The 72,089-nt window shown below is 35.4% G+C and overlaps 2 protein-coding genes and 3 long non-coding RNA genes across 13 annotated transcripts; 1 reads left to right on the top strand and 4 right to left on the bottom strand.

The window, feature by feature from the left end:
* Positions 1–10,286: 10,286 nt before the first annotated feature.
* LOC112719606 (uncharacterized) lies at positions 10,287–13,239 on the bottom strand. The gene is made up of 4 exons (XR_003161860.2): positions 13,087–13,239; positions 12,946–13,002; positions 12,802–12,861; positions 10,287–10,898 (listed from the first exon to the last, which is right to left on the bottom strand). It is a non-coding gene; the product is annotated as an uncharacterized lncRNA (long non-coding RNA).
* A 4,313-nt stretch (positions 13,240–17,552) lies between these two features.
* On the bottom strand, positions 17,553–20,436 carry LOC112719615 (uncharacterized). The gene is made up of 4 exons (XR_003161863.2): positions 20,284–20,436; positions 20,143–20,199; positions 19,999–20,058; positions 17,553–18,095 (listed from the first exon to the last, which is right to left on the bottom strand). It is a non-coding gene; the product is annotated as an uncharacterized lncRNA (long non-coding RNA).
* Positions 20,437–26,614: 6,178 nt separating this feature from the next.
* LOC112719620 (uncharacterized) lies at positions 26,615–27,632 on the bottom strand. The gene is made up of 3 exons (XR_003161864.2): positions 27,480–27,632; positions 27,339–27,395; positions 26,615–27,254 (listed from the first exon to the last, which is right to left on the bottom strand). It is a non-coding gene; the product is annotated as an uncharacterized lncRNA (long non-coding RNA).
* Positions 27,633–43,789: 16,157 nt separating this feature from the next.
* Positions 43,790–48,349, top strand: LOC112747390 (meiotic recombination protein SPO11-2). 3 transcript variants are annotated; one of them, XM_072218571.1, is made up of 13 exons: positions 43,790–44,243; positions 45,346–45,393; positions 45,757–45,850; positions 45,943–46,026; positions 46,257–46,386; positions 46,476–46,613; positions 46,697–46,785; positions 46,892–47,020; positions 47,166–47,260; positions 47,331–47,393; positions 47,548–47,624; positions 47,728–47,855; positions 48,077–48,349. In XM_072218571.1, the coding sequence occupies exons 3-13, from the start codon at positions 45,770–45,772 to the stop codon at positions 48,209–48,211; spliced, it is 1,149 nt and encodes a 382-aa protein (XP_072074672.1). In that variant the 5' UTR covers positions 43,790–44,243; positions 45,346–45,393; positions 45,757–45,769; the 3' UTR covers positions 48,212–48,349. The 3 variants fall into 3 exon arrangements, with proteins under 3 accessions (XP_072074672.1, XP_025651164.1, XP_072074673.1); XM_025795379.3 differs by lacking the exon at positions 45,346–45,393; XM_072218572.1 differs by lacking the exons at positions 45,346–45,393; positions 47,548–47,624; positions 47,728–47,855; positions 48,077–48,349 and having other exon boundaries at positions 47,331–47,397.
* A 585-nt stretch (positions 48,350–48,934) lies between these two features.
* On the bottom strand, positions 48,935–52,797 carry LOC112747405 (uncharacterized). Of its 7 annotated transcripts, none has more exons than XR_011873149.1 (4): positions 52,069–52,794; positions 51,810–51,975; positions 49,921–49,970; positions 48,935–49,319 (listed from the first exon to the last, which is right to left on the bottom strand). XR_011873149.1 is itself a non-coding variant. In XM_025795406.3 (4 exons), exons 1-4 carry the CDS (start codon positions 52,506–52,508, stop codon positions 49,292–49,294), a joined length of 624 nt encoding a protein of 207 aa, XP_025651191.1. In that variant the 5' UTR covers positions 52,509–52,780; the 3' UTR covers positions 48,935–49,291. The 7 variants fall into 7 exon arrangements, 3 of the variants coding, with proteins under 3 accessions (XP_025651191.1, XP_025651199.1, XP_025651183.1); XM_025795406.3 differs by having other exon boundaries at positions 52,129–52,780; XR_011873151.1 differs by lacking the exon at positions 49,921–49,970.
* Between the last annotated feature and the right edge of the window lie 19,292 nt (positions 52,798–72,089).

Consider the following 72,089-nt stretch of genomic DNA (forward strand, 5'->3'; position numbering starts at 1 on the left):
TTCCTCTCTTGTTCCATTTAGAAATTTCCTATAGATCCCTTTGTTCCTCATTTTCCTTTCGAATTTAAGAATCCAGTTGAGTTTCACTCCAATGCAAGCATTCAATGTTCGTCGAGCTCAAGTGCTCCAGTGCATCAGGCTTCACCGATTTCTGTTATGAACTGGAATTGTTGGGTATTCTTGATCTAATTAACTTTGATTCTTTATCTGTTAATAAACTATGTTTACACTAATATGTATATGCATACATGTATATCGCTTAACTTTTGTCTCTTTATTTGTTTAATATTTCTTTTGTTAGTTTCCAAATTTTTACATACCTGATTTCTTTATCATCTCAATTTGTTTTTTTTGGCTTCTGCGTTCCTTATTCTTATATTTTGCTGTGTTCTCTGTAGACTGTTAACCATGATTTTCATGCAAGAATCTCGTCCTCACAAGGTTCCAATTTAGTTGGGAATAATCAGCCTCTCACTATTAAGGAGGAGCTTCGGAGGGCCTTTGGACAATGTGAAAATACTGACAACACTGTTGAAAGGATGGATGAATGTAGTGGCTAATCATTTGTTACATTACAATATAATATATATATATATATATATATATATATATATATATATATTTGTTTTGTTACAAGTTATTAAAATGTATGCAATAATTTAAATAATGAACCCAGAATCATTTAAAAAATGTATTTTTTTTCAATCGTGTTATACTTTTATATTTAGATATTTCATATAAAAAGATATTTTTAAGTAAAATTGGTTAAAGGTATTTTTTATTTATTTATCATGTGAAAATATATATTTCAAAAAAAATTAAAAATATAAATTTGAACTTCTCAAAAAAAAATTATAATGAATTTTTTAGTAATTTTACTTTTATTATTAGAAATTTATCAACTCCACTAAAAAGTAAGTAAAAATATATTTTTCATCTATTTTTTTTCGATTTAGTCATGCCTAATCAAATACTTAGTTGCTTTTATTAATTTATTGATATATCTAACATAGTTATCTATCTTAATACTTTAATAGTGTAGAGTTAGATATTTTTCGTAAAAAAAATGTTAAAAATTTCTAGGATACTGGATGCATTAGATCAATAGATGTGGACCGCAGGATGAAGTTAGAATGAATCTGATTGGGGAACAGGGGTGTTCCATCGGAAAGACATTATGTCTTCCTCACTACTTTCTTTTTCGTCAAGCCGATTCTGATTCGGAGCCTTCTCAGTCACATATCTCTTCTCACTCTCTCTGGAATTTTGGCGAAGATAGACTCCGATCGGAAGAGCAAGAAGTCTCTGGTGGTGCCGGCGGAGCAGAAGGAGAAGCATAAGCCGGATTTGAACAAGACGAAGAATATGTCGTACTGTGGCAATAGCCACAGTGGTGATGGAGCTGAGGTTAGGGTTTCGCACATACTGGTGAAGCACCAAGATTCCTCACTACTTTTCTTTTTGTGAAGCTGATTCTGATTCGGAGCCCTCTAAGTGACACATCTCTTCTCACTCTCTATGGAATTCCGGCAAAGATAGAGTCGGATCGGAAGAGGACGAAATCTCCGGTGGTGCTGGTGGAGTAGAAGGAGAAGCATAAGTAACATTTGAACAAGATGAACAAGATGTCGTACTGTCGCAGCAGTGATGGTTGTGATGGAGGTGAGGTTAGGTATGACAAAAATATCTATTTACTGAGTAGAGGAAGTGAAAAAGTGTTGTTAAGGTTTCCTATTATGTTTAGATCTTGCTTGTGCAATTAGATATGATTATGAATTGTCGTTGTTCACTGAGCAATTTCTTATTTGTTAGAAACTTGTCACGATAAATAGGTCACTCCCAATTTGTTTTGCAGAATACTTCAAATACTGCTAGAAGATGGGAACCATCTTGATAAATTTGATTCTTAAAGGGGTGTTTTCATTTGCATTGGTATGTGATCAATTGAAATTTGTGTTGGAACTATTCCAAAATTCCAAAAGGCATTGTGTTTCAATTTGGATGGCTTCATTTGTTAGTTTGTTACCTTTTGGATTGATGTTTTTTTTTTACTTCTAGTTGTGAGTTAATTGTGTGTATTGAGAATTAGTTTTATGCTTATTAATTATTGAGATGAAATACTGGTTTATGAATTCAGGGAGTCAAGTAGAGGATATGGGAACTTAAGCTGCTAGATATAACAGAGTAGTAGAAGAGAATAGAAAATTATTTATCATGGTTCAAGATCTAAAAGGTTGAATTTTTAATTGTTTATTTAATTAATGGCCACTTTCTCTTTATATATTATTGAGCAAAGTGGTGGTACTTTTTAGTGGTGTTGGCTATTGTTAAAAATCAGTATTGTTGTTTTCAATCTTTTTTGTTTCTTTCTTTTTTTTAAAAAAGTCATTTGTTGCTGATATTGTTTTCTGCTTTTATATTTTTTGTTTTAATTTTATTTGTGTTAATGAAACTATATACAAATTAACGTGATACGATGGGAGAGGGGGGATCTTATGAAAGCAAGTTAATTATTTATGTCTACTTTTGTACTGAACTTATATTTTTATCAAAGTATATCATCTTCGTGTTTAGTGCATCAACTTGGTCATCTACTATACTCCTTTAATTGCTTTAGAGTCACATGGTAAATTTAGTAAGCTAAAGTAGTTTTCATCTGTGAAGTGTGTAATTTGTATTCAATTGTGTTTAACTTTTTTATTGTAAAATTTTTTTCTCTTTTTCTCTTTTTGTTTTTTATTTTTTATTTTTTATTTATTTTTTTATTCTTTTTTATGAACTGGAATGGAAGTAATCATTGCATGAAGATCCATGTTTTTCAATACACTTGAGTATAATTAGTTGTGACAGTAAAAAATGTTCAATGGAGTTATAGAATGTTCTGAACTTCTCCAACAACCCAAGAAGGGTAATCAATTTTTAAATAGATCAATTTAGTTTATATTTGAAATTTGGTGAAAATGGTTTATCCAAGTGTTGTCCATTTTAGATTTGAGCATTCCCTTGACGTGTAGTGGCTTGCTGGTTAATCCATTGAAATGCTTAAAACATTTCAAGAATCAATTTAATTTTTCATTGATTTACTCTTATAAGGGAACAATAATTAACCACCTTATTATGTATTATGGAGTGGTTGGGTGCTTACTGCTTATGATTCCTTATTCAATATTTATTTTTAAATGATCTTGTTATTTTTTATAGGACTTCTGTACGATGTTGGCCATGGGACTTTCAGTCACTTATTCGAAAGTGAATTTCTTCCCCAAGTTACCAATGGTTCTCACTGGAACTCTTATTTTTCTCATGTTTGTATGTTCTAGAATACAATAGACTAATTTAGAGATCTCTATTTTTATGTTTTTGAAATCCTTAAAAAACTTATTTGTATTTCATCTGGTTTTCTTTATTTTATTTCACAATCGTTAATTCATTATTCACTCAATATGTTATATATTTTGTACTTCCAGGTGATAGGAACAAATGTCAGTCAATATGGTAGATTATGTTGTCAATGAACATCACATTAATGTTGATTCTGAGATGATAAAAGGAGTCCAGGTATGCCGAATGCCAATATTTATAATGACCATTTCTTGTTTTATTAAGTGTCTTTGAATTCATACTATTTTCAAAGTATCATTACCTAAATAGTATATAAAGTTGTTTATATAAAATTTAGTGCTACTTGAAGTAGACTTAGAAGCTTTGTTTTGTACATCTTCTAGAATCAAGACATCTTTAGAAGGTGTTTTCGACGCCATTCTCCCATGTCTACTACTCCCTTTGTTTTGTGTATATGACCATCATGTTTCTTTAGTTTCATGAAGAGGTTATCTTGTGACAACTTTTTGAGACATACATAATGCTTTTATTATGCAGGAAAAAAAAGGAATGATGCTGACACTTCATTTGTCATGTAAAATGAATTTTATTTTGTTTTATTTTTTTTACATTTACTTCTACTCTTTTTTTCTCTTCATAAATACATAGTAAAGTGAAATAATAGAGTTTCATGAATAGATTTTAGGAGAAAATAAAGAAATCTTGATCTTGAGTTACAAAAAGGAAACAATTATCTTTGAGGGATTAGGACCTTTGAATGTCCTGCATCTTAAAGTAAAAATTTTCAGATGCTTATTTATATTAGTGAACTATTTTGGACTGAATTAGGAATTTAAGAACTTCTTCTCCCCTCTCCTAATTTCTGAAGTATCTGGCCTGTATTAAATATGTCATAACAGCTAAGTTGAATGGTTGCAAAATTAGCTCATGCTTACCCTATGACTGTCCTATGAACAATTGTTCATCAAAGTGCTGATTTAGTTGAACTTTACTGTTGAAACTTGAGCATTGCATGATATCGTCAATGATATACATTCTATCACATTGATTTTTCTGTGTGTGAATGCAGATTGAGGCGTACAGAGACATGATTACTCCTGTAGTAGATCCATTTAAGTATTTGATTCAAGTCTAAACAAATTCTTTATTTCTTTCACTTTATTTCCATGTTCATTGGATCCATCTATCAGTGATGGAGTTTGATGGAGTTTGTTGTATTCAGGTCTGTACATGCTTTGATGGAGTTTGTTTTTTTTTTAATTCCTAATTCCTATACCATTATTATAACTATATATTTTCTTTAGACTAAATTATAATTTTACTTCTCACAAGATTCAATTTATTTATAAAATTATTTTTTCGAAAAATGGATATTTTAAGTTTTCAAATGTCATCTTAATTTGATAGAAGTTTTTAGATTTCATTTTGTACTTGAAGATAATTGTTGTATTTAATGTAAAATCCGGTTAATTAACGGCTAATTAATCCATAAATGAGAATTTATTCTAGAAAGCCTAAAATGTGATTTTTATGGCTAAATGTGATAGAGGAGATTGAGATGAGAATTTCGGTACCAATTTTATAGAATTCGGACCAAGATTGGACCGAACGGGCCAAATCGGGCCAACCGGACCCAAAGTGGGCCTTTGACCCAACTAAACTAAACCAAAACCCTAGTTTTCAGCATTCTCTCTCCTCACTAAACACACTCACATGCTGAAAATGGAGGCCATGGAGGGAAGAACACTCTCTCAAGTTCTTTCTCTCACTTGATCTTCAAACCACCATAACTTTTGATCTAGAGCTCCGATTGTCGCTCCGTTTGTGACCACGCGTTCACCGCGAAGAGCTCTACAAAACTCATACAATTAATCTTGAGGTAAGCCACATTTTTCTCTTCGAAATTCCAGCCTTGTTTTCGAGTTTTATGAACAAAAATGTTGAGATTTTGGGCTCTTTGATGTTATAGGACCCAACTCTCTTGAAGAAGAAGGTTAATCTTGTCTCCTTGGACCTTGGGTGTGGTAAGATTCTCAATGCTAGTGTAATTTGTTGTTCTATGATATTTGGATATTGAGATGTTATGTATGGGTATGATGATTGTGGCTTAGGTTGTGTATATGTGAATATTGGAGCTTGATTGGTGATTTTGAAAAGCTTGAAAAAGGGATTTGGTGGTGAAAAATCTGTTCTTGGAGGTGTTGAGGCCTTGAGAGCTTGTGGATAAGTGATTTGGAAGTGCTCCGATTGAGCTTGGAAAATCGGCTAAGGTATGGTTTCGGTTTTCCATATCTAATATGTAATGTGGTAGGAAATACTTAGGCTAGAGGCCCTAAGATAGGCATTGAATGGTTGATGTTGTTGAATGATTGAGATATATGATGTGGTCATATATGTGATGATGATTTTTGGTGCCTTGGTGGTACGATGTATGAGAAATATGCATGTTGTGATATATGCTTGATGATTGGTTATGGTTGAATTGTGGGTTGAGCCATGTTGATGGTAAGTATGATATTGATTGTGTACAATGATGATTTATTGGGATTGGTGTTGTTGAGAATTGGCATGAGTAAGAGTACATGATATGTCAATATATTTGAGTTTGAGCCACTTGGGTGAAGTGGGTTAGAATGATGAGATAGTGATTTTGTATATTGTGGTAAAATCTCAATGTGTGAGTTGAGGAGGCTTGATGTTGAAATTGATATATTTTGATTGATTTCAAAGAAAAGGGATGAAGATGACATGTTTTGATTGATTTTGAAAAGAGTTGGAAATGGCTTGTTTTGAAAATGGCACCTTGTGGTTTCTATGAAAAATATGGTTTTTGGGCATACTTTGATGGGACATAACTTAGACTACGGATCTCTATTTTGTGCCAAATCTATTTAGAAATAAAATTGGATCCGGGATGTCCATGCCGTTCGAAGAACGGGTAAAAAACGATTTAAAATGAGGAAGTTATGTCCATCAGAAGATTGGGGTTTAAATCTGTGAATTCTGCAGCTTTTAACTTAGAAAATTTTTAGCAGAATGACCCCTTGCGCATGGGCGCACTTGGCGCGTACGCGCCAATCTTCCAGAAAGCGCCATCCACGCGTGCGCGTGGTGTGCGCGGGCGCGCCGATGGTGCTGCACCCAATGCCCAGCCATTTTTCAGAGAGTTGTGCCAGAACTGTGCCAGCTTTGTGCCTGGGCACGAGAGTACCCACGCGTACGCGTGGATGACGCGTGCGCGTCGTTTGACTGATTTTCAATCCACGCGTTAGCGTGCATGACGCTTACGCGTCGATGAGTTTTTGAGGCCATCCACGCGTGCGCGTGGAGTGCGCGTACGCGTGGCCCTGTTTTCATCCCAAAGTTGATTTTTGAGTTTTAAAAGCCAAATCTCATACTTCTAAGCCTCCGATCTCACCATTTATGTCTTAAATCATTATGACATGCCTAGCTATTAAAAAGGGGCTAGTGAATGAGGTAACATGCGAGTGAAGCAAGGAAAAAATGAATGATCAATAAGGATCAAAGATGATTATGTGAGATGCGGAGGATGGTGGTGGAAGTGCTTGTTATGCCATTGGCCGAAAGGCTGTAATTGTTAATGAAATGGCTGGTTATGGATTTAACTGTGAGCCGAAATGGCTGTGTATGATATGAATATTGGCTAGTTCTGGACTGAACCGTGAGCCGGATGGCTGATATGGATGTTGATCCATAGATGAGAATTCATGCATGTTTATGCTGAATTATTGATAATTGTGATTTGGACTTCCACTATCTGAGATACGAGTTTCCCTGGGTAATAGCAGTGGCTAGCCACCACGTGCTCCAGGTTGAGACTTGATACTCTGTTGACCCTATGTCGTAAGTGTGGCCGGGCACTGTGAAAGACCCGGATGAGCTCGCCCCTGTAAATATTCACCAGCGAGGGTGATGGATATAGATCATGATTATGATCAAGTTTATAACGAGTATAACTCGAGTTGGGGATGCGTGAAAGATGGACAGTCCAATGGTTAGCGACCAGGACTTGTCGGGTTGTCTCTATAACCGACAAGATGATATCATCAGCCACTAGGGACAGGCATTCATCATATGCATACTACATGAATTGTTTGAGATTGCCTATTTGACTGCATATTACTTGCTAATTGTCTAACTGCCTTAATTGCTCCTATTTGTATATTTCTTGTTTGATATAATTGTGTTTGCTACATTATACTCCTGCTGGTGGTTGGGAGGTTTGAAGGAATTGGAAAGGGAAGTATTAGTTAGACTGAAGAATCTTTAGTCAGATACCCTTATATGGTTTAGCTTGTTTATAAGCTTTGAATTATCTGGAGGAAGTTCTAGGATTGCCTTCGGCTTTCCTCTATTGTTATGTATTATATATGTGGAAGCTGTTACCATGCTGGGGACCTCTGGTTCTCACCCATGCGGATTTTGTGGTTTTCATATGCAGGACGTGAGGTTTCCTGCTGAGGCATGCTGGAGACTTCTAGATTTGCAAAGATCCTTTGTTCTCGGGGCTAAGTTTTGGTTTATATGTTTTGCTTAGATACTTTTATCTCCATTAAATAATACAAACTGTGATGACTCCTCTTATGGGAGATTTTGGAGAATAGGTTTTATGTATTGTGTCCCTTTGGGTTTCCTTTGGGGTTTTCCTTATTTTATCATATGTATATATTGCTATGCTCGGACCGGTTATCTTCGCAGCCGGATTTTGAGACTTGATATTCCTGTTTTTGACACTCCTTTGTATATATATAATCACGTGTTGGTTATCCTTGTTCGTTACGTTATCAATCGGAGTGTTGCGCTTTCGAGTTGCGATTTTTGTTTACCCCCTTTTTCTACAAAGGCTCCTAGTTATAATCAATTATTCATACTACTATACGTACTAAATTTTTATTTTAGAGGTCGTAATACCTTGCCATCTCTGAATTATGACTTAAGCATAAGACTCTGTATGGTAGGGTGTTACATTTAATATTTAATTTTCTTCTTTTTTCTTGGTTTGCGGGTTAATTAGAAACTTTATTCTACAGTACATATAAACAATTAATATCTATACAAAGTTTGCTTTTTTATGTTATAAAAGTTATTCATTCAGTCGATATAAGAAAAAAGGAAATATTAGTTAAAAAATTGTTAGGAAGATTTTATTACTAAAAAAGAATTTTTTCTGATAAAATTATTAACAATAATTAACTTTTCTTTTAACAAGTTTCATATTTAACAGGAAGAACCATTTTTTTTATAAAAAAATAAATACATTCTTAATTATTTTTTTAGTTATATTTTATTAATTTGTATGTTAATTTGTATTATATTTCGTATAATTTTTGTTCAGTAATTTTTTTCAATTTTTTTCTGTGATTTTTCATCATTTTTTTCTCTAATTATCAATAGAAATAAAAATGAAAAAAATTGTGAAAATTAATTAAACTTTGAGACAGATAAAATTTCTTGATATCAAAAATTCTCAAATGAATAAAAAAACTATATTACAATATATTTTTCTCAGTATTTAGTTAATTTAGCTATCATAAATATTAAAAAAATTTCTGATTAATAATTGTGAAATTAATTGTATTGTCTAATGATTCATCTCTCATAACCGTTCTTTTAGTGTCATTTATTTTTAAGGAATTATCTACATTATTTTAATTATAATCTTATATCTTCTATTAGTATTTTTAGCTCTCTAACATTACCAAGAAACATTAAAAAATCAAAGGTCACTCTTTCTTCTCTCACCCCCCTCCCTACCCACACACACACGGAATAAAAAAAACAAAGCTCACAAACATTACACACACACGCAATAAAAAAAAGGAGGTCAGAAAGAAGACCTAACGCCGTCGCCGTCCATCCTCTCTCTCTGCGGTCTCAGCTCACTCAACCCAAAAAGACACCGCCCAACTTTTTGCATGGTTAAGCCCCAAATAATCATACAAGATACAAACTTGTCCTCATCTCCAGTGGTTCCGGCGTCTCCATTTCTTTCAACAGGTAAATTTTCTGACAATCGAATAACAAGTTAAGGTTTTGCCCTAACTGTTGCAGTCCCAACATGATCTTCTCTTCACTTTTTTTTTCTTTTGCTTTTCTTTTCATTTTTCTTAGCTTTCCTTTCGATGATTTCATCAACTAAAGTTTTATCTTCTAAAAATATCTAATTAATACCTTTATGTGAATAGTCTCAGTTCAAGTATCCTTTCTGATTATTTTTTTGTATAATACTCAAATTTTTGTTGCTCTTCCATTTTACTGAGTCTTAATTTGAACTAATATAAGAGATTGTCATATATTTTGGCATGCATATATCATTCAAGGAGAGGTTCTTCCCTAATTTAAAAAGAAAAAAAGAAATTTTTGATTTCCAAAATAACGGATCTCTGACACTTGGATATCTCCAACATCTGATTGTTATTAAGTTCTTTTTTTTATGCTTTTTGTTAGCAGGTTGTCACACGTGGATAGGTGCTACTTTTGTTAATCATCTTGATTAGGAAGTTACATTTAAGGTAACATACTAAAATGTAAGTTATTAACGTGAGAGAACTTCAAAGGATAATAATAGGAAGCTTTTTTTGTTAATTTCTTTTTAGCAAGTTAGTTAATTCAGTTTCAGTGAGATTGTATTGGCCGTGAGAAATTCGGTAATTTTGGTATTACTATATTGTATCGAATAAGAAAAAATATTAAGCAAATAATTTAAAACATTTTTAAGAGTAAAAAAAATAAAATCGTAATTATAATTTTTTGATATTCATTATTGTAACGACCCAATTTCTTGTACGTCATGATCATACTAGAAACTGAGCGCTACCAACTTGTCTTCCTAATTATTATCTATTATTTATCATATGAGCCTGATTCGTTGTTAAAAACGTAGTTATTTTACGAGGTACTTTTTTTTTTTGAAAACATTTAAATTAACAAACAGTATCATTCATAATCAATTCACAACTAATAATATATAAAATAGTTACAAACAACCACACATAAACACATCACAAGTAGTTGACAGCATTCGGTGATTCAGCCTTTTTTAGAATATAGACTGTTAGTTAGAACACCCCTAGATATAGCTAGATAATAACTATATACATATATATACATACAACATCCCAGGTCCTGACCTGTTCAAGAGGTCCCTAAGCTGGCACCCAGGCTAGCCTAGACTCTATACTCACCTAGTCCCTCTAAACTACTAAAGCGAGGGAAAGTACGTTCTAAGTCTTCAAAACTCAAGTCAGGTGGAACGTCATCAAAAGGTAGAACATCATTTGTTACTCCTCTGCACGATCAGACATTGCCATATGACGTCTCTCTGGTACCTCATCAAGTAGCCACACAACAGGAGTCTCATACACAGGATTTAGGTTAAAGTTCACGTACAAACGGGGTGCGGACATTGGCTGGTCTCACAGTATATACATATAAACAGAGGATGGGATTCACCCTAGACTCAGAAGACTACCTAGAGCGGAATCCTTTTTGCAAACGGTCGTCAGCGAACTACGGAAAGAAACTCTTGCTTCCATCTGAAGGGGGAAAGGAGAGAGAAGGGGTAAGAACTGGGGAGTTCTTAGTAGGGTCGGGGTTATTAGTTACGTTCATTTATTTGGGGTTGATTAGCAGACGAATAACATAATATAGCAAAGCAGTAAACAGAAGATAAAGATAGAAATAAAAAGTAGAGACAACAGAACACAAACAGAAGAACACAAGGAAATAAAGCACACACATAGCACTCAAGCAGACAAACATAAAGAAATAGTTCACACACAAGAAGAAAAGCAACAGAGAATGATGCGCAGACAAGAATGATGCATGTCTAGCCCTAGCACAGGCCATGAGCTCATGTGTCGGTTGGCTGCCCGCAATCCCGACATTTATCCGGTCACAAGTAATCCCGATTTCCCGGATACGATTTTCCGTTCCTAAATAAATGCGCATATAATATTAGCCGCTCATTTGAGACAGCCTCTGCTTATTGCAGGAAAATATATATATACTCTGCTCTGCTCTGGGGAAGCGGAAAACAGCTGTAGGTAACTTAGTTTCCCTACAGAAGCTCTGGGTTGCATTAAGCAACTAATATATATTAAATATAGCTCTGGGTTGCATCAAGCAACTAATATATATTAAATATAGCTCTGGGTTGCATCAAGCAACTAATATATATTAAATATAGCTCTGGGTTGCATCAAGCAACTAATATATATACATATCTCTTTACTCTGTTCTGGTTGCCCTTTTCTCTGTATCTCTTTACTCTGTTTTAATTACTCTGTTCTCTGTATCTCTTTTCTCTTCTCTGATTACTCTTTTCATATATATCTATATTACTCCTTTTCTCTTTATCTCTTTACTTTACTCTGGTTACTCTGTTTTCTGTGTTTCTCTACTCTGTTCTGATTACTATGTTCTCTGTGTTTCTCTGCTTAACATATGTATTTAAAGCTTATGTAAATCTCGGTATGAATAGTTTGCCTGTCCCAAGTATAGGTTCATTAAGTCTATACTGAAACAGTTTAACTTTTCATATTATACCTAACACTAGTCGCAACTCAAGTACTAACTAAGTTGCCCTAGTTCGTTCACTAGTCTCTGTCTGTTTTTCTGTCGTTAAAACTTTATAGACTTTTTCTTTGGTTTTTATCTTTCCTTTAACTTTTATCTTTTCTTTATCTTTTCCTCTCTAACATGTTATTACCACTCCCTAAGTGTTTTATGAAGGTAATTATGAGATTCTGCACTTAAAGTTGTCTTTCTAAAGCTTTTACAGAAAACTGCCTTTTCTGCATTATTTTATTATTTTTATTAAAATATTATTTTTAATTAAATATTATTATTTAATATTTTATTATTATTTATTATTTTATTATTAAATTTTCGAAAATTAACTCACTTTTACCTTTTAACCTTTAAAATTCACTTTTTACCACCCGTAACTTTTAATATTTCTACTTTTACCATCCTAACTTTCAGAAATTACCAAACAACCCCTAAAACACCAAAAATTTTACTTCCTTGCCCTTTTTAAGATCTAAGGCCTGTTCTTCATTGTTCTTCATCACACTCAAAGTGTTCTTCATGTTCTTCATAAATTCTTCAAATTCTTTCTCTGTTTTTACCCGTTTTTCAGTCTTTTCAGCAACCGATTTTTACTACAATTCATAATAAATTAGCAGCCACTAAAACCCCATCTTTTCTACATGATTTCATCACAAATTGAACCTCAATTTAAGCCTAGGGTTTCGTTTTTCCAGCTGCTCCAAGAACATGAACATAAAGCTTGAATTTCATCAAATTTCATCAAAATTTCACCAAATTTTCACCAAGAATCAATCATATATGCAACCAATTTTTAGCATAGCCAAATAACACAACATTCACACATCTCAAACACAAATAATCAAGATTAATTTCGTGACACCCTACCTGGTTTTGCTGCTCCTAATTCGATCAAACTTTCAGGTGGTCCTTAAGCACTTTTTCCTCCTAAATCACATCAAGAACAACTTTAAATCCAAAAACTCTCAACTGACCAAATCTCACTCAGCATGTTAGGAAGAGATATATCACCTTAGAGTTGCTGGAAATTCGCGTTTCTTGGCCCTCAAGTCAAGTTAAGCATGATTCCTAAGGAAAAACATCAAGAAAACACATGTTTACATGGTTTTCCTTGAAAACCGAATTGAAAAGGGAGGGAGACAGCCATCTCACCTTATTTCCAGCCTTGATATGTTATATGGTTATGTAGAGGAAGAAGAGAGGATCATTTTGGTGAAATCGGAATTTTGATTTGAGTTTTAGTTCAGAAGAAATCAAGCTTTGAAGATTTATGAACCAAGAACTTTCTCTCCTTTTTCTCTTGGTGATTTTCGGCCATAATGAGCAAATGAGGCAGCCTTGGGGGTTTTGGGGGTGTAGGGTGAGCTGTGATTGGTTGGCTTGGAGGTGGATTAAAATAATATTAAAATATCTCTGGTGTACAACTACTAAAACTAGGTGTATCGGAACACTCGTAAAAACATCTCTAAAAATTATTTTCTGAGCTACTAGCATAAATGACACTGGTAACATATTTATTATGATAATAGAACATGTATAATGAGGCCTTAGCATTGCTAAAGTCATTAGAGAGTGCTGGTGCTAAGCTGCACCAGTAAACTGTGAACCCGGTTAAACCGATTTTCTGTTTTTAACTAAAACAGACCAGGTAACCTTATAATATCATTCAATCATCTTCTAATACTAATATAATGATAATATTATACTATTATCTCTCTCCTCTCATGAATCGAGTCCGGTTCGTCAAATAGAGACTATTTATGAAAATCAGAATCAAAACTGCCAACCGATACGGTTCAAAAACTAGGTTCTTCGCAATTGCATCATCAAGCTTGCCTCAAAGGAGGTTCTAGCTTAAGGATGACATAATGATAATGAGGATTGAGATGCTTGATGATATAACAGAGGTGTTCCCTTTACTGATCTTCCGAAGAATTCCGTGCCTTTAGAAAAAATCTCGCGTACTCGAAAATTAGGGTTGTTACATTCTACCCTCCTAAAAGAAAATTTTGCCCTCAAAATTTCAGTTACCTGAGACTAGATGCGGGTAATCAACTTTCATCTTATCTTCGAGTTCCCAGGTGTGCTCTTCTTCTCCTCTTTGTCCCCAAGCTATTTTGACCAAGCGAAGAGTTTTGCCTCTTAGCTACTTATCGCTTCTTTCTACAATCCAAACTGGTGATGCTTTATATGTCAAATCGTTTCGTAACTGTACTGTCTCTGGTTCTAAAATGTGACTCTCGTCGGGAATATATTTCTTAAGTTGTGAGACATGGAAAACATCATGAAGGTTTGACAGATATGGAGGGAGGACTACTTGATAAGCTACTAGACCGACTCTTTTAAGTACTTGGAAAGGTCCTATGTATCGAGGGTTAAGCTTTTTAGTCTTAAGGGCTCTACCTATTCCAGTAGTCGGGGTTACTTTAAGAAAGACATGGTCTCCCTCACTAAACTCTAAGGGTCTACGTCTATTATCGGCATAGCTCTTTTGACAACTCTGTGCTGTCTGAATCTTCTGGCGAATCCCCTTTATCTTCTCAGTAGTTTCTTGCACTAAGTCTGGACCCAAGACACTAGCTTCTCCATCATCATTCCAACACAATGGTGTCTGACATCTCCTTCCATAGAGAGCTTCATATGGTGCCATCCCGATACTTTGTTGGTAATTATTGTTGTAGACGAACTCGACCAACGGCAAATATTTATCCCAACTACCTTGGTTATCCATCACACAAGATCTTAGCATGTCTCCCAATGTCTGGATTGTCCGCTCTGATTGTCCGTCTATCTGAGGATGGTATGCTGTACTCATATGCAATTCTGTTCCTAAAGCTTTCTGGAAAGCTCCCCAAAATCTGGAAGTAAACCTCGGATCTCGGTCTGAAACAATTGATGAAGGTATTCTGTGCAATCGTACGATTTCTTGAATATATATCCGTGCCAGCCTTTCTAAAGTATAGTCAATTCGAATCGAAAAGAAGCACGCCGACTTTGGCAGCCTGTCCACAATCACCCAAATGGCACTACGTCCTGTTGAGGTTCTTGGAAATCTCGTGATTAAAATCCATAGTAATCTGCTCCCATTTCCATTGTGGTATTTCTAAGGGTTGTAGGGTTCCTGACGACTCCTGATGTTCCACCTTCACCTTCTGGCAGGTTAAACATCTTGAGACATAATCAGCTGCTTCTTTCTTTAAGTCCGGCGACCAGAATATTTGTTTCAAAGCTCAATACATCTTCGTCACTCCAAGATGCATAGAAAGTCTGCTTTGATGAGCTTTTGTAAGAATCTTTTGTTGCAATTCTCCAGAGTTAGGCACACAAATTCTGTTCTTGTACCTCCTTAGGCCACTACGATCCTATCTCATAGCTTCTTCAGCTCCGCAAGCAATGGTGACATCCGGTACGGTGCTATGAAAATCGGTCCAGTTCCAGGTACTAGATCAATGCTGAATTTTATCTCTTGCTGAGGAAGAAACTCAGGTATGTCGTCCAAGAAAACATCAGGAAATTCTTTCACCTATTTGGATTCGTTCCAAGCTTAATTCACTATCATTCGAGCTAGCCGCTAACAGAACGTACCCCTCACAATCACTCCCGCCTAAGGTAACTCTTACAGAATTCAGATATAGGGTGTGGAACAAAAATGGTTTAGTACATAGACTATTAGATGGAATAACAGCAGTTCTTTTAAAATAATCAAAGAAAACATGATACTTAGATAACCAATCTAATCCTAAAATAACTTCTAAACCAGATGGAGATAAACAGATTAGATCATGTATAAAAGTCCTGTTCCTAATAGCGAATGGTACTTGCAGGCACACTAAACTGGTCAAAGCATTTTGGGATGCAAGTGTATGGAAAATCAAGAAAAAATTCAATTTAAAGAAATATAATCCTAACTCGTGAGCAATAATTAGAGAAATAAGATATACGATGCACCCGAATCATACAGTACAGTTAGAAATCGATTCTTGATATAGCTTGACCTTGAATGAGGGTGTTCGATTGCACAACATTGTCAATAGTGATAGCAAACACTCGTCCTTGTTGTTGAGTGCTAACTGGATTTCGAGTAAATCCCTTTGAACAATCCTTGGCAATATGTCCAAGTTCTCTACAAGCATAGCAGTTAGGTGATCCAAACTGGCAAGACCTGTTATCATGCTCTTTTCTGCATTCCTTATATGCAGTGTTTATGTAAGCCTGATGGGCTCGTTTACCATTACCTTGCCTTACTTTACCTCCATTCTTACCCATACGGCGATCAGTAATGTTACCAACTTGTAGGTTCTTACACTGTCGTATGCCACGTGCTTTAAAATGCACTCTTCTCCCAGCTGTCTGATGATTGCTAAGACGCCTTGGTGGAAATCCTTGGCGACTCACTTTAGCCACAGTCACTTTCTTAATACATTCTCCACTAACTTGCTCTTGTTGACTAATTCGGCAAAATTACGTATCTCCAGCGAAACTATTGAACTCATCAGATCAACACAAAGGCCCCCTTCGAACTTCAAACACTTCCATTCTTCAAAGTCAGTAGGATTCCCTTGGCAGATCTTGGAGAAACGGCATAAATTACCAAATTTACGGGCATATTCTGTAATAGTTGTATTACCCTGTTTCAGCTGCATAAGTTCCATCGCTTTAGCATCACGAGATGCCCTCGGAAAATACTTCTTATAAAATTCGTCCTTAAAAGTATTCCAAGGAATATCGCCTTCATCTTGTTGCAGCAGTTGTTGTATCCCCTGCCACCAATGCTCAGCTTCTCCTTCTAGCATATAAGTAGCAAACTCCACATGCTGGCCTTCTGGAACATGCTGCGCTCACAGTGATCGTTCAATAGCTCGAAACCAATTGTCAACATCAGTCGCAACAAGTGTACCTTTAAGCTTAGGCGGTTTAACTTTCAGAAAAGTCGCAAGAATCATAGGTCTTTCGAGATGCCCTAAGTTATTCTCATCATTTCCATTATCTTCTCCGTATCCATTCTCGTCCCCATTTCTCACTCCAAGACGTTCAACAGCCCTAGCCGCTCCTACAGCAGCTTCACGCACTACTTCAGCCACGTCGTTCATGGTAGCCATAAACGTTTCCTGTTCCCTCTCGTAGTTAACATTAGGAATTCCTTCCCGTACGCCTTGTCTCCGTGAACCCATTATAGTCTTGTTCACACCAAACAATCATTGTTAAGGTGATCAGTCTTAACACTTCGAGTCAAGTGTGAACATTCCCAAAATGAAAACACAGAAACAATCATGCAACATATATCACTGGGATATCCTATACGCATGAGACACACAACAGAGTATGCAATGAAGCATAGTCAGTCCACTCCCCAGGCTCTATTGGGAATGAACTGCTCTGATACCAAATTGTAACGACCCAATTTCTTGTACGTCATGATCATACTAGAAACTGAGCGCTACCAACTTGTCTTCCTAATTATTATCTATTATTTATCATATGAGCCTGATTCGTTGTTAAAAACGTAGTTATTTTACGAGGTACTTTTTTTTTTTTTGAAAACATTTGAATTAACAAACAGTATCATTCATAATCAATTCACAACTAATAATATATAAAACAGTTACAAACAACCACACATAAACACATCACAAGTAGTTGACAGCATTCGGTGATTCAGCCTTTTTTAGAATATAGACTGTTAGTTAGAACACCCCTAGATATAGCTAGATAATAACTATATACATATATATACATACAACATCCCAGGTCCTGACCTGTTCAAGAGGTCCCTAAGCTGGCACCCAGGCTAGCCTAGACTCTATACTCACCTAGTCCCTCTAAACTACTAAAGCGAGGGAAAGTACGTTCTAAGTCTTCAAAACTCAAGTCAGGTGGAACGTCATCAAAAGGTAGAACATCATTTGTTACTCCTCTGCACGATCAGACATTGCCATATGACGTCTCTCTGGTACCTCATCAAGTAGCCACACAACAGGAGTCTCGTACACAGGATTTAGGTTAAAGTTCACGTACAAACGGGGTGCGGACATTGGCTGGTCTCACAGTATATACATATAAACAGAGGATGGGATTCACCCTAGACTCAGAAGACTACCTAGAGCGGAATCCTTTTTGCAAACGGTCGTCAGCGAACTACGGAAAGAAACTCTTGCTTCCATCTGAAGGGGGAAAGGAGAGAGAAGGGGTAAGAACTGGGGAGTTCTTAGTAGGGTCGGGGTTATTAGTTACGTTCATTTATTTGGGGTTGATTAGCAGACGAATAACATAATATAGCAAAGCAGTAAACAGAAGATAAAGATAGAAATAAAAAGTAGAGACAACAGAACACAAACAGAAGAACACAAGGAAATAAAGCACACACATAGCACTCAAGCAGACAAACATAAAGAAATAGTTCACACACAAGAAGAAAAGCAACAGAGAATGATGCGCAGACAAGAATGATGCATGTCTAGCCCTAGCACAGGCCATGAGCTCATGTGTCGGTTGGCTGCCCGCAATCCCGACATTTATCCGGTCACAAGTAATCCCGATTTCCCGGATACGATTTTCCGTTCCTAAATAAATGCGCATATAATATTAGCCGCTCATTTGAGACAGCCTCTGCTTATTGCAGGAAAATATATATATACTCTGCTCTGCTCTGGGGAAGCGGAAAATAGCTGTAGGTAACTTAGTTTCCCTACAGAAGCTCTGGGTTGCATTAAGCAACTAATATATATTAAATATAGCTCTGGGTTGCATCAAGCAACTAATATATATTAAATATAGCTCTGGGTTGCATCAAGCAACTAATATATATTAAATATAGCTCTGGGTTGCATCAAGCAACTAATATATATACATATCTCTTTACTCTGTTCTGGTTGCCCTTTTCTCTGTATCTCTTTACTCTGTTTTAATTACTCTGTTCTCTGTATCTCTTTTCTCTTCTCTGATTACTCTTTTCATATATATCTATATTACTCCTTTTCTCTTTATCTCTTTACTTTACTCTGGTTACTCTGTTTTCTGTGTTTCTCTACTCTGTTCTGATTACTATGTTCTCTGTGTTTCTCTGCTTAACATATGTATTTAAAGCTTATGTAAATCTCGGTATGAATAGTTTGCCTGTCCCAAGTATAGGTTCATTAAGTCTATACTGAAACAGTTTAACTTTTCATATTATACCTAACACTAGTCGCAACTCAAGTACTAACTAAGTTGCCCTAGTTCGTTCACTAGTCTCTGTCTGTTTTTCTGTCGTTAAAACTTTATAGACTTTTTCTTTGGTTTTTATCTTTCCTTTAACTTTTATCTTTTCTTTATCTTTTCCTCTCTAACATGTTATTACCACTCCCTAAGTGTTTTATGAAGGTAATTATGAGATTCTGCACTTAAAGTTGTCTTTCTAAAGCTTTTACAGAAAACTGCCTTTTCTGCATTATTTTATTATTTTTATTAAAATATTATTTTTAATTAAATATTATTATTTAATATTTTATTATTATTTATTATTTTATTATTAAATTTTCGAAAATTAACTCACTTTTACCTTTTAACCTTTAAAATTCACTTTTTACCACCCGTAACTTTTAATATTTCTACTTTTACCATCCTAACTTTCAGAAATTACCAAACAACCCCTAAAACACCAAAAATTTTACTTCCTTGCCCTTTTTAAGATCTAAGGCCTGTTCTTCATTGTTCTTCATCACACTCAAAGTGTTCTTCATGTTCTTCATAAATTCTTCAAATTCTTTCTCTGTTTTTACCCGTTTTTCAGTCTTTTCAGCAACCGATTTTTACTACAATTCATAATAAATTAGCAGCCACTAAAACCCCATCTTTTCTACATGATTTCATCACAAATTGAACCTCAATTTAAGCCTAGGGTTTCGTTTTTCCAGCTGCTCCAAGAACATGAACATAAAGCTTGAATTTCATCAAATTTCATCAAAATTTCACCAAATTTTCACCAAGAATCAATCATATATGCAACCAATTTTTAGCATAGCCAAATAACACAACATTCACACATCTCAAACACAAATAATCAAGATTAATTTCGTGACACCCTACCTGGTTTTGCTGCTCCTAATTCGATCAAACTTTCAGGTGGTCCTTAAGCACTTTTTCCTCCTAAATCACATCAAGAACAACTTTAAATCCAAAAACTCTCAACTGACCAAATCTCACTCAGCATGTTAGGAAGAGATATATCACCTTAGAGTTGCTGGAAATTCGCGTTTCTTGGCCCTCAAGTCAAGTTAAGCATGATTCCTAAGGAAAAACATCAAGAAAACACATGTTTACATGGTTTTCCTTGAAAACCGAATTGAAAAGGGAGGGAGACAGCCATCTCACCTTATTTCCAGCCTTGATATGTTATATGGTTATGTAGAGGAAGAAGAGAGGATCATTTTGGTGAAATCGGAATTTTGATTTGAGTTTTAGTTCAGAAGAAATCAAGCTTTGAAGATTTATGAACCAAGAACTTTCTCTCCTTTTTCTCTTGGTGATTTTCGGCCATAATGAGCAAATGAGGCAGCCTTGGGGGTTTTGGGGGTGTAGGGTGAGCTGTGATTGGTTGGCTTGGAGGTGGATTAAAATAATATTAAAATATCTCTGGTGTACAACTACTAAAACTAGGTGTATCGGAACACTCGTAAAAACATCTCTAAAAATTATTTTCTGAGCTACTAGCATAAATGACACTGGTAACATATTTATTATGATAATAGAACATGTATAATGAGGCCTTAGCATTGCTAAAGTCATTAGAGAGTGCTGGTGCTAAGCTGCACCAGTAAACTGTGAACCCGGTTAAACCGATTTTCTGTTTTTAACTAAAACAGACCAGGTAACCTTATAATATCATTCAATCATCTTCTAATACTAATATAATGATAATATTATACTATTATCTCTCTCCTCTCATGAATCGAGTCCGGTTCGTCAAATAGAGACTATTTATGAAAATCAGAATCAAAACTGCCAACCGATACGGTTCAAAAACTAGGTTCTTCGCAATTGCATCATCAAGCTTGCCTCAAAGGAGGTTCTAGCTTAAGGATGACATAATGATAATGAGGATTGAGATGCTTGATGATATAACAGAGGTGTTCCCTTTACTGATCTTCCGAAGAATTCCGTGCCTTTAGAAAAAATCTCGCGTACTCGAAAATTAGGGTTGTTACATTCTACCCTCCTAAAAGAAAATTTTGCCCTCAAAATTTCAGTTACCTGAGACTAGATGCGGGTAATCAACTTTCATCTTATCTTCGAGTTCCCAGGTGTGCTCTTCTTCTCCTCTTTGTCCCCAAGCTATTTTGACCAAGCGAAGAGTTTTGCCTCTTAGCTACTTATCGCTTCTTTCTACAATCCAAACTGGTGATGCTTTATATGTCAAATCGTTTCGTAACTGTACTGTCTCTGGTTCTAAAATGTGACTCTCGTCGGGAATATATTTCTTAAGTTGTGAGACATGGAAAACATCATGAAGGTTTGACAGATATGGAGGGAGGACTACTTGATAAGCTACTAGACCGACTCTTTTAAGTACTTGGAAAGGTCCTATGTATCGAGGGTTAAGCTTTTTAGTCTTAAGGGCTCTACCTATTCCAGTAGTCGGGGTTACTTTAAGAAAGACATGGTCTCCCTCACTAAACTCTAAGGGTCTACGTCTATTATCGGCATAGCTCTTTTGACAACTCTGTGCTGTCTGAATCTTCTGGCGAATCCCCTTTATCTTCTCAGTAGTTTCTTGCACTAAGTCTGGACCCAAGACACTAGCTTCTCCATCATCATTCCAACACAATGGTGTCTGACATCTCCTTCCATAGAGAGCTTCATATGGTGCCATCCCGATACTTTGTTGGTAATTATTGTTGTAGACGAACTCGACCAACGGCAAATATTTATCCCAACTACCTTGGTTATCCATCACACAAGATCTTAGCATGTCTCCCAATGTCTGGATTGTCCGCTCTGATTGTCCGTCTATCTGAGGATGGTATGCTGTACTCATATGCAATTCTGTTCCTAAAGCTTTCTGGAAAGCTCCCCAAAATCTGGAAGTAAACCTCGGATCTCGGTCTGAAACAATTGATGAAGGTATTCTGTGCAATCGTACGATTTCTTGAATATATATCCGTGCCAGCCTTTCTAAAGTATAGTCAATTCGAATCGAAAAGAAGCACGCCGACTTTGGCAGCCTGTCCACAATCACCCAAATGGCACTACGTCCTGTTGAGGTTCTTGGAAATCTCGTGATTAAAATCCATAGTAATCTGCTCCCATTTCCATTGTGGTATTTCTAAGGGTTGTAGGGTTCCTGACGACTCCTGATGTTCCACCTTCACCTTCTGGCAGGTTAAACATCTTGAGACATAATCAGCTGCTTCTTTCTTTAAGTCCGGCGACCAGAATATTTGTTTCAAAGCTCAATACATCTTCGTCACTCCAAGATGCATAGAAAGTCTGCTTTGATGAGCTTTTGTAAGAATCTTTTGTTGCAATTCTCCAGAGTTAGGCACACAAATTCTGTTCTTGTACCTCCTTAGGCCACTACGATCCTATCTCATAGCTTCTTCAGCTCCGCAAGCAATGGTGACATCCGGTACGGTGCTATGAAAATCGGTCCAGTTCCAGGTACTAGATCAATGCTGAATTTTATCTCTTGCTGAGGAAGAAACTCAGGTATGTCGTCCAAGAAAACATCAGGAAATTCTTTCACCTATTTGGATTCGTTCCAAGCTTAATTCACTATCATTCGAGCTAGCCGCTAACAGAACGTACCCCTCACAATCACTCCCGCCTAAGGTAACTCTTACAGAATTCAGATATAGGGTGTGGAACAAAAATGGTTTAGTACATAGACTATTAGATGGAATAACAGCAGTTCTTTTAAAATAATCAAAGAAAACATGATACTTAGATAACCAATCTAATCCTAAAATAACTTCTAAACCAGATGGAGATAAACAGATTAGATCATGTATAAAAGTCCTGTTCCTAATAGCGAATGGTACTTGCAGGCACACTAAACTGGTCAAAGCATTTTGGGATGCAAGTGTATGGAAAATCAAGAAAAAATTCAATTTAAAGAAATATAATCCTAACTCGTGAGCAATAATTAGAGAAATAAGATATACGATGCACCCGAATCATACAGTACAGTTAGAAATCGATTCTTGATATAGCTTGACCTTGAATGAGGGTGTTCGATTGCACAACATTGTCAATAGTGATAGCAAACACTCGTCCTTGTTGTTGAGTGCTAACTGGATTTCGAGTAAATCCCTTTGAACAATCCTTGGCAATATGTCCAAGTTCTCTACAAGCATAGCAGTTAGGTGATCCAAACTGGCAAGACCTGTTATCATGCTCTTTTCTGCATTCCTTATATGCAGTGTTTATGTAAGCCTGATGGGCTCGTTTACCATTACCTTGCCTTACTTTACCTCCATTCTTACCCATACGGCGATCAGTAATGTTACCAACTTGTAGGTTCTTACACTGTCGTATGCCACGTGCTTTAAAATGCACTCTTCTCCCAGCTGTCTGATGATTGCTAAGACGCCTTGGTGGAAATCCTTGGCGACTCACTTTAGCCACAGTCACTTTCTTAATACATTCTCCACTAACTTGCTCTTGTTGACTAATTCGGCAAAATTACGTATCTCCAGCGAAACTATTGAACTCATCAGATCAACACAAAGGCCCCCTTCGAACTTCAAACACTTCCATTCTTCAAAGTCAGTAGGATTCCCTTGGCAGATCTTGGAGAAACGGCATAAATTACCAAATTTACGGGCATATTCTGTAATAGTTGTATTACCCTGTTTCAGCTGCATAAGTTCCATCGCTTTAGCATCACGAGATGCCCTCGGAAAATACTTCTTATAAAATTCGTCCTTAAAAGTATTCCAAGGAATATCGCCTTCATCTTGTTGCAGCAGTTGTTGTATCCCCTGCCACCAATGCTCAGCTTCTCCTTCTAGCATATAAGTAGCAAACTCCACATGCTGGCCTTCTGGAACATGCTGCGCTCACAGTGATCGTTCAATAGCTCGAAACCAATTGTCAACATCAGTCGCAACAAGTGTACCTTTAAGCTTAGGCGGTTTAACTTTCAGAAAAGTCGCAAGAATCATAGGTCTTTCGAGATGCCCTAAGTTATTCTCATCATTTCCATTATCTTCTCCGTATCCATTCTCGTCCCCATTTCTCACTCCAAGACGTTCAACAGCCCTAGCCGCTCCTACAGCAGCTTCACGCACTACTTCAGCCACGTCGTTCATGGTAGCCATAAACGTTTCCTGTTCCCTCTCGTAGTTAACATTAGGAATTCCTTCCCGTACGCCTTGTCTCCGTGAACCCATTATAGTCTTGTTCACACCAAACAATCATTGTTAAGGTGATCAGTCTTAACACTTCGAGTCAAGTGTGAACATTCCCAAAATGAAAACACAGAAACAATCATGCAACATATATCACTGGGATATCCTATACGCATGAGACACACAACAGAGTATGCAATGAAGCATAGTCAGTCCACTCCCCAGGCTCTATTGGGAATGAACTGCTCTGATACCAAATTGTAACGACCCAATTTCTTGTACGTCATGATCATACTAGAAACTGAGCGCTACCAACTTGTCTTCCTAATTATTATCTATTATTTATCATATGAGCCTGATTCGTTGTTAAAAACGTAGTTATTTTACGAGGTACTTTTTTTTTTTTGAAAACATTTGAATTAACAAACAGTATCATTCATAATCAATTCACAACTAATAATATATAAAACAGTTACAAACAACCACACATAAACACATCACAAGTAGTTGACAGCATTCGGTGATTCAGCCTTTTTTAGAATATAGACTGTTAGTTAGAACACCCCTAGATATAGCTAGATAATAACTATATACATATATATACATACAACATCCCAGGTCCTGACCTGTTCAAGAGGTCCCTAAGCTGGCACCCAGGCTAGCCTAGACTCTATACTCACCTAGTCCCTCTAAACTACTAAAGCGAGGGAAAGTACGTTCTAAGTCTTCAAAACTCAAGTCAGGTGGAACGTCATCAAAAGGTAGAACATCATTTGTTACTCCTCTGCACGATCAGACATTGCCATATGACGTCTCTCTGGTACCTCATCAAGTAGCCACACAACAGGAGTCTCGTACACAGGATTTAGGTTAAAGTTCACGTACAAACGGGGTGCGGACATTGGCTGGTCTCACAGTATATACATATAAATAGAGGATGGGATTCACCCTAGACTCAGAAGACTACCTAGAGCGGAATCCTTTTTGCAAACGGTCGTCAGCGAACTACGGAAAGAAACTCTTGCTTCCATCTGAAGGGGGAAAGGAGAGAGAAGGGGTAAGAACTGGGGAGTTCTTAGTAGGGTCGGGGTTATTAGTTACGTTCATTTATTTGGGGTTGATTAGCAGACGAATAACATAATATAGCAAAGCAGTAAACAGAAGATAAAGATAGAAATAAAAAGTAGAGACAACAGAACACAAACAGAAGAACACAAGGAAATAAAGCACACACATAGCACTCAAGCAGACAAACATAAAGAAATAGTTCACACACAAGAAGAAAAGCAACAGAGAATGATGCGCAGACAAGAATGATGCATGTCTAGCCCTAGCACAGGCCATGAGCTCATGTGTCGGTTGGCTGCCCGCAATCCCGACATTTATCCGGTCACAAGTAATCCCGATTTCCCGGATACGATTTTCCGTTCCTAAATAAATGCGCATATAATATTAGCCGCTCATTTGAGACAGCCTCTGCTTATTGCAGGAAAATATATATATACTCTGCTCTGCTCTGGGGAAGCGGAAAATAGCTGTAGGTAACTTAGTTTCCCTACAGAAGCTCTGGGTTGCATTAAGCAACTAATATATATTAAATATAGCTCTGGGTTGCATCAAGCAACTAATATATATTAAATATAGCTCTGGGTTGCATCAAGCAACTAATATATATTAAATATAGCTCTGGGTTGCATCAAGCAACTAATATATATACATATCTCTTTACTCTGTTCTGGTTGCCCTTTTCTCTGTATCTCTTTACTCTGTTTTAATTACTCTGTTCTCTGTATCTCTTTTCTCTTCTCTGATTACTCTTTTCATATATATCTATATTACTCCTTTTCTCTTTATCTCTTTACTTTACTCTGGTTACTCTGTTTTCTGTGTTTCTCTACTCTGTTCTGATTACTATGTTCTCTGTGTTTCTCTGCTTAACATATGTATTTAAAGCTTATGTAAATCTCGGTATGAATAGTTTGCCTGTCCCAAGTATAGGTTCATTAAGTCTATACTGAAACAGTTTAACTTTTCATATTATACCTAACACTAGTCGCAACTCAAGTACTAACTAAGTTGCCCTAGTTCGTTCACTAGTCTCTGTCTGTTTTTCTGTCGTTAAAACTTTATAGACTTTTTCTTTGGTTTTTATCTTTCCTTTAACTTTTATCTTTTCTTTATCTTTTCCTCTCTAACATGTTATTACCACTCCCTAAGTGTTTTATGAAGGTAATTATGAGATTCTGCACTTAAAGTTGTCTTTCTAAAACTTTTACAGAAAACTGCCTTTTCTGCATTATTTTATTATTTTTATTAAAATATTATTTTTAATTAAATATTATTATTTAATATTTTATTATTATTTATTATTTTATTATTAAATTTTCGAAAATTAACTCACTTTTACCTTTTAACCTTTAAAATTCACTTTTTACCACCCGTAACTTTTAATATTTCTACTTTTACCATCCTAACTTTCAGAAATTACCAAACAACCCCTAAAACACCAAAAATTTTACTTCCTTGCCCTTTTTAAGATCTAAGGCCTGTTCTTCATTGTTCTTCATCACACTCAAAGTGTTCTTCATGTTCTTCATAAATTCTTCAAATTCTTTCTCTGTTTTTACCCGTTTTTCAGTCTTTTCAGCAACCGATTTTTACTACAATTCATAATAAATTAGCAGCCACTAAAACCCCATCTTTTCTACATGATTTCATCACAAATTGAACCTCAATTTAAGCCTAGGGTTTCGTTTTTCCAGCTGCTCCAAGAACATGAACATAAAGCTTGAATTTCATCAAATTTCATCAAAATTTCACCAAATTTTCACCAAGAATCAATCATATATGCAACCAATTTTTAGCATAGCCAAATAACACAACATTCACACATCTCAAACACAAATAATCAAGATTAATTTCGTGACACCCTACCTGGTTTTGCTGCTCCTAATTCGATCAAACTTTCAGGTGGTCCTTAAGCACTTTTTCCTCCTAAATCACATCAAGAACAACTTTAAATCCAAAAACTCTCAACTGACCAAATCTCACTCAGCATGTTAGGAAGAGATATATCACCTTAGAGTTGCTGGAAATTCGCGTTTCTTGGCCCTCAAGTCAAGTTAAGCATGATTCCTAAGGAAAAACATCAAGAAAACACATGTTTACATGGTTTTCCTTGAAAACCGAATTGAAAAGGGAGGGAGACAGCCATCTCACCTTATTTCCAGCCTTGATATGTTATATGGTTATGTAGAGGAAGAAGAGAGGATCATTTTGGTGAAATCGGAATTTTGATTTGAGTTTTAGTTCAGAAGAAATCAAGCTTTGAAGATTTATGAACCAAGAACTTTCTCTCCTTTTTCTCTTGGTGATTTTCGGCCATAATGAGCAAATGAGGCAGCCTTGGGGGTTTTGGGGGTGTAGGGTGAGCTGTGATTGGTTGGCTTGGAGGTGGATTAAAATAATATTAAAATATCTCTGGTGTACAACTACTAAAACTAGGTGTATCGGAACACTCGTAAAAACATCTCTAAAAATTATTTTCTGAGCTACTAGCATAAATGACACTGGTAACATATTTATTATGATAATAGAACATGTATAATGAGGCCTTAGCATTGCTAAAGTCATTAGAGAGTGCTGGTGCTAAGCTGCACCAGTAAACTGTGAACCCGGTTAAACCGATTTTCTGTTTTTAACTAAAACAGACCAGGTAACCTTATAATATCATTCAATCATCTTCTAATACTAATATAATGATAATATTATACTATTATCTCTCTCCTCTCATGAATCGAGTCCGGTTCGTCAAATAGAGACTATTTATGAAAATCAGAATCAAAACTGCCAACCGATACGGTTCAAAAACTAGGTTCTTCGCAATTGCATCATCAAGCTTGCCTCAAAGGAGGTTCTAGCTTAAGGATGACATAATGATAATGAGGATTGAGATGCTTGATGATATAACAGAGGTGTTCCCTTTACTGATCTTCCGAAGAATTCCGTGCCTTTAGAAAAAATCTCGCGTACTCAAAAATTAGGGTTGTTACAATTATGGTCTTTTATATTTTATTATTGATCTAATTTTTGTATATTTCCTTTTTTTCATATCGTTTTTAATGCATATTCTAATTAACAAATTCATAATTCATGATTGTTTCTTTAAATTATTATTAGTAGTAGTTGTTAGCTTTCTTAAACTTCTCAATATTATAATTAGCATTAGTAGAAATTTAATTTACTAGAATAAATAATGATATTTTTGTTCCTCTATTTCTTCTTTTCTTTATGAATGGTTGCTGTTCTTTCTTTATGTTTGTTCTTTAAGTTTCTTTATTCAATTTTATCATATGTTTTTCTTGAATTTGTTGAAATCTCCTATTAGGGTTTACTTTATTATAATTTTCTCTTTTGCAGTAAGAGACAAGATATTTTCTTTGTTCTTGAATCTTTATACCAACTCTCTCTATCTGATAAGGCTGAATGGCCATGAATGCCAATAGAGAAGATCCAAACAGGTATGTTGCTTAGCATTAGAGAAGATGTTTTCTTTACTACATTTTCAGTTTGATTGAAGTCTCATTTACTTTTCCATTCAATGTATTTCAGATTAACTTTTGAAAATTTTAAAGTCAATTAAATATCGATGTTATGCCATTTATAGTTTTTTTTAATTCTTTCTCATATATTTTTCATGTTGTAATTTAATTTTATTGGCTTCTCATTTATATGTAAGCCAGATTTCAGAAGTTGTTGTAATCTGTAAAATATGTTGTGTAGTAGTTTTTCAACGTGGTCTCTTGGGTATTTTTCATTAATGTGCTTTTGATTTGTTACTTTTTTTTGTGTATACTTAGTTAGTTGGTTTCTTGATTAAAAGTCTCAGTCTTAAATTCTAATCATACCATTATGTGCTAATAGGAGGTTTTTAGCAACCCAACAATACTGGTCCAACGGAAAGGAACTAATTTTTAGATTTCACCTTTTCAGTAAGCAGGTAACGAAATATATTATGGAATATTATATCATGCATGTTAACTGATTAAAGAGGTGGGTTAAATCTTTAACTTCGAATGGTTTGTTTTTAATTTATATTCGGTTAGTGGTCTTTTCTACTTTCCTCCTCTTGATAGTTTTTTTTCCTGTTACATGAGTTTGATTAGCTAATTCTGTGTTCCTAATCTTTCTGTTCTCAAATGGGTGTAGACTACAACAACTTTAAAAAGATTAGTTTTGATAAATTATCAATGTCCATTCAAAATAAATAATATAATGTTTACTAATCATTCATATATTGATACTGACTTTAAAAATTCAACATGTATTCGAAGCTCATGTAGATGATTTAGTTTCAGAATCTATCAAGATAACAGAAATTTCTTTTTCATTGTTGAAATCTCTCAGTTTTCTATTTGATTCTTAATAAGCTTGATGACCAATGTGCAGTTTTGGCCAATAGTATCAATATCAATTAATTAGATTCCCGATTTGATTTTATGTTCTTTAATTTGTTATTTTCTACTATTTTCTGCATGTCTGAAAGTGATTGATTTGCCCCTTTGTCCCTTTTCTATGGATATTTTGTTTAAACTCATTTAGCTATTTACTCAACTAGAATCTTCTCAATTATTTATGCTAAGGCTTTCTTCTCATTATAATGTTAGTTCATTTACGTGATTCTTGTTCTCTTGTGTTGCTCACTTGGTAACAATGATAGATTTAAAATACCTCTCTTTGCTAAATAATTAGTGTAACACCTTAACTACCAAAGCTCATGCTTTCAGCTACGTAACTCTGATAGCTCGGACATTACGACGACACTTATACTATTTAATACTAAAATATGAGCCTGTTTAAAACTTTAAATCGCAATACCGCTCCCAGAATACTTTCGTTATACAACATACATCCATACATACCATACAACTTATAAAAACTCATAAAGAGTACATCCATATATATTCATATATAATATTACAATCATTATCCAATGCAATTCCTATCCCTCTTACAGAAGTATAAAGATAAAGGCAAGGGAACAAAAATATACTAAATCAATACAGAGCATCTCAACAACAACTAAATAAACTCTTCACAACTTCTGCGCCCATATCCTGAAAGGGAAAAAATGTAGGGGGTGAGAACATCATCCTCGAAAGGGTTCTCAGTAGAGGGTTTTTTGGGAATTACTGTAATAGGATACGTGAAGATAACCGCACCAATGATTAATAACCGTCTTATGCCTCTTTTCAAAAAACAACGGTTTTCAATAAAAGTAAAGTCGGAATTCTTTTCTGAAAGAGGAACCATTCAATTCTCAACAACTCAAAAGCCTTTCAAAACGGTTTATCTATGCTAAAACAGAATAGCCTTTTCATATTTTATTCCAAATCAGAAACACAAAACCAAAACCAATTATCGGTTAATCTCATTCCAACCACGGCCCTAGGCCCAAACAATCCAACCATCAACCAATTACCACAGTCCAACAGAGTCCCAGTAGCAAACACAAATAGGAAGATGCAAGCACAAACGAACAGTTATTGCAAGTAGAACAATTAGCAATTAATCACATAGGCAAACCAAGTATAATATGCACACCAAAACAATGTCACATAAATGCATATGATGCATGCCTGTCCCTAGTGGCTAATGATATCATCTGTCGGTTATAGAGCCAACCCGACAAGTCCTGGTAGCTAACTATTGGACTGTCCCTCTGTCGTGTCTTCCCAACTCGAGTTATACTCAATATAAACTTGATCATAATCATGATCCATATCCATCACCCTCACTGGTGAATATTTATGGGGGTGAGCTCATCCGGGAATTTCACAGTGCCCGGCCACCCTGACGACATAAGGTCAAAGCAGCTTCGAGACTCCACCTGGAGCACGTTGTGGCTAGTCACTGCTTTCTCCCAGAGAAACTCGCATCTCCGATAGTAGAAGTGCAACATCACAACTTATCAAAATCTCAGCATAAATGCTTTCATTCTCATCCATGGATCAACATCCATCTCAGCCATCCGGCTCACGGTTCAATCCAGAACCAGCCAATATTCATAGCATACACAGCCATTTTGGCTCACGGTTCAATCCAGAACCGGCCAATATTTATAATCATACACAGCCATTCCGGCCCATAACAAAACAGCACTTCCACCATTCAACATCATCAAATTCATAAAATCGGCATTTAAGCCATAAATCACTTTTTCTCAAATCGTTTCACTTTGAAATCAAGTTTCAGCCCTTTTCAGCCTTGACTTTAGAAATCTCGTTTCTCAAATAATCTCAGACTCATAAGCCAAATTTACTCAAAGTGAGTTCCCTTTTTAAAACAAAGCCGCTCTCGGCATCCTCTTTCCAAAATTTCCAAAACCATGGAAAATTAAAGATTCATTTTGGGAACATTCAAAATCATCCACCCAACAATTGGGAATTTTATAACAAAGTTTCTCGACAAAGTCCCAAGTCTTTAGGGGAGAGTAACATAACTCATTTCGCCAAGTTCATTTAAATTCATTAAAAACCTTGGCTTCCTGATTTGAATAATAAAATAGGATCTAAGCAAACCGAGTCACGTAATCATTCACTTCTTTCAAATCCGTTTCCTTTACTTAGGCAAAACCAATATCAACCCTATGATAAATTCTAGAACGTGTCAACTGTTCAAAATTGTTTTAGTCTTGCAAGAATTCAAAATTCAAAGAGTACTTAAAACCTTTCTCAAAACATTTCAAAATGAAACTTGTCAATAGACATTCAGGTTCTTTCAAAGTCATTGAAATTCCTCTAATTGGAACCCTCAAGTCAAATTCAAAGGCATTGCCCTTGTCACGTTTAAAACAGCTTTAAAACATAAGTTTCGTCTAAATAACTTTCTCCTGAAAGAGATACAATGCCTTTTTTAAGAATCAAGACTAAATCACAATTTTCTCTTTAATAATTCATTTCAAAAGCATGAATCGTCTTTTTCTTGATAATTCAAATAAAAGAGTAGGAGTCTTTAACTCATCATTTTTCCAAACAACATTTCAATAAGGACTCGAATTTTATAGAAATTTCAGCAGTATCTCTCCTAAAACTTGGACTTTGTCACCCGGTTCGGGTCCCAACTAAACCGTTCCTCGTTCTTTTTCAACAACTCAAAGCCAGAAATCAATTCAAAAACAAGTTAAATCCGCCTCAGTGGCTTATCTCAAGAAAACTATTTCAAAATCAACTCAATATCAACCGATTTAACTCATTTCCAAAACTTTAAAGAAACGGCTCAATAACAAATCATTTGTCCAAGACCAAGTCATTTAAAGTAAAACAGGCTGAATTCAAAAGTGCATTCGACTTTTCACATCATCAAAATAATTAACTCAATTCAAATCAATCCTCAACGAATTAAACTCAAATATCAAAGCTTTAAAAGAATCAACTCCAAAAGCATTTCATTTTACAAATCCACACAACAATCCATTCATCAAAACCAAATGATAATTACATTCATCCAGGATAATCAACATCACATAAGGCTTATACAATCACCAAATACATTGTCTCGCATCAGTATCTATATGTAATAATTCTAATAATAAACTATAGTTTTTGGAAAGCGCCCCTACCTCAAAACGCAAATTCCATAACCCAAAAGCGCCACAAGAACCTCCTCTCTTAAACCGAAATCACCAACAACGCAACCTCAGCTCCAAGCCACTTACGCGGTAACCACAGCAACACTAATCGCGACATACAATAACCGAAATTCAATCTCATAGTAATTAATGCTGCGAAACATCAGTGTATGATAATAAAGCAGCGATTAAAGGACTCTTTAAAAGGAAAACGCTTACCGTACTCGAGGGAACCAAGTAGCGGCTGCACCAGTGGCGGTTCCGGCAACACCAATGTCACAGCCGGTGACCAGAACGACGGCAACTCGCAATAAACTCCTAAAACAACCAGCCTTAGCAACAACTCTCATGGCCCATGGAGAAATTAACGGATAAAGAAGCTGAAGCAGGGTTAGAGCTTACCATCATAGAAAACTCAGCAGCTGTTTTCGACAGCAGCGGTGGCGGCAACAAGGTTTTTCGGCGGCCAGAAAAATAGCAACAACACTAACTAAAATAGAGCAGGATCGGGATGAGCGGCAAAGCCTTAGAACAGTCCCGGCTAGCTCTATTAACGGCGACCGGAACCCTTTCTGACGGCGGCGCTCAAGAAGTCTGGCAACGACGACGACGGCACAGGCAGCGGCAGCGACGCGACGCTCCTGGCGGCATCCATCTCCCTCGCGCATCTCTGCTCCGGCGATGGCTGAACGGCGACGACACGAGCTCCACGGCGAGGAACGGCCGCGGCCACACAAGTCCTGCGAAGACGGCGGCGGATCCAAGGCTACATCGCGGCGGCGACTGCACGAGTTCCTCTTCTCGGTGGTGGCATTGGCTCGCGTTTGTTCTCTCCCTCTACTGGCCCTCGACGGCGGCGATTCCAGGGAAGACGACGAGCAAGGATGGCAGCGGCTTCTCGCAATGGTTACTCTCCTTTGTTCGGCGGCAGCATCGGCGAGATGGCTTGATGGAAGGCAGAACGGGTGGCGGCAGCGATAAGACAGCAGGCGCGACCGGCTAGATGACGGCGCGGGTGAGCTTCCTCTCTTTCCCTCAGCCCTCTCAGAAGTCCTCCCCTCTCGGATCTCCCTTCCCAGCTTTCCCCCTTCTCCCCCCTAACCCTTTCGTTCTTCATTCCTTCATCATGCAGCAGCTGCTGCTGCTGTAGTATTAGGGAGTGTGTGTGTTTCAGGGAACCGGGTAATCGGGTAGGTTTCAGGGTTAGGGTTTTCATTTTTGAAAATTAGGGTTAGGGTTACTTTTGTAATTTCAAATAAAAGTAGGGGTAACATAGTAATTAGGAACAAATTTTAATCCAACAAAATTAATGTATAGAAATACTATTTGCTCCTCAATTTTACAAATTATTTTCAATGAAATATCCAAATCAAATAATTAGGAATAATATAATTAAATCATTTATTTTCCAAAGTAGCAGTACTAATATTTAAAATATTAATTATTTACTCCAAACCATACAGAAATCCTTATTATTTCACCACTATCAACTTTATAATCAAAATATAGAAAATAATCCAATAATTATAAAATTGGATAATAATCATAACTCACCTCAAATTCAATAAATCGAAACTTTCTTTAATTATCTTTAATAAAATAATTTCTGAAATTAAAGCTATAAATAACCATATGATTTGAGACTTGATCATAAGACTTTTCAAAGGTTCTGGGTCTTACATTCTACCCACCTTATAAAAATTTTCACCCTCGAAAATTGATACAAAATGAAAGAAATTTCATAACAGTTCACCCTTGAACACATTTAAGGAAGAAGCAAAAATATATCCCAACATATAAACATATATACGATTTTCAAATACTTGGATGGTCGTATGTAAAAAGATACAAAGATAGGAGTGTGATTGTAAAGCAAACGTTACAAAATAGGCTCAATGCACAAGGTCATATGATCTCAATGCCTCACAAAAACTTGAGGTGCCAAAATAGGGTGCAAATCAAGATAGGCGTTCACGAAGCAAAGATGACATGGTTCAAACATGTGATAGTAAAGTAAGGCATCGAAGGCTATAAAACAGTCTGGGGTTAAAACGACGTACTTAATATCCGCACACTAATCTCATATCAACCTCAAAGCTTCAACTTTCCAACTCCATTAAGCACTTGCAACCTCATAGCCGATCATAAGCCTAACAACCGCAAACCCGTTCGCAAGGAACAAAATGTCCACAACTCAACGTTGTACACCTACCGATTCAACTTTCGTATACACATATCACGTTACTACGTCTACAATTCGCACGTGATATCAAAATAATTCTCGAGTCTACTCAGAAGGATACAAGATTCTAGCAAGGAGAAACAATGTCAAGGGTAATGCTCATAGTTTTGAGAGAATGTATCCAATTTCCAGATAAACAAAGACGCTCAAGCAATTAAGTTTGCTAGGAATAAATCAATTGACAACTTCCAAGATAACTCTTGGATCAAAGAAATTCAATAGGATCCATAGGAAGAAATCAGCGCATTGGTTTGAAACAAATTCAAGCTGAGTCGAAGAAGTATGAGGTTTATGGAGAAGAATTTCTCAAACCAAAGACAAAGCTCACAGAACTCAAGACCACGATTAAAAATACTTCCGAATGCATTGTTCACAAAAGAATCGAAAACTTGCAAAAAAATCACTTCGCAATCTAAAAGAAAAGTTAAGCACTAGGCCTCCTTCAAGAGAAAAATAAAAGCATAAACGTGGCTTTGCTTTTAATACGCTTTCATGTTGAAGTAGATCATGTAGAGTTTTAAAAACAAACTGTACAAAAGTTTGGCTGAGAGCTAAAATATTTCCTCAAATATTTTAGAAAGATAGTTAGGTGCACAATCTTAACCAAAAGTAGTTCAGAAGACTCGGAAGAAAAATCAAATGCTTGCTCAAAAATTCTCAAAGTCCATATTCGAACAAGCATGTAGAACATTCATAGCAAAGATGAAAGAGAAAATTAAACTCTTTTTAGAAAAAAATTCCGAGATAAAAATTTTCTTACAATTTGGTAAAGGAAATAAGTGGTGTGTTACAAACGAACATGTTTCATTAAACAAGGAAACTTTTCAAACCCTCATTTAAAATAGCGCATGTCAACTTCAAAATAATTTTGTCAAAAATTGAACAATGGTTTCAATTATAACCAAGCAATTGAAAAATAAGTTCGATTTGAAACTTCTTCACAGAGAATTCAATCTGCTTTATAAAATTCAAAACAAGACTCCAAAAGTATACTTGAAATCACCATCTCACAACAATATTCAAGAAGATTAGGATTTACTTGAAAAGGAGTCAAGCCATACAAGAAAAGATCTTAAATCAAAGTAGTTTAAACAAGATCCACTAATTGTGAGATATCCAACAAGCTTTCAATTTATTCAAAAGAATACAAAAGTCATAGGAAAGGACAACCCAATCATTAATAATTTCTCAAGGATAAGTCTTTGACTAAAAACTCTGGTAGAGACAATGAGAGGATAAATGATGCAATATTTTAAAACGAATCAAACTTACTCATATAAGAATGAGATTCACAAAAAGGAAAAACTAAGATCAATGGCAATATTCACAAGATGTAAAAGATCAGTTAAAAACAAGGTCAAGCATGACATTCATGGAGATGGAAGGCTTAAGGAAGACTTTAGTCCGTTCGTAAGAAAGCCATGAGTCCAACATTTTCAAAAGAAACAGCAATGGCACAAACAATGGGGTATGCTATATCAAACTCAATTCAAAAATAAATCAAGTGAAGTTTATCAAACGGAACTCAACCGGAATAAGCGAAAAATCCTTTCTTTCCAGAATTTTGAAAAATACCCAAATACATAATCAAATGAAGATGTGCATTGGAACTGTAGTAAAATTAGTAGAAAAATCAAAATTGTACTTAAAGTAAATGCAGTTCCGCAAACCAGATAAAGTATAGGCAAGGTATTAGAAATAAATAGTTGTCAAATTGTATAAGAAATCTTCAGGGTCCCACATATAGATAAGTGTATATCTAGTCAACAGCAATTTTTATAAAAATTCCAAAATTAGCTGTGATCACTGTCAAATAAGAGAAGAACTGAGTCAACAAGTTCTCTAAGAATGGACTCGGAATCCGGAGTTAAAATGCACAACGCAATAGGACAAGTTCAAAGCTATAGCAAGGAATACATGAATCAAGAAGGACTCAAACAAAGAAAGATAGATGCAACAAGGGTTTCAAACAAGCATATGCACTTTAATATCAAACAAGGATGCATATGAATAGAGGAATAGAGTTGGAAAATCAAACCACCTTTCTACAGGATTAGCAAACAAGAACCTCAAGTTAGGCTATGAAAGAACAGGTCGACTCAAACAAAATTCAAGACATACAACTGAATAGCCTCGATAAATAGTCTCCAACGTCCCTAAAACCCACGATTTGCTTTACTTAAACTAGTACGTCATCTATGATAAACCATTAGTGCTTTCATATACAAAATTCACTAGTATTAAGCCGGCCAAACTTAATACCAAGAATTATGCAATGCAAGACAAACAGCGTTAATCAATAGATCGTCATATGCATAAAGCTCTAATTCTCGTCATCCGACAAGACCTAATACATGACAAACGCTCAGAGTATGCAATTGAAGCATAGTCGGTCCATTCCTCAGGCTCTACAGGAAGGATTGCTCTAATACCATAATGTAACACCTTAACTACCAAAGCTCACGCTTCTGGCTACGTAACTCTGATAGCTCGGACATTACGACGACACTTATACTATTTAATACTAAAATATGAGCCTGTTTAAAACTTTAAACCGCAATACTTCTCCCAAAATACTTTCGTTATACAACGTACATCCATACATACCATACAACTTACAAAAACTCATAAAGAGTACATCCATATATATTCATATATAATATTACAATCATTATCCAATGCAATTCCTATCCCTCTTACAGAAGTATAAAGATAAAGGCGAGGGAACAAAAATATACTAAATCAATACAGAACATCTCAACAACAACTAAATAAACTCTTCACAACTTCTGCGCCTATATCCTGAAAGGGGAAAAATGTAGGGGGTGAGAACATCATCCTCGAAAGGGTTCTCAGTAGAGGGTTTTTTGGGAATTACTGTAATAGGATACGTGAAGATAACCGCACCAGTGATTAATACCCGTCTTATGCCTCTTTTCAAAAAACAACGATTTTCAATAAAAGTAAAGTCAGAATTTTTTTCTGAAAGAGGAACCATTCAATTCTCAACAACTCAAAAGCCTTTCAAAACAGTTTATCTATGCTGAAATAGAATAACCTTTTCATATTTTATTCCAAACCAGAAACACAAAACTGAAACCAATTATCGATTCATCTCATTCCAACCACGGCCCTAGGCCCAAACAATCCAACCATCAACCAATTACCACAGTCCAACAGAGTCCCAGTAGCAAACACAAATAGGAAGATGCAAGCACAAACGAACAGTTATTGCAAGTAGAACAATTAGCAATTAATCACATAGGCAAACCAAGTATAATATGCACACCCAAACAATGTCACATAAATGCATATGATGCATGCCTGTCCCTAGTGGCTAATGATATCATCTGTCGGTTATAGAGCCAACCCGACAAGTCCTAGTAGCTAACCATTGGACTGTCCCTCTGTCGTGTCTCCCCAACTCGAGTTATACTCAATATAAACTTGATCATAATCATGATTCATATCCATCACCCTCATTGGTGAATATTTATGGGGGTGAGCTCATCCGGGAATTTCACAGTGCCCGGCCACCCTGACGACATAGGGTCAAAGGAGCTTCGAGTCTCCACCTGGAGCACGTGGTGGCTAGTCACTGCTTTCTCCCAGAGAAACTCGCATCTCCGATAGTAGAAGTGCAACATCACAACTTATCAAAATCTTAGCATAAATGCTTTCATTCTCATCCATGGATCAACATCCATCTCAGCCATCCGGCTCACGGTTCAATCCAAAACCAGCCAATATTCATAGCATACACAGTCATTCCGGCTCACGGTTCAATCCAGAACCAGCCAATATTTATAATCATACACAGCCATTCCGGCCCACAACAAAACAGCAATTCCACCGTTCAATATCATCAAATTTATAAAATCGGCATTTAAGCCATAAATCACTTTTTCTCAAATCGTTTCACTTTGAAATCAAGTTTCAACTCTTTTCAGTCTTGGCTTCAGAAATCTCGTTTCTCAAATAATCTCAGGCTCATAAGCTAAATTTACTCAAAGTGAGTTCCCATTTTAAAACAAAGCCGCTCTCGGCATCCTCTTTCCAAAACTTCCAAAACCATGGAAAATTAAAGATTCATTTTGGGAACATTCAAAATCATCCACCCAAGAATTGGAAATTTTATAACAAAGTTTCTCGACAAAGTCCCAAGTCTTTAGGGGAGAGTAACATAACTCATTTCGCCAAGTTCATTTAAATTCATTAAAAACCTTGGCTTCCTGATTTGAGTAATAAAATAGGATCTAAGCCAAACCAAGTCACGTAATCATTCACTTCTTTCAAATCCGTTTTTTTTACTTAGGCAAAACCAACTTCAACTCCGATGATAAATTCTAGAACGTTTCAACTGTTCAAAATTATTTTAGTCTTGCAAGAATTTAGAATTCAAAGAGTACTTACAACCTTTCTCAAAATATTTCAAAATGAAACTTGTCAATAGACATTCAGGTTCTTTCAAAGTCATTGAAATTCCTCTAATTGGAACCCTCAAGTCAAATTCAAAGCCATTGCCCTTGTCACGTTTAAAATAGCTTTAAAACATAAGTTTCATGTAAATAACTTTCTCCTGAAAGAGATACAATGCCTTTCTTAAGAAGCAAGACTAAATCACAATTTCCTCTTTAATAATTCATTTCAAAAGCATGAATCATCCTTTTCTTGATAATTCAAATAAAAGAGTAGAAGTCTTTAACTCATCATTTTTCCAAACAACATTTCAATAAGGACTCGAATTTTATAGAAATTTCGGCAGCATCTCCCCTAAAACTTGGACTTTGCCACCCGGTTCGGGTCCCAACTAAACCGTTCCTCATTCTTTTTCAACAACTCAAAGCCAGAAATCAATTCAAAAACAAGTTAAATCCAACAGTCGCCTCAGTGGCATATCTCAAGGAAACTATTTCAAAATCAACTCAATATCAACCGATTTAACTCATTTCCAAAACTTTAAAGAAACGGCTCAATAACAAATCATTTGTCCAAGACCAAGTCATTTAAAGTAAACCAGGCTGAATTCAAAAGTGCATTCGACGTTTCGCATTATCAAAATAATTAACTCAATTCAAATCAATCCTCAATGGATTAAACTCAGATATCAAAGCTTTAAAAGAATCAACTCCAAAAGCATTTCATTTTACAAATCCACACAACAATCCATTCATCAAAACCAAATGATAATTACATTCATCCAGGACAATCAACATCACATAAGACTTATACAATCACCAAATACATTGTCTCGCATCAGTATCCATATGTAATAATTCCAATAATAAACTATAGTTTTCGAAAAGCGCCCCTACCTCAAAACGCAAATTCCATAACCCAAAAGCGCCACAGGAACCTCCTCTCTTAAACCGAAATCACCAACAACGCAACCTCAGCTCCAAGCCACTTACGCGGTAACCACAGCAACACTAATCGCGACATATAATAATCGAAACTCAATCTCATAGTAATTAATGCTGCGAAACATCAGTGTATGATAATAAAGCAGCGATTAAAGGACTCTTTAAAAGGAAAACACTTACCGTACTCGAGGAAACCAAGTAGTGGCTGCACCAGTGGTGGTTCCGGCAACACCAATGTCACAGCCGGTGACCAGAACGACGGCAACTCGCAGTAAACTCCTAACACAACCAGCCTTAGCAACAACTCTCATGGCCCATGGAGAAATTAACGGATAAAGAAGCTGAAGTAGGGTTAGAGCTTACCATCATAGAAAACTCAGCGGCTGTTTTCGACAGCAGAGGTGGCGGCAACGAGGTTTTTCGGCGGCCAGAACAATAGCAACAGCACGAGTTCACAAGTTCTTCTTCTCGGTGGTGGCACTGGCTCGCGTTCGTTCTCTCCCTCTGCTGGCCCTCGATGGCGGCGATTCCAGGGAAGATGACGAGCAAGGATGCCAGCGGCTTCTCACGATGGTTACTCTCCTTTGTTCGGCAGCGGCATCGGCGAGACGGCTTGATGGAAGGTAGAACGGGTGGCGGCGGCGGTGAGATAGCAGGTGCAACCGGCTAGATGACGGAGCGGGTGAGCTTCCTCTCTTTCCCTCAGCCCTCTCAGAAGTCCTCCCCTCTCGGATCTCCCTTCCCAGCTTTCCCCCTTCTCCCCCTAACCCTTTCATTCTTCGTTCCTTCATCCTGCAGCTGCTGCTGCTGTAGTATTAGGGAGTGTGTGTGTGTTTCAGGGAATTGGGTAACCGGGTAGGTTTCAGGGTTAGGGTTTTCATTTTTGAAAATTAGGGTTAGGGTTACTTTTGTAATTTCAAATAAAAGTAGGGGTAACATAGTAATTAGGAACAAATTTTAATCCAACAAAATTAATGTATAGAAATACTATTTGTTCCTCAATTTTATAAATTATTTTCAATAAAATGTCCAAATCAAATAATTAGGAATAATATAATTAAATCATTTATTTTCCAAAGTAGCAGTACTAATATTTAAAATATTAATTATTTACTCCAAACCATACAGAAATCCTTATTATTTCACCACTATCAATTTTATAATCAAAATATAGAAAATAATCCAATAATTATACAATTGGATAATAATCATAACTCACCTCAAATTCAATAAATCAAAACTTTCTTTAATTATCTTTAATAAAATAATTTCTGAAATTAAAGCTATAAATAACCATATGATTTGAGACTTGATCATAAGACTTTTCAAAGGTCTAGGTCTTACAATTAGGTAAAATTATGTGAAGATTTTTTAGTATGTTTTGTTACACATGAATTAACTTTGGGAAGAAATTTGAATATAGGGTGACAGAGCTCTTCCTCCAACTTTTGTTTCAACTCATGGGGAACGATTAGGTCCAATGTTCTATGTTATTGACGAGCTATATAATTGTTTAGTCCTAGAGGTGATAAGAAAGAATGATCAGTTGCTCATAACTGACTACTCATTTGAACAGATTAGAACTTCCTATCTTATCGATAGAGAGGCATCTGTTCAATTTAGGTATGTCGGTTTTGGAATTTTTTTATTTCATTGTGGGATAAGGACAACCAACCCATTCAAGTTCACCTTGATCCTAATGCATATGTGCCTGAGTTAATGGACCCAGAGACACTTGATAATATATCAAGAGTATTCCACATCAAGTATACCAGGATTGATGAGGAGTCATCAGCTGATGTGATGGTTCTATCTGGGTCTAAACCATCTGATGATCAGTTTTCATCAGATGGTAATAAAAACAATGATCAAGATGGGACACTAGTAGGGGATAATCCGCATAATCCGATAGATTTGTCTAGTGGAAGCAGTTTATCATTGGAGGTCAACGAACAAAGTAACGCGGCAAACGAATTGGCTGATCCTAGGTAATGCTAGATGTAATTTTTTTCCTTGTGTTTTGGATTTTAATATCATGGGATAGCTTGCTATTTTTTAGTGTGGTGACTAACATTTTCATATTATCCTGAATTAGATATGCTCCAGAGGTTTCTTATGAAAAGATCATCACAACTTCGGATGTCGGACAATCTAAATTGGTAACTTGATCTCAAAAGAGTGTTTTCTTTTGTTTTTTTTTTTCTTGCAAGCTTATTGGATGTTCTTCCTAAATCTGTTATTCACTGTGCATGAAAATATTATGTTTGTGTTAATTATGAATTATTCGTTGCAGTATTTGACTTCAAAATTTGCTGCGTATCTTAAGCTATCTGGAGATGGTTTGATTTGGATGATCACCGGTCCAGATTCCAATGTAGAGAAGAATGTGTTCTTTTTCCACTTACTGAAAAGTGGAGGAAGAGGTCGAGAATGGAAATTTGGGATCGGGTGGAGTGAGTGTTGTAGAATATACAACTTAAAGGAGAGTGATATCATTACTTTGGAACTCGGCTCGATAGCTAACCGCCAGATACAGTTATCAATTCAGCGACGTTAGGCCTCCTATGTATAATTCTATTTGATGGATATTTTGAATTATGTGTTAAGTTGTCTTTGACATATTTTATTTTTTGTTTAATGAACAAATTTATATATGTTGTATATATTTTGTTTTGCTATCAGTAGGTATCTTGACGTTATGTGTTTTTAACATAATACGTAATAGTAAACTACATCTCCGTTGGACTTCTTTTTTCTGTTTTTTTAGTGTTTAACAATTATTTGAATATTTTATTATTTTTTATTATTTTAGAAAATATGTTATGTCATTATTGACATATTGAATAATTGTTGTATTTTATTTTTCTATTTTAATGTAGTGATAATTTTGTAATTATCTAAAATTAATACAACATCTATTTTTATAGAATACATTTTAGTTATATTTTTAGTATTTTTTTTAAAAGGGTTTAAATTTCGTGAATCCCGTACATTGCACGAGTTATCACGCTAGTAAAAGATATGATACCTGTCAGGTCTTTCCATTTTAAAAGGAAGGATACAATTGTAATTTTCGTTTTATAAAAAAATTCCCATGTGAAGAAAATGTTTACGATTTCTTTCATGATTTTAGAAATTGAATCGGACCGGTCTAATGATGAACCGGCAACATTATCAGTCTTTAGGCATGTAAAATCGTTTATTAGAAACCGGTGAAAAACTGTTGGAACCGTCCGGTCGGACCGACCAGACCCGACCGGTTTACACAAAAACGGAAGCTCCTATTTCTTTCTCCATTTCTGTCTTTCTTTCTCACAGAAACTCAGCCAAGAAACCCTAGCACTGTAAGCCTACACCACCGCCGCAAGGAGTGGCATACTGCCGAGTCCGTCGCATTCAAAGTTCGCCGTCCGTCCGTCTATCTAGCTTCCGTCGTGCTCCAAGTCTTCCAACCCTGTTCGCTGTCACCGATTGCAGCTGCTTCCTCGAGCTCGGCGTCCGTCGTCTTTGTCTGCTCAGCCGCGTTTCCGCCGCCGTTTATTTGCCGTTCACGTTCGCGTCTTCGTTCAGCCATCGTCTTCGTTCCCGTTATTCGCCGTTCACGTTCGCTCGGCATTCACCGTTCGCGTTCACTCGCCGTTCACCGTTCGAGTTCGCATTTTCGTCTGGAAGCCACGTTGCTCTGCTTCAAACTCTGCCCAACCCGCGCGCTCCACCTAGCCGTCGAACTGCTCTCTTTTGTCGCGGCCGTGAGTTCCCTAAATCCGCCACCAGACAATACACTCACACAACACCAATACTCTACTTCAAACTCTGCAACTTCTGATTTCTATTACAATAAGTAACTATTTGATTTGGTAGTGGATTGGATTTTTTTCGTAAACTGAATTAAAGTATACAATACTTATGGTCTCTTCTCTATCACATTGATATTAAGCTTTGAATTCTCTTATTTCGTTTTAATTTTACCGCACTCAACATGTTTGATGAAATGCTTTAACCATATTTCTGGTTGGTTTTATAATTTCTAGCTTTTATAAACTTAATAAGTTGATTGCATGTGAAATTAGAATAATTGGATCTTAGTAATTAGGAAATTTTATCTGCACAAATAGTATCTTTGCAGAAAACATATTAGCGTGATGATTCCACTTGTATTAGTGTTCTTCTGGTAAATTTTAACTGTTATTGTGAACTTGTTAATTTGCTAATTGTTCTTGTGTTGTTGTTCTGTTGTTCTTCTGTTATTTTTATTTTTTTTTGTTTTTGTTGTGATTTTCTGTTCTTGAACTTGTTAAGTTGATAATTTGCTAAATTTTTGGGCTGCTGTTGTTTTAATTTGCTAAATTGTTGGGTTACTGCGATTTAATTTGTTGGATTTTCTATTGAGGTCTTATTCTTGTTTATTTGCTAAATTGTTGTTGTGTATTTATTGTTGTCTTTGAGATTATTGCTGGATATTGGTGATCATTGATTTATTATATGCTTCATGTTTTCATTGTTTTCTTCTTCTGAAGGAAAAAAAATTCTGTTTTCAATGTTTTGTTGATTGTTTGTTTTGTTTCAGAAATCAATTTTCTGTGATCAGTGCTCAAACTCTGAATGCTGTTCTGTTGGTTTTGCTGTGTTTGTTTTGTTTCAGAAATCAATTTTTTGTGATCGATGCTCAAACTCTGAATGTTGTTCTGCTGTTTTTGTTTCGCTTCAGAAATCAATTTTGTGATCAATGCTCATACTCTGAATGTTGTTCTATTTTGTTTTAAGGCTGTGCTTGGAAGAGGTGATTGATTTCTGAGTTTAGTTTGGTTTTTGTTTTAAGGCTGTGTGTTGTGTTCAATTTTCATTTTGTAGGAAATTCTTTGAGGTATATAAGACTTAAGAAGGAAGACTATTTATATGGTATTACTCTGTTGATTCTGGTCTGCTACAAGCTTGAACATAGAATTGAAGAGAGAAACCCTTTATTATTTCATCATTGGCCTATTTTTGGCATTGCATATCATTGTAGTTTGTTTATTCATAGAACTAGTTGTTTATGACCCCCTTTTGAAGTAAAAAAATGCAGTAGAAGAGTGTTTAAAACCAGTTGCTTTATTCATTGAATTTTTATAGAAGTGTTTTATTTTAAAACGGTTGTTTCGGTTGAACCAATGAACCAGTAATTAAAACGGTTCAATGAGCGGTCCGATTTTCAAAACCTTGATTTCTTTCCACCTAGCACATTAGGCATTTTGGCGCCAATTCTAATTTTAGATATTTCAGGCTCTGGAATCCGATGGAAGATCTTCGGAATCCAATGCTGAAGTTCTTCTCTGATCAAGAGCTTTGTTATGCTGAGATCGTCCCTAGTGCTCAGGTATATAGATTATTCTTTACATCATCCGTCCTCTTTTTTCTCCGATTCTGATGGCACCTTTTTCATCTTGATGATACATGCAATGACTGTAGGTCCGAGCTAGAATTGAAGTTTCAGTGCTCAATTTTCTCAAGAATTTGAATGCATCAAACCCCGCCATCTCAGATTTGCCTCTGGTATACACTTACTTTCATAATCTGTCTCCATTTCCTTATTAATTTGCTAAATCTATTTCAACGAGTTGCTTAGTTGAACGTTGATACCATTGTTTGATTTTGTTGAGCTGAATGCATTCTAATCAATGGTTTGCAAACTGAAAGTTTCAGCGATTCCACTTTTAATTGTTATTTAATCATGAAGCAAATAGGTTGCTAATCTCAGGTTATCAATCCTAATACGTGAACAGATTCAGAGAAAATTTTGCAACAGCCGAGTAAATCATAGCTTGATGACCGACCTATCATGTGTTTTCCTCTCCCATTCTGTTTCTTCGAGGTCCTTGATGAGGCCTAATGCAGCAAAGGCCTTCGTTAGAGGTCTTTTTTTTCTTTTCTTCATATTTTGATTTTATGTTTTAACAATTTATTTTTTCAATTGAGCTCACTATAACTCATTTTGCTTGCAGTGTGGAAGGTGATGGAGTTGTGCTATCAGATATTGCTTCAGGAAAAGCGTGTCACGCAGAGGGAGCTATACTACAAGCTTCTGTGCGATTCGCCACATCTGTTTCCTTCTCAGATAGATGTCAACAGGACAATCCAAGGTTTTATCACTCTCATTTTGCTTTGAGTTTCAGATCTCTTGGTGTTTTGAATGCAAATGAAATTATCGATCTGCATGCCATAGATGTCGTGGCATTGCTTAGGTGCAGCCGATACAGTCTCGGAATCATGGCATCTAGTCGAGGTTTAGTAGCCGGCCGCCTTACTTTTCAGGTTCCTCAACAGTTTCACTGACTCCTTACTTGTACAGGTCTCAACTGTTCAATTAAAATGCTACTGCAAATTTACGGATATCTAGTTTCCAATTTTTCCTGCATAGGAGCCGGGCAAAGAGGTTGTTGATTGCTCTGTATGCGGATCTTCTGCACATACAATTCCGGGAGACGTGAATTTGTTAGAAAACTTGATTCTAGATACTGATGCTAGATACATTATAATTGTGGAGAAGGTAGGTTTCTTGGTGGTAATGTAGGGTTACTTAGATTTCTTTAGTTTCATTGTCCAATTGCATTGTGCTACTTGAACAGGTTCCATTTATCCCCCTGCCCCCCCCAAAGGTAGAAAGTTTGATTCAAGAATATCGTTCTGTTTAGCATGCAATATTTCAGCGGCTTGCTGAGGATCAAATTTTTAATCAAATTCCAAGCATTCTTGTCACAGCTAAAGGTTATCCAGATATGGCAACGAGGTACTGTTATATGAAAGACTCAATCCATTTGTGTGATTACTTGTACCTAAAATTCTGAAGTTGAATGCAGAGTTCTTCTTCATCGAATCCATCGAACATTTCCTGACTTGCCAATTTTAGCTTTGGTGGATTGGTAAGACCCTGCAAAAAACCTCTCCTGAAATAGAGTTTTTTTTTTTTTTTTTCCTGTCAGAATAGACATTCTATTGGTTTGCACCCTTTTATTAATGTTGTTGATTTATTGTTGTTTATATCACCTTACCCAATCAACATTTAAATCTTTGAAGGAATCCTGCTGGATTAGCTATTTTGTGCACCTTCAAATTTGGAAGTGTTACAATGGGCCTAGAGGCATACAGATACGGTAATTAATTTTATGATCTCATTTTACCACAGAGAACAGGCTCCAGTATGTTTGGATGATGAAACTTATGCCCAAAATTAATTTTCTTTTTGGTACGATCTAGCGTGCAATGTGAAATGGTTAGGCTTACGGGGGCAAGATCTAGAGATGTTGCCTGACGAATCTTTGGTTCCATTAAAGCCAAAGGATCTTCAAATTGCTCAAAGCTTGATGTCCTCCGGAATCTTACAGGTAAAGAAACCACCAAGAATTTCTGAAATATAGCACATATTACTTGATCTATAGGTTGGTATCTTATATCTCATATATTACATAACTAAGCAGGAGACTTCCTTGGACAAGAACTATATTGAATATAATCGTACACCAAACCTACACAGCCATTTTCCTTTTAAGAAGGTTAACTAGAGAATTTTCCAATTACAGAATGCTTTTTTTTTTCTTTTTAACAGGGGAATTACAGAGATGAGGTGGCCTTAATGGTCCAGAGTGGTAGGCGAGCTGAAATCGAGGCCCTATACTTTCATGGGTATGATTATTTGGGGAAGTACATAGCTAAAAAGATTGTTCAGTCCGATTATATATAATGACATAGATAGTAATTTCTTATGTATAAGCACTAAGCAGGGTACCAAGACCGTTGTAGTCGGATAATCAGCAAAAATTACAAGTTCAACTTTCCTAAATTTAATCCAATTCATGTTAGAGGACTGGTTTCATCCTAATGAGTGTAAGCTAACTTTTCAACCAATGGCAGTAAGTAGAGCGAAATGAGGGTCGAACACACAACTCGGAGCTCAAGTGAAATACAGAAGACCTTGTCATCAAGTTGTGGGCTAAATTGCGATTAGAAGCTAATTACTTGTGTCCTAAAAGAGAAAGTATAGCGCCGGCCAATTTGAACAACTTTTTAAAAGATAGGGTTTTGAATTTTAAAAATAGGATTATGAATCAAGGTAGCGAAAATTAAGATTTTACATAGAATTGAAAAAATAATTAAAAATTGTAGAGCGTAAAATCGTAAAACTGAATGTAAGATTTTATCAAATATATAAATTTATCAATATCAATTATAAGAGTAATATAATATGATAAAATTAAGTAATTTAAATAAAAATGAGAATTTAAATTTGACAAAATTATCATAAATAATAACATAATTATAAAATCAAGCTAAAGTAGCATAAATATATAACAAAATGTAACATTTGTAAAGTTCAACGATAATAATATAAATTAAACACAAGTCTGAAATTCAAAATAATAATATGCAACATCACAAATATAAAATAGATAATATAACATCATACTAAAAAATATAAAGACTAAAGCAATTTATTAACGTTATGATTATCATATTCTCCAACATTTTGATTTCTATTAGGAGGAAAGTTGAGAAGCTTATTGAAAAGCATAATTATCAAAAAGAGGAATCTCCAAATCAATCAAAGAACCCATCTTTACCTCTATCTTCTTCAGGGGCTAAGTGACATCATTTTGTGTGTCAAATTCCTCCAAACTTTCCATCATATTTTCATCTTCCACAATCCATTTTTCATCCGAATCCAAGTCTTCAAAGCTATAGTCAGCACTGTTTCTTGATGGCTTCTTCCTTGCCAATCTTTAATTGGTCATCACAAAAGCAACATCATTCATTGTGTTTGTCTTCAAACGATTTTTTCTTTTCTTGTGAACCTAATAATATCAAAATTTACAAGTATTTATTTAATATATTAATATATACTAACTAAAAAATAATAGAATTGAATAATTAACTAATTCTATAATTTAGAAAATAAATTCCTAAGCTAATATCAAATTAAAAATTTACCATCTCAAAAACACTCCAATTGCGCTCACATCCCGATGAACTACAAGTCAAACTCAAGACATGGATAGCAAACTTTTGAAGTTTTGGATGTTCATCTCCATAAGAATCCCACCATTGTGAGGGTGTTTTGGTTTTGAGAGCATTTTTTGTAACAACCCAACTTCCAATACGTCATGATTGTACCAAAAGTAAGGCGTTACTAACCTATTATCCTTATTAACTATTTAATATTGAGCCTTTAATTTGATATCGCGTTTCAATCTTTAATAAAATGCCAGAAAATTATTTTCAACTCATTAAAAATCATATATCAAACATCACCAAATAATAATAATCACATAATTATTAATAATAATAAATCTTATACAAATATATCAGAATAAAACTCAGATACAACACCTATCCCTCTGTATAAAATAAAAATCTTAAGCAACAAGCAAAAGAACTCTACGAAAGTAACTTAACTCATAAATAAAGTCAATAATCGCCCACAGCTTCAAACTGCGACTTCGAACCTGTGTCAGTGAAAGGGTGGAAGATATTGGGGGTGAGAACAAACAACACATTCTCAGTAGGGACGGAAATACCATCAAAGCAAAGAAATACTTGCAAATAGAATTAATTTCATTTTAAAACAGTTTATCCTTGAAATAATAACCTTTTGAAGAAGTTTGGTGAAAATCTTACTTTAAAAGGTATTTAAAGAAATTCCTTTAATTTACAAATTAATAAGATGAACAGTTTAAAGAAACAAAAGGACCAAAGACGTGCCTAGTGACTTCCTATCCAACTTACCTCGCTCACTCATTTCCAAATAATACATACATTAGAATAGTCAGGCAACACCTAGTCCACCTGCCTCAACTTTCATTGACACATACCAGAAACCACCCTCATCACACCTCCACCAAAAAGGTCTCTCAGATAAACATACACATACAAGACAAACAAAAAAATCACAGATAGGATTCAGGTACAGTAAGTAAAATAAGTAGTAGATAAACATGGCAGAGCAATTAGGCAAACCAAAACAAATACACACTCAATCAAAATATACAAATGCATATGATGCATGCCTGTCCTATGGTTAATGAGTTCATCTGTCGGTTATACAGCCAACCCGACATGTCTTGGTAGCTAACCATTGGATAGTCCCTCTGTGTGCACATCCCCAAGCTGAAATATAATATTCCATGGAGTCAAATTCCAAGCTCAAATATATTATTCCATGGAGTCAAACTTCAAGCTCAATTATTTGATATATATGCATGCCCATGGGGGAACCTGGGAAGTTAAAATGCCCGGTCACATCTTGCGACAGAGGGTCAACAGAGTATCGAGTCTCAACCTAGAGCAAGTGGTGGCAAGCTACTGCGTCTACCCAGAAAAGCTCGTGTCTCATATAATTCAAATAAATAAGCCATATGAATATTTCAATCATAATTCATCAATATCCACATTATTCTCAATCATGTCTCATTCATCACCAATCTTGTCATCAATAACATAACCAACGTCATCAATCACAGTTATCACCCTACATCACTATAATTAACCAGAATCATCACCAGACTAATTAACCAGAATCATCACCAGACTTCAATCAAAACTAGCTGTCACTGAATCACACCTCAATTTTCAAAGACAACCTTCAAACAACTCACTAAACTTGCCTCCAAATCACACCACACATTTTTCTCCATATTTCTTAAAATAACTTTCTCCCTTTTAACTTTTATGTTCAATTTCATTAAAAATCTTAAACTCACTCTCCTATTCCCAAACCCTTGAATTTATACTCAATTTACCATTTTAAAGTATTTGGCTAGTTAATCAAATCTCTTTTCATCATTAGAAATTAAATGAGTTTAAAACTACAAGTTAACCAAATCATAAGAATCCAATTTTCCTTAATAATCTTTAAAAACATTCAAAACATACTTCTTTTATTAAAGTTACTTAAATCAAAATCATTTTCGAAATTACAACCAAAACTTCTTCAAATTTTTAGAAATATTCTAACAGCATCTCCCCTAAAAACTGGAGTTTGTCACCCATCACAGGTCCCCTCTTTTTAACCTCGACTCAATCAAAACCAACATTTCAAATTAACATTTCCAAATCCATCATTAAGAATCAATAAGAACCGATTTCAAACAAAGATTTAAAATCAACATATTCAATCATTTTCGCCAGAAACTAAAAAAAACCGACAAATCAATAATCAATTCAACCACAACTTCAATCACAGCATAAAATCATTTCAAGCACATAAATTAATTTATTTGCATTAATCCACTAAACTCATTAGGTATTCAACCCCAAAATATTTTAACTTTAAAACAATCCCCTACCTCGATTAGCCAAATTTGCATAAACTTATCGTGACAATTCCCCTTCCTTTTAATCCATGGCAGCAGCGATAGCATTAACCCCACGAAAACAGCAACTTTGACGCCTCTTATAGCGACCACGTTATTACAAATTGCAATTACATTAGGCGAAAGAGCTTCAAGAAACCTATACAAGGACATGTACAAAAATTGAATCAGAATAAGCATGGCAAAGATAGTAAAACATGTAACTAGCCTAGAATCGAAAAAGATATCCGACCAGAATCATTAGGAACAGCTCCGGTGTCGGCTCCCAGAAGCATAAGGATAGAAATCAGACCCGGGCATCCGTCCTAGCGGCAATAGCATCACAATGAATCTGTCTCGGTTTCGATGACGGTCGTGGCTAGTGGCGGCATGTTCGACAGCGGCGGAGCACCGTGGTGGCGAAACGTTCCTCCTGCGACGGCGGCTGGGCAGTGACGGAGCTCCCACACAGCCCCCTGTTCTCTCTCCTACATGTGTTGCCTCTCCCTCAGCTAAAACCGCCGGTGGATTCGACCTCACCAACGATAACAAGGGCTCGCGCCAAGGACGACGACGACGAGGCTCGAGGCGACGACGGTGACTTTGCACAGCACGACGGCATGACGGTGGTGCGACGTCAACAACAGAACACAACTCCTCTCCCTTTCGGCATTCTATTTGGCAGGCTCTCATTCCCTCTTCCCTTCGGCGGTGATGACTACCAAATAGCGGCTGCGTGGCGATGGTGGCGGCGGCGGCGAGGCAGCGGCGCCTCCTCCTCTTCCTCTGCTCTCTCGGATCCCTCTCTCTATTTCTCCTTCCCCCTTTTCTCCTTCCTTCACCCTCTCCGTTCTTCTCTGTTGCCCCCTCACTTCTCTTCCCCCCTCCTTCTTTCTTTCTTTGGTTCACTGAAGCTATGAGTGTTGTGTTGTATTTTTGGGAAAAGGGCTATGGCGGCTAGGGTTAGAAAAATTAGGGCTAGGGTTTGAGTTTAAGTAGAGTATTAATTAAAACTCAAATTTAATCTAATAATAATATTTATAAAAATATTATTTAATTATTAGTGTATAATTTATTTTTAAATAAATACTCAAATTCAATAATTAGTAATAATAAAAGTTAATTTTTTTTATAATCATAAAATAAAGTTAAAAACTTAATTATTTAAATTAAATTATATAAAATTTTTATTATTATTATTTAATTACTAAAATTTTAAATCATAAATAAAAAATTATTTAATTTATATATAAAATTTCTTTAAATATACTCTTAATTAAATATAATAAATCATAAACAAATTTATTATTTAATTTTATAAAAATCCGAGGTCTTACATTCTTGGCTACATTTCTACTAAAAAATTTAGCCTTACTTTTGAAATTCTCAAGTTGACTATCAACAATTGTAACGAGTGCAGGATCTTCCACAAATATATCTAAACAATCATAAAGTCCTTTATTAACATCATTTTCAACCTTAAAATTAGGAATATAATGAATTTGTGGATCCAAATAATAGCTTGCAGCATGCAAAGACCTAAAGAGTTGCTTGTATCTTGCATCAGTAATATCCCACAAAAGTTTTTAACTAAAGAAAAACATAAAAATAGTGAATTAGACAATTAGCTAATTAGTAAATAATTAAATGATAAAACTGAGAGAAAAATTGTTTACTTATTACTAGTTTTATTGCCTTACTTCAACACTTTGAAAAGCATCTTTAATCTTTTTTTAGCGCGATCAATTTCAGAATACATATATCTTATAGCTGCCTTTTTCTCTGAATCCACTATACAGAGCACATGAAGAAGAGAATAAGCACCTCTCAAGCAATGGATAATGTTTTATCCAAAATAATATTTTCAATGTTTTTTTTCATCCCTTGTCTTTGAGCACTTGCTTTTCTTCCATTCATCCGAGATGAACATTCTAATTATTGGATTCTTCTTCTCATTAAGACTGCCAAAAGTAAGGTAAGACGAAGCAAAATCATGTCATATCTGGTCTCACCGAATCTCTTCCTTTGGTGTGTTGTTGTAAAAGGAAAATTAGAGAAGTCCTAGAATATATGTAAGTAGTTAGCCTTCTTCCTTTGGCAATGGTGTCTTTGTGAAGATCTAGCTTGTTCTCAAAATCTCCAAGCATCAAATCAATGCAATGAGCGGCACAAGGAGTCCAATAAAAATTCTTTCTCTTTTCCATCAACATTTGTCCTGCCTTTTGTAGTTAGCTGCATGATGCACCACTATTTCGTAGTATATCTTATGCTTAATTGAGTGGATTTTATCCACTATTCTCACATTTATTCATAAAATTCGCATGTTTTATATTTACCTTCCTAATTCTACTCTATGATTGAAAACTTTCTTCCCAAGCCTTTAAATTGTCAATCTTTAATTCCCCTTTATACCATTCGATGCCGTGATCTGTGTATTAAGTGTTTTCAGGCTTTATAGGGCAGAAATGGCTTGGAAGATGGAAAGGAAGCTTGCAAAAATGGAAGAAACACAAGAAGCTAAGGAGGTGACCAGCAAGGATCGACGCGCATGCACACCTGACGCGTACGCGCAACTTGGCGCATCCCACAACAACGCGGACGCGTACCTGACGCGGACACGCACCATGTGCAGAAGACCATCGGCGTGCACGCGTACGCGCGACATGCGCCACGTGCAGAAATTACAAAAAATGCTGGGAGCAATTTTGGGCTAAGTTTGGACCTAGTTTTTGGCCCAGGAAACACAGATTAGAGGCTGGGCGTGGAGCAGAATCAACCATTCACAGACACACTTCTCATTATTCACAATTTAGGTTTTAGATGTAGTTTCTAGAGAGAGAGGCTCTCTCCTCTCTCTAGGTTTTAGGATTTCTCTTAGTTTTAGGTTTATTTCTTCTGAATTCCAGTTCAATGTTCCTTCAATTTAGTTTCTCTTCTATTTTTATTTGTTCTAGCATTCTAGTTTATTTATTTTCCTTATTGATTACTTTATGTTACCAATTTAGTTTATGAATTCTCATGTTAGATTTGATTTTCGATTTAATGTAATTTGAGGTATTTCATATTTATGATTCCTTTCTTTTATTTGTGTTATTGATGCTTACAATTAGTTGTTTAGGTTCTATTATCTCTCATTGCTTTTCTATGCTTTTATTTTGTACCCACCAAGTGTTTGACAAAATGCTTGGAAGGATGTTAGAGTAGGATTTTATGTTCTTGACTTGGGATGGTAACTTAGGAACTCTTGAGTTACTAATGTCCAAGTAATTGATGATTGGTAGCCATTGACTCTAGTTCTCACTAATTGAATTGGTGGAGAGCTATGACTTATGGACTTGGATTGATATAGCTCATTTAACTTTACTACTAGTTAGAGGATGATTTAATGGGATTGATCCTTACCAATTCTCATATTGTGGTTAGTGATAAGGATAGAGATTTTTGACCACCAAACCTTGCCAATACCTCTTTATCATTTGATTTTCATTACCATTTACTTTTTCTTGTTCTCTTATTCACAAAACCACAAAATATACCTTTGCATGACCAATTATAAGAACACTTTCCTGTAATTCCTTGAGAGATGGCTCGAGGTTTGAATACTTCGGTTATTATTTTTAAGGGGTTTGTTACTTGTGACAACCAAAATTTTTGCATGAAAGGATTCTTTGTGGTTTAGAAGTTATACTTGCAATGAGAATTTCTTGTGAAATTCTTTACCACACAAAAATTCGATCATCACTGCATTATCAGTTACAACTTGAAACACATTCTCTTCTCCCACTTCCTCTACAACTTCATCAATTATCTTGAATATCTTTTCAGCTGTTTTGCATATATCAAAAGAATTAATGGATTTCAAGAAAATAGTTCCCTTAGGACTTTTCACAAGAAAGTTGAGAATAGTTCTCCTTCTTTTATCCGTCTAACCATCTGTCATAATAGTGCATCCAGTTTTCTTCCATTCAGTTTTATATTCTTCTAATGTTAGTTTAGTTGACTCTACCTTCTTCTTCAATAATTTTTCTGTTAACCCATCATAAGAGGGTGGCTTGAATCCTAATCCATGGCAACCAACCTTCTCAAACATGCTATGATATTCTTCAGACCTTGCACCATCAAAGGGAATAGTATTATTGTAGATGAACAAAGCAATTTCATCCCATACCTCTTCCCTTAAGCTCTTCTTAAAAATTGAGTTGATTATTGTTTGAGTGTTCACACCCCTTTTTTTAAAGAGACTTGTTGGTGTCTCTATTTCTTTTTTCTTTCTCTTCTCACCAACTAAAGCATCCCTTTCTTCTTCTACTCCTTCATCTTTACCTTGTATCTTTTCCTCAAATTCTCTTGTCTTTTTAACTAAATTTTTTTGCAAACTAATAAAAATATTAAACATATCCTTTTTAACCTCATCAAAAACACCCATACAAGGTTCAACATCTTTTTTTATTCCTGCCAAATGATGTTTCAACCTATACACTCATTCTGTCACCATCTTATCACAATACTTACATTTTATTTTTTTAGCATCTCCATTAAGCGAAATTCCATACTTCCAAACTTTGTCACTCTTATTTCTTGCAGTATTTTTAGCGATCTTCTTAGATGCACAACCATGAACAGTTTCAACTCCAGTATTATTTCCACCATTATCCGCATTTGAAGCTATATTAAACCTAAACAAATAGAAGTACATAATTACTTTCTAAATTATGGAATCTAAAATGAGAACACAGTAGCAATAAATTCACATTATTTTTAAAAGAAAATTGTGCAGTCTATATCAAATTCATGACACTAAGATAAATAAACCAATAAGCAAATATATAATTAATTATGTAAGTATTTAGGCTGTAGGTAGCAATTAAAAAATTTAACTAGTAAAGCTTTTAAAACCAAAAAATTAAACAAAAAACAAAGTTCCTAAATCCCAATCCAATTATGTTTTGTTGACATTTTTTATTTTTCTTATACCTGAGCACAGCACTATGTACATATTATATTAGAATCTTTGAGATACAAAAATAAGAATGAGAGAAATTTTGGTAAGATGTAGCACTACTTACATTCATTAATCACTATCATGTATTTCTTAATCCTTAAACTATTAACAAAATAGGGGCATAACAAAAATAGAGAGCAAGTTGAAGTTGATACATGCCAAAAGAAAATTTTCCTAAACTTTCTTAGTAACAATCATCTGAATCAGTATCAAGGACAACATCATGTACATCATCAAGACACTTCTAAGCAATCTCCATGCACTTCTCAAACAAGTCTTTATATAGATAAACAAAAATCAATACCTTCAAATAAAGCATCAATAACTTTATATAGATACTTTAGCTCTCGGAAGTTATAAACCGATATAGTTAGGTGACTATAGTAACTAACTACCACTTTTCAACAAAAAACAAGCAACTTCAACTAATTACTTTCCACTAAGATTACTAGGAACATATAACTATATATAATGAGAAAACATCACATCAAATTAATTAAGATTAACAAGAGAACTAGATAAAGTTAGTGTTGTTGGTTCGGTTAGCTGCAGCCTGATTTTTATATTGGAATTTAATCATGATGAATTGGAATCTGTTAGTTGTAAAATAAGAAAGTTTTGATGAAATGCACAATAAGATCATGATAAATTGAATTCTATTAGCTGCAAAATAAGGAGGTTTTGGTGAAATGCACAAATAGGATAACACTATTCATTCATATTTATTAGCCAATATCATGTCTTAATCCTTAAACTATTAACTAAAACACAAGATAGAGCCTCCTTAATCCTTTTTACTATTAAGGAGGCAACACAAAACATAAGCATAACAAAATGAAAAGAGTAAGCTAAAATTGGTGCATGCAAAGCAAAATTTCCCTAAACTGTCTTAATAATAATAATCCGAAATATAAGTTTCTTCGTCACTGTATCCATGGACCTCATTGATCACTATTGGTTGTTAATGATGACAAAGAAACTAAAACTAACTATATTTTTAATTGTAAATTTGTAATGATGGTAAATATATTATTAATTTATGATGTACTACCGGATGAGATTGCACAAGGTACCGCATTGCACAAGCACAGAATAGAGATGCAATCATGCAGAGGCCACCGCACTCACGGACTCAGTCTCATAAAGCCATGTTGATAAGAACTAAGAAGACAACAAGCTAACAATGGTAAAAGAAAAAGTTTAGAATCGTTGAATAAAAACCTAAAAAAATATAGAATACAATGGGTCAATGAGAGTAGTGGAAGAGTGGGAGAGAGTCAGAATTCAAAAAGAGGCACAGAAATAAGTAACTGCTTAGGAAGTGCAACATAAATTGAAGAGTTTAGTGGGATTCGGATTGGGCCAACCGAGTCGTCTCAAACCCGCAAATCTTCTTCTTCTGGATTGCCTTTTCTTTGATGCGGTGGAGACGATATGATTGTACGATTTCACGATCTTCCGCGGCGATTCCATGAATTCTAGCTTCACCGGGCGCGAAAGTATAAATAGGAACGGGGATGACCTGTAAACCAGAAAAATTGTCCGTTTATACGAGTGAAAAATCAATTTTTGCTACCTTGTTATGAATAATAATTGGGATTAGCACCACGTAACCCCTCTATATACAGTTGCATAACTGGCCCCTACGTCTTCCTCCACTGTATTTGCCACTTACGACAGATTCTTCTCCCTCCACCGCATCTACCACCACGTTTCTTGGTGGCACTGTTCCCTTTTCATCCACCCCTAATCGTGCATGATCCACCTGGCATCACGTCTTGCCGCAGTGCCACTCCTGACACAGTGACTAATCGCCATGATGCCATCGAGCCGTCCTGTAAAACCCGGTCAAACCATAATTAATTAAATAATAAATTAAAATATGAGCAAACATGGTTAGAAAATTTAGCAATCATAAGATGATAATTTAAATATAATATTTGGACTCAGTGGATTTTTCTGAGTCAGAAAACATAGTTTTCTGCGTAAAAATGCATACTGAGAATTTGACTGGCAGTACCGGCTGAGATCTGTTTGGTACTGCAGTAGAGAAAATTAATTATAAGTAAATAAGGTTAATAAATTAGAAATTATAAATTAGAAAGATAAAAATATTTAAAATACGATTTAAAACTCTAATCTTAAAGGTTCTGGCCCAAAATTGGGCTAACGGGCTAAAGCAAGTGAACCGGACCCAAGTCCACTCTATATAAACTCCATTTCAGCACATAACAAACCCTTCTTCCCCACCTTGAGAGTGAGACACGGATTGGAAGAGAAGTAAGGTGAGAAACCCTTTTTACTATTCATCACCAACTTCAAACCACCATAACTTGAGTTACGGAGCTCCAATTGACAAGCCATTTGCAGACACGCGTCACTCTCTTTGCCCTCTTCGATTCTATCTAGGTATTATGGTGACTATTTTGTTCATCTTTGTCCAGTTTTTAAAATTTTCCACGGTTACGCATTTTTTGTAGTTAGTGTTAAAATCTTGTGTTTTTGGTTGTTTAGGGATACTTTAACATGGATTCTAAGTGGGTTCTATCCCTATTTCATATGGGCTAAGGTAAGAAGTTCTCAAACCCTTGTGGTTTATCAAATTTTATGAACCCTAAGTTAATGTATATATGTGAAATTGGTTGTTAGTGTATTTGGTAATTTTGGTGCACAATGGGAAGATTCAATTTACTTGTGGAACTTTTGTTTGGAGGTTTAAGCTTGTGGACCTTGGAGAAGAGAATTCAAGTTTGGGTGTGAACCGCCGTCATTGAAGTACAATTTAAGTTTCATTTAAGTACCGTGTGATATGATGTGAATTCCTAGGTTAGGTACCCCTAGGATTAAGCTTGAATGGTATGATTGATTGGTATTATATGCGTAGTGGATGACATTAGGTAAGGATTGTGGAATTGTGCATTGTTGTTGTACTGATTAAAATTGGTAGTGTATAGTGAACTATATGGTGAAGAGTTTATATATATTGACTTGATGAAATATTGGGTCGGAGGCCGAGAATTCAAGCTGGAGCCAAAAAAAAGGTAAGGACGGTAAGTATATTTATGTCAATTCTATTTCTTCTTTATATGCTTTAGTTATTTCATTCGTTAGCCGAACGCGTTGAATTTCCTTATGCTTCGATACATGAGTATTACGATTTCGTGATTTTATTTTACTTATTTTTCAGGCTTCTCGTTTAATATCTCCTTTTAACATATATATAATTACGTATTATAATCCACCTTGAGAGCCGTACCACCTTAATATCATTGACTTATGACTCAAGTATAAGGATCTGTTTGTTAGGGTGTTACATTATGGTATTAGAGCAGTTCGTCATCGTGAGTCTGAGGGATGGACTGCTTATGGTTTAATGAATACTCTGAGTTTGTGCCTATGCTAGTTAGGGTATCTCGTTGATACGTCTAGCATGAAGTTCATGAGTGTACCTTTAATAATTTAAAGCACTTAACTTGGGATATTGAGATTGATCACCTTGGTATCACTTGTTTAGTGTGGACAAGACCTGAATGGCGTCTCATGGACATGAGCGACGTACTCGGGGAGGAATTTCCATGAACGAACCGATGAGGGAACACTGAGATGGAATCTTGGCAGTGGTATATATGAGATTAGTGTGTTGGTTTTGAACTATTGAATAAGATACCTGGAGGCGGATAGTAAATTGGATGATTTGTTTAATTAGGCTTGAATTGATTCTGACCTAATGATTTAGAGTAAAAGGGGCTTGTAATTTACATTGGTATCGTTGGATTTGAATTGGGATGAATGTTTGTGAAATTGAGCACTTGTATAGAAATTGGAGAATCACTAGTTGCTAGGCAACTAATATTATAGGTTTTGAATGATTAGGATGTAAATTGGGATAACAATAGGAAGATAGTGAATTGCTAAATGTTGAGGTAGGTAGAGTATGAATTAGGCTTGGACTTGGCTGAGTTTGATATTGGTTTGCATGTGATTGTAGTTATCATAAATGGGATTCATCGATTATTTAGTATGTAAGGTTGTGTCGTTACACTTAAGGAAGAATAAGTTGAGTAGGAGATTTTGTGATTTGTTGATTGAGGTCCTAGGTAATATGTTTATGAAGATTGAGGATTTTGCGGTGATTTTGATTTAAACATAGAGATGTGCTAGGGACCTAAACTACGATTGGATTCTTGGCGATTAATAATCAAGCGACGCAATGAAAGCTTTTGGTAACGTCGACACAGGACAATTGCGAAGAGAAGTAGTAAGGGTGATTAAGAGTTCCTTAACTTTTGAATACCTGAACAGTTAGTAGATTAATGCAAATAATTAGTTCCAGATAATTGGCTATAATTGTGGTTCTAAGATTAGATTGGTTTTGAGTAAGTTGTAGAGAGGATTACAGGTACAATTTGATTCCTGCTTAGATTATAGTGTATTTAATACTAGTTTTGGAAGATTGATTTGGAAAACGTTAAATTGAGACATTAATGTGGTCTTGGGGGTCGGATTTGAAGAGTTTGAAAGATTTTATAAAAGGGAGGATGAAAGTAATGTTTGATTAGCTATAGAGGAAATCCTAGACAAAGATGAGAGTGAAACCAATAAGTGTAACGTAGGTTAGGTTCGGTTTAAGTTAAGACAAGGTAAGTAAGAATGAGGAATGTAAATCGGTGATTGAATTAATGATGAAGGAAGGTTGAATGAGTGGTACGAGAGTAGTTGAATTATATATTGATGAAGTGCAGAGTAAGAAGGAAATTGAATTAATATTGAAGGATAATAAAATGAAAGGTGTAAGGCTAGTTGAATTTGAAAGAGCCGTTAGTGGGGGTTTAACTAAGAATTCTGTTATCTTTTCGTGGACCAAATTTTGAGGGCAAAATTTTAAATAACGTGGGTAGGATATAAAATCCGGTCAAACCGTAATTAATTAAATAATAAATTAAAATATGAGCAAACATGGTTAGAAAATTTAGCAATTAGAATTTTATAATTTAAATATAATATTTGGACTCAGTGGATTTTTTTGAGTTGGAAAACATAGTTTTTTGCGTAAAAATGCGCACTGGGAATTCGATTGGCAGTACCGGCTGAGATCTGTCTGGTACTGCAGCTGAGAAAATTAATTATAAGTAAATAAGGTTAAGAAATTAGAAATTATAAACTGGGAAGATAAAAATATTAAAAATACAATTTAAAACTCTAATCTTAAAGGTTTTGGCCTAAAATTGGGCCAACGGGCTAAACCGACTGAACCGAGCCCAAGTAGGCCCAAGTCCACTCTATATAATCTCCATTTCAGCACATAACAAACCTTCTTCCCCACCATGAGAGTGAGACACGGATTGGAAGAGAAGAGAGGTGAGAAACCCTTTTTACTATTCATTACCAACTTCAAACTACCATAACTTGAGCTACAGAGCTCCAATCGATGAGACATTTGCGACCACGCATCACTCTTCTCGCTCTCTTTGATTATATAGGTATTGTGGTGAGTATTTTGTTCATCTCTACCTAATTTTTAAAATTTCCCACCATTACGCATTTTTGGGTAGTTAGTGTTAAAATCTTATGATTTTGGTTGTTTAGGGATACTCTAACATGGATTCTAAGTGGGTTCTATCCCTATTTCATATGGGCTAAGGTAAGAAGTTCTCAAACCCTTGTGGTCAAATTTTATGAACCCTAAGTTAATGTATATATGTGAAAATGGTTGTTAGCGTATTTGGTGATTTTGGTGCACAATGGGAATATTCAATTTACTTGTGGAACTTTGGTGTGGAGGTTTAAGCTTGTGGACCTTGGAGAAAAGAATTCAAGTTTGGGTGTGAACTGCCATCATTGAGGTACAATTTAAGTTTCATTTAAGTACCGTGTGATATGATGTGAATTCTTAGGTTAGGTTCCCCTAGGATTAAGCTTGAATGATATGATTGATTGGTATTATATGTGTAGTGGATGACATTAGATAAGGATTGTGAAATTGTGCATTGTTGTTGTGTTGATTGAAATTGGTAGTGTATAGTGAACTATATGGTGAGGAGTTTATGTATATTGACTTGATGAAATATTGGGCCGGCGGCAGATAATTTGGGCCGGAGGCCAAAAAAAGGTAAGGACGGTAATTATATTTATGTCTATTCTATTTCTTCCTTGTATGCTTTAGTTATTTCATTCGTTAGCCAAACGTGTTGAATTTCCTTATGCTTCGATACATGAGTATTACGACTTAACAATTTTATTTTACTCCTTTTTCAAGCTTCTCATTTAATATCTCCTTTCAACATATATATAATTACGTATTATAATCCACCTTGAGAGTCGTACCACCTTAATATCATTGACTTATGACTCTAGTATAAGGATCTGTTTGTTAGGGTGTTACATTATGGTATCAGAGCAGTTCATCCACGTGAGTCTGAGGGATGGACTGCTTATGCTTCAATGCATACTCTGAGTCTGTGTTTGTGCTAGTTAGGGTTTTTAGTTGTAAAGTTCATGAGTGTACCTTTGGTAATTTGAAGCACTTAACTTGAGATATTGAGATTGATCACATTGGTATCACTTGTTTAGTGTGGACAAGACTCGAATGGCGTCTCATGGATATGAGCAAGGTACTCGGGGAGGAATTCCCAAGAACGAACCAATGAGGAAACACCGAGATAGGAATCTTGGCAGTGATATATATGAGATTAGTGCGTTGGTTTTGGATTGTTGAGTAAAATACTTGGAGGTGAATAGTTGATTGGATGACTTGTTTAATTAGGCTTGAATTGATTGTGACCTGATGATTTAGAGTAGATGGGGCTTATAAATGACATTGGTATAGTTGGATTTGGATTGGGATGAAAGTTTGTGAAATTGAGCACTTGTGTAGAAATTGGAGAATCACTAGTTATTAGGCAAGTGATATTATAGGTTTTGAATGATTAGGATGTGAATTAGGATAACATTAGGAAGATGGTGAATTGCTAAGTGTTGAGGTAGGTATATTATGAATTGGGCTTAGACTTGGCTGAGTTTGATATTGGTTGGCATGTGATTGTAGTTATGATAAATGGGATTCATCAATTGTTTAGTATGTAAGGTTGTGTCGTTACACTTAAGGAAGAATAAGTTGAGTGCGAGATTTTGTGATTTGTTGATTAAGATCCTACGTAATGTGTTTATGGCGATTGAGGATTTTGAGGAGATTTTAATTTAAACATAGCGATGCGCTGGAGACCTAAACTACGATTGGATTCTTGGTGATTAATAATCAGAGTGACGCAGCGAAAGCTTTTGGTAACGTCGACACAGGACAATTGCGATGAGAAGTAGTAAGGGTGATTAAGAATTCTTTAAATTTTGAATACTTGAACAGTTAGCAGATTAATGCAAATAATTAGTTCTAGATAATTGGGTCAAATTGTGGTTGCAAGATTTAGATTAGTTTTGAGTAAATTGTAGAGAGGATTACAGGTACAATTTGTTTCCTACTTAGATTGTAGTGTATTTAATACTAGTTTTGGAAGATTGATTTGGAAAACGTTAAATTGAGACATTGATGTGGTCTTAGGGGTCGGATTTGAAGAGTTTAGAAGATTTTATAAAAGGGAGGATGGAAGTAATGTTTGATTAGCTTTGGAGGAAGACCTAGACAAAGATAAGAGTGAAACCAATAAGTGTAGTGTAGGTTGGGTTCGGTTTAAGTTAAGATAAGGTAAGTAAGAATGAGGAATATAAATCGGTGATTGAATTAATGATGAAGGAAGGTTGAATGAGTGGTACGAGAGTAGTTGAATTATATATCGATGAAGTGCAAAGTAAGAAGGAAATTGAATTGATATTGAAGGATCAGAAAATGAAAGGTGTAAGTCTAGTTGAAGTTGAAAGAGCCGTTAGTGGGGGTTTCACTAAGAATTCTGTTATCTTTTTCTGGACCAAATTTTGAGGGCAAAATTTTAAATAACGTAGGTAGGGTGTAAACTCCGGTCAAACCATAATTAATTAAATAATAAATTAAAATATGAGAAAACATGGTTAGAAAATTTAGCAATTAGAATTTGATAATTCAAATATAATATTTGAACTCAAGGGATTTTTCTAAGTCAGAAAACATAAGTTTTTACGTAAAAATGCGTACTGGAAATTTGACTGGCAGTACTGGCTGAGATCTGTCCAATACTTCAGCTGAAGAAATTAATTATAAGTAAATAAGGTTAAGAAATTAGAAATTATAAATTGGGAATATAAAAATATTAAAAATACGATTTAAAACTCTAATCTTATAGCTTTTGGCCCAAAATTGGGCCAATGGGCTAAACCGAGTAAACTGAGCCCAAGTGGGCCAAAGTCCACTCTATATAAACTCCATTTTAGCACATAACAAACCCTTCTTCTCCACCTTGAGAGTGAGACACGGATTGGAAGAGAAGAGAGGTGAGAAACCCTTTTTACTATTCATCACCAACTTCAAACCACCATAACTTGAGCTACAGAACTCCAATCGATGAGCCATTTGAGGCCACGTGTTAATCTTCTCGTGCTCTTCAATTCTATCTAGGTATTGTGGTGAGTATTTCATTCATCTCTGCCCAGTTTTCAAAATTTCCCACTATTACGCATTTTAGGGTAGTTAGTGTTAAAATCTTGTGATTTTGGTTGTTTAGGGATACTCTAACATGGATTCTAAGTAGATTTTATTCCTATTTCATATGGGCTAAGGTAAGAAGTGCTCAAACCCTTGTGGTTTATCAAATTTTATGAACCCTAGGTTAATGTATATATGTGAAATTGGTTATGTTAATTTATTTGGTGATTTTGGTGCACAGTGGGAATATTCATTTTGCTTGTGAAACTTTGGTGTGGAGGTTTAAGCTTGTGGGCCTTGGAGAAGAGAATTCAAGTTTGGGTGTGAACCACCATCATTCAGGTACGGTTTAAGTTTCATTTAAGTACCGTGCGATATGATGTGAATTCCTAGGTTAGGTGCCCCTAGGATTAAGCTTGAATGGTATGATTGATTGGTATTATATGCGTAGTGGATGACATTAAGTAAGGATTGTGGAATTGTGCATTGTTGTTGTGTTAATTGAAATTTGTAGTGTATAGTGAACTATATGCTGATGAGTTTATATATATTGACTTGATGAAATATTGGGTCGGAGGTCGAAAAGTGGTAAGGACAGTAAGTATATTTATGTCTATTCTATTTCTTCCTTATATGCTTTAGTTATTTCATTCATTAGGCAAATGCACTGAATTTCCTTATGCTTCGATACATGAGTATTACGACTTCGCAATTTTATTTTACTCCTTTTTCAGGCTTCTCGTTTAATATCTTCTTTCAACATATATATAATTACGTATTATAATCCACCTTAAGAGTCGTACCACCTTAATATCATTGACTTATGACTCGAGTATAAGGATCTGTATATTAGGGTGTTATACGTCCCACGTCGAGTCCTCTTGCCGCAAGTTATGTTTGAGTGGTCGCTGTTTTAGGCAGTCCAAGAGAGCAATGATGGGGCATTATTTTTGAATATAATCAGGTACAGTAACTCAATGATTTAATCTACCTCCCAAATTTCTGAGTTGTCCAAGTACATTTTTGTTATGGCTTTAGTGAAGTTTCTGTTTTGACGTTTGATTTTGCAATTTGAAACAGAAACATCCAAAAAAAGCAAAGAAATATCCACATCAAATCAAAGTAATATCTATCAATCCATCTGAAACTCAAAGAGACATCCATTTTATAGAAAAAAACATATGCCTTAAATAAAAAAATATCAGTATTTAATTAAAGAGATATCCAGCTAAAAAAAGAAACATCCACCTAAATCAAAGAAGCATCCATGTAAATCAAAGAAATATCTATTTAATCACAAACAAACATCCAGAAAACCATTAAAAAATTTGAGGTCAAGCCAATTTCTTGTTCCCTCTAATAAATGCTTTTAACAAAAAATAGCAAAAAAGTACCCAATGAACAGAGAACATGCAGATTCACGGTGGAGAGGGATGCAACGAGGAGACACTGGTAGTTGACGTCATCTTCTACCTGGAAGAGACGCTGGCGATTGCTCTTAATTGAGGGAAGGGTTATGTTGGATAACGATACTGTTCGGAACTCCATTTGTTTAGCTCGTTTAGGTCTTCCCCGGTGAAGAGACACAAGGCAACGATGGCGCTCGACACTGGGTCGTGGCGGCGGGTTCGGTTGCACGAGGCTCAACGGCACTGAGGACTCCCTTTGTGGTGGATGTGTTTGTCGTCATCGACGAGTTGACAGGTGGATGGAGGCTCCTCGGCACTAGTTCAGTGGCAGAGGTGATGGTGTTGGCAGCAGTGTGAGTGCGAATGGGAGAGGAAGGGGAATGGCGTGCGGTTGTTTTTTTTATTTTACTATATGTGAAAAGTGAAATTAGGGTTACATTGGGGTAAGGTTTTGGGATGTTTTTTTTTTTAAATTTGTTGGACTTTTTGTTAAAAAATCCATTAAAATTGGCTTATGTTAGCTGGCACCTTTGTTGGTTACCTAACAAAATTAATCCCATTAATATTTCGTATTTAGGTAGATTTTTTTAAAAACAAATAATTGAATACACTTTATCACTTCTAAGATTTTTGTTCCACGATATATCAAATGGAGAAATTAGTTTAAACAGATTAAAACATATGTGATAATTTAGTTATTATGTTAGTTATGTATTTGACTTATGTTGGTTGATGGGTCCACGATTAGTTAATTACTATGTTGGTGATGTTTCTGACTTATATTAGTTAATTTCTATGTTTGTAATGTTTCTGACTTATATTAGTTAATGAGTAGCTGATTATTAGTTAATTAGTTGATGATTAGTTAATTACTAAGTTATGCTTCATATATAGTCTTTGTCTGGTATAATGCAACTATGCAACTTTAAAAATAACCTAAAATATGTCTTTGTTGCTAGAAATAATTATAAACTAGTTAGGTATAAATTTTTTGGTCGGAATGTTCAACACTTTGATGCTTAGTTTCATTGATATGAAATTAGGGTGTATGATTCAGGGTTATATCTGTTTTGATTTTTATTTAAATTAGGTTAATTGGACATCAACCAATGAATGAACATTGTTGTTAAATTTAGCAAAAAGAATTTCATTAAACAATAGTTTTGCACTACAATATTGGTACTTACACTTTCATCACTTGATCAACTACAAAATATCCCAAAAAGCACTTAATATTTTTCTTTTCTTACCTACATCCTTCCTATAATAAGACAGACCACAAAACCTACAAAAAAATTAACAGATTTGTGCATCTATTGTTTCAGCCCTGCTTTTCACTTGCATTCTTAGTTTTCTCCAATGCATCAATCAAATCTTTCAACTTCTTCACCTTCTCTTCCAGTACAACATCATGACGACTACCTTATACTTCATAGTGAAAATCCTTGTCAAACCATACAAAAAATTCACAATGTGAAAGTTTTTCCTGCATTGACGAGTAAAATGCAAAAAATTAGAGTTAATCCATAAATAAAACTATGCAAAATCCAAAATAAAAGGAACCGTATCTAATGTTCCTTATTTTGTAATAAGGACACTCAGAAAAAGGTCTTGTTGAGTTTTTTCTGTTCCAAACTCTACAATAATGGCATATACTCCACAATAGCATTTTGGATTCTCCCTTTTTGCAATTCCAACTCTAGTGCCACTTGAAGCACTACTAGCACAACCATTTCCGCCACCTCTAACTCATTGATGGTAAGAACTTGCCGAACTCCCCCCACTTGTCATGGTTAACATTTTTAGAGTTGTCTCTGTAGCTATGAACTGAACCACAAGGGACTAGTGTCACATGAACAAGATGAAGACTTTGAACGTATAGTTTTATGTTTTAGGGCACAACACAATGTTATTTTTGTAATTGCTTTTGCAGGGACCAATTTGTCAACCATCCAATGTGTCATTTGATGTCTATTTCATCACTTTAACTTGACACAGTGGACTCTGCCGTTAGGGTTTAACAAAGCGAGCTAACAGAAGGATTACAGTGTCTAACATTGTTAAAAGTTGGGGACAAAATTGGTGATTAATTTTTTTTGGGATTAAAATATTCACTTCAAAATTTTGGGTAGTGCTAGGTAGCCAAAAAATAGTGTATAATATAGATATAGCATAGAATAAATACCAATCTCATGATAAGCAAGTGGAGTACACCTACTTATCAATAACATACTTATCACTCAACCTTCTTATCCATGCCTGGAGTAATTAATTTCATTCCCAAAATTTATTTCAGTTTCCTCTAAATCAAATCCTTATCATCTCTCATCTACATTTATATTAATTAAAATGTAATTTCTGTTTAGTGAATTAACATTCAAAACACTATCAAATTAACTCGAGTGAAAGATCAAGACTTTTCTCTCTATTTCATTCGAACCATAAGTCCACAACCGAGAAAAACGAAAAGAGGCAGAGAGGAGAAAACCCAGCAGTGTCATCATCGGAGCATCGCATAGCCTTGTCTCCGACTCATATAGGTATGTTATCTAGTTTCATGTTTCGATTAATTGGTATATTGGGACTCCATTATCTGTTGTTGCATGTGGCTGGATTCAATGTTAACGATGAAAGTTTTGGTCTTTATCTCACGTTGATGGGTTTAGGAAAAGGGAAAAACTTGCAAAGATGGCGTTTGGGGGTGGAGATGAAGGAAAGGCATCAAAAAAGGGATTTTTTCATTTTTTATAAGCAACCATGATTTTTCTGGGGTATTACGGTTCCCTGATTTTTTATCTGTTCAACCATGGTTTGAATTGCTATTTTGCATGCTTGGTGTTGTTCTTTCTTTCAAGTTTTTAATAATGTGATAAATGTAAAGTAGCCATTTTATTCAAGTTGCCTCCATACTTCGAAGTTCTCCACTAGAAAAGCCGAGCATCGCATAGCCTTGTCTCCGACTCCCATAGGTATGTTATATAGTTTCATGTTTTGATTAATTGGTATATTGGGGCTCCATTATCAATTGTTGCATGCGGCTGGATTCGATATTAATAATGAAAGTTTTGGTCTTTATCTCACGTTGATGGGTTTGGAAAAAGGGAAAAGCTTGCAAAGATGGCGTTTTGGGGGTGGAGATGAAAGGAAGGCATCAAAAAAGGGTTTTTTTTGTTTGATAAGCAGCCATGATTTTTCTGGGTGTTACGATTCTCCTGATTTTTTATCTGTTCAACCGTGGTTTGATTTGCTATTTTGCGTGCTTGGTGTTGTACTTTCTTTCAAGTTATTAACAGTGTGACAAATGTAAAGTAGCCATTTAGTTCAGGTTGCCTCCATACTTCGAAGGTCTCCACTGAAAAAGTCGCATTTGTGTCTCTAGATGATAAAGTTGAGGAGAAGGAGCAGAGCAAGAACGAAATCGCTTTCATTCTAGCTTGATTCATATACCTTTCCTTTTTTTCTCTTTGTCAATTCTACTATGAGACAGAAAAAAATATGAATAAAGTATTTTTCATGTTTGTCACTTAGATTATATATTTTTTAATAGTTGACTGATTATTATAGTTAACTATAATGGGAGTGCGTAAGGAGTACTTAAGGTTAGTGGCAAATTATTTTTTTTTTCAGATTTCTATTTTTATTCATGTAAAAAAATCCTTCTAGATACGGATGCAATAGAGATGTTATGCCTTGATATTTTTTAGTGTGAATTGCTTTATCTTTATAAAAGGTTGCATTGGAATTTTGCATAGATTAGTACACATTCCTACATAATTAGTGTCGGCTAAGAACTAAACATACATACATATATGACTATTTAAATAATGGTATATAGTTAAACAAATTAATTCACTCAATTTTGATTAGTTACTTTAGTGAAATGATTATGAGAATGATGGATACATAGTAAATAATCATGATGTTTGTATTGAACTAACCTAATTAGTGTGGTTATCACTACAATCATAGTAGGAATAGAGAATGGGATATCAGAGAGGATCATAATTTCATATGCAATCTCTTGATATCATACTTTTGTTCAAAGTTATTTGTAAGCAAAGTTGTTAGTTCATGTGGGTATCGAATTTAAAATTTTCTAGAGATTAACAGTAAACTCTCAAAAAGTTGGACATGTAAATGATATTTTGGGAGGCTATTGTGATAGTTTAATGATAGAGCAAGATATGTTTCAATCATAGATGTTATACTAAGCAAAGTTGTTAGCTTAGCTATGCTATTGATAAGTGGGTTATTTAAGTATATATAGCAGTTGCTCGTGAATAGGTGTTGAAAAAACAAGAAGTAGGCATGGCTCGTACCAGGAGCAAAAAAGAGACACATAAGAATAACACCCTCGAAAGAGGACCACAAAAAAAAACTGGTTGACCAAAAAAGGTACGTTGAATGGTTAGCATGAATTAACTATAAACTCAGGTTGTTGTGTTTTAATAGTAAATGTTAAAACTGGCATTCTCCTTGGTTGTCACTTTGTGCTGATTATGAATGTTTGTGTAGAAAACACTGGTATCTAGGTGCTCGCCATGTTGCGTGGCTTCAGTTATGAAGCAATTAGATTCAGACGCGGGTAAAGAGAAAATAATGGAGGTGAAGAACATGGGATTCAGCTGGCTGCAATATGTGCCTGAATGGGTTGTCAACCAAGATATGATGGTGGCATTAGCATCATCATATAGTCGGGATGAGAAGTCTTTGATCGTCGGAATAAGAAAAATTCTCATATCGGTTCAATCCATTGTGCGGTGTTTTGGACTACCAAACCATGGTAAGTAATCTCCCAAATAAAATAGGGAGAAAATAAAAAAAAATATTCACAATAATCTTGTTGAGTATATGTTTTCGGTAAAATTAGCTATTAAAGATTTGGACTGCATCGACTCATTTTGTGTTTGGCAGGGAATAGTTTCAAAAATTCAGAAACACCAGCAGAGCACCAACTTTTTAACAGCTTCACAGGAAAGACACAAGCATATTTGAAAAGGGATGTTATCACATACTCGATGCAGTCTGATGCCGATAGAATCAACTTTCGAAGACAGTTCATCATGTTGATAGCGAAGTGTTTGTTTTTTCCCGCGCTGAAGGCCACCGTTTTAGGCATACATATACGGGCTGCCATTAATGTATTGAACCCAAGAAAGATATATTGGGTGAGGTACATTTATGATTTTCTAATTGAGAGAGTTTTGAGGTTTCAGGATGTAAGGAAGAAGACAGTAGATGGATGTATGTTCGCATTACTGGTGAGCTGTATATCCCTAACCTTTGATTTATTA

This window comes from Arachis hypogaea, chromosome 2 (assembly GCF_003086295.3).
Source record: "Arachis hypogaea cultivar Tifrunner chromosome 2, arahy.Tifrunner.gnm2.J5K5, whole genome shotgun sequence".
Lineage (NCBI taxonomy): Eukaryota > Viridiplantae > Streptophyta > Magnoliopsida > Fabales > Fabaceae > Arachis > Arachis hypogaea.

What these genes read in the sequence shown, in the direction of transcription:
- LOC112747390 (XM_072218571.1), top strand. Translation starts at nt 45,770, where the DNA reads ATGGAAGATCTTCGGAATCCAATGCTGAAGTTCTTCTCTGATCAAGAG. An exon ending in TGTCAACAGGACAATCCAAG is followed by an intron (nt 46,614 to 46,696) that starts GTTTTATCACTC and finishes TGCATGCCATAG; the next exon opens with ATGTCGTGGCATTGCTTAGG. An exon ending in TATCCAGATATGGCAACGAG is followed by an intron (nt 47,261 to 47,330) that starts GTACTGTTATAT and finishes AGTTGAATGCAG; the next exon opens with AGTTCTTCTTCATCGAATCC.
- LOC112747405 (XM_025795398.3), bottom strand. Translation starts at nt 52,508, where the DNA reads ATGAGAGCCTGCCAAATAGAATGCCGAAAGGGAGAGGAGTTGTGTTCT. An exon ending in CCGCTAGGACGGATGCCCGG is followed by an intron (nt 51,976 to 52,128) that starts GTCTGATTTCTA and finishes GTCCTTGTATAG; the next exon opens with GTTTCTTGAAGCTCTTTCGC. An exon ending in TGCAAATTTGGCTAATCGAG is followed by an intron (nt 49,971 to 51,809) that starts GTAGGGGATTGT and finishes TCACTGACACAG; the next exon opens with GTTCGAAGTCGCAGTTTGAA.